The sequence below is a fragment of the Asterias rubens genome, chromosome 3 (assembly GCF_902459465.1).
Source record: "Asterias rubens chromosome 3, eAstRub1.3, whole genome shotgun sequence".
Taxonomy (NCBI): Eukaryota; Metazoa; Echinodermata; class Asteroidea; order Forcipulatida; family Asteriidae; genus Asterias; species Asterias rubens.
This window is the reverse complement of record NC_047064.1, coordinates 13536999-13594508: the sequence shown is the minus strand read 5'-3', so window position 1 is coordinate 13594508 and position 57510 is coordinate 13536999. Positions and strand designations below refer to the sequence as shown.

General features: G+C 38.6%; 1 protein-coding gene and 1 long non-coding RNA gene across 3 annotated transcripts; both read left to right on the top strand.

The window, feature by feature from the left end:
• Positions 1-1070: 1070 nt before the first annotated feature.
• LOC117288181 (kinesin-like protein KIF23) lies at positions 1071-33234 on the top strand. 2 transcript variants are annotated; one of them, XM_033768918.1, is made up of 23 exons: positions 1071-1247; positions 5728-5785; positions 7082-7174; positions 7743-7778; positions 8611-8716; positions 9631-9767; positions 11393-11520; positions 13047-13217; positions 14098-14139; positions 16361-16473; positions 16690-16811; positions 17164-17346; positions 17923-18042; positions 20881-20977; positions 21559-21662; positions 23466-23568; positions 24228-24436; positions 25181-25291; positions 25863-26121; positions 26467-26609; positions 27630-27788; positions 29137-29204; positions 30752-33234. In XM_033768918.1, exons 1-23 carry the CDS (start codon positions 1237-1239, stop codon positions 30765-30767), a joined length of 2589 nt encoding a protein of 862 aa, XP_033624809.1. In that variant the 5' UTR covers positions 1071-1236; the 3' UTR covers positions 30768-33234. The 2 variants fall into 2 exon arrangements, with proteins under 2 accessions (XP_033624809.1, XP_033624810.1); XM_033768919.1 differs by lacking the exon at positions 14098-14139.
• A 5294-nt stretch (positions 33235-38528) lies between these two features.
• LOC117288524 lies at positions 38529-53478 on the top strand. The gene is made up of 5 exons (XR_004518883.1): positions 38529-38610; positions 43541-43603; positions 48683-48791; positions 49874-49983; positions 53049-53478. It is a non-coding gene; the product is annotated as an uncharacterized LOC117288524 (long non-coding RNA).
• Positions 53479-57510: the final 4032 nt, after the last annotated feature.

Here is a 57510-nt window from a genome sequence, read left to right as displayed (position 1 = left end):
TCCACTGCCAGATCTTGAACTTGCTTTTCTTCATCAGTAGCAAAAGTCAGTTCAATTCAGACTTTAGCTCACACACCCAGACTTGGGGTTTATGGTCCATTTAAAATATACAAATGAGTGCATGATGATGTTACAAAAAATTGTAAGATTTATTGTAAGTTTATTGTATATAAGAATAACACTCTTATTTGAAAGAGCTTATTTTTCATTGTTTTGAAGAGTTGATTTGTAATTGAGTCTTTGTTTGTAAATACATAATATACTCCTGTGTAAATAATATCTGTTGAATATTTTAATAAAATATTTCTTAACATCTTGATTTGTTTGTTTTCATGTGTCATGCTTTTTAGGCCTACCAACTTGTACTTGTTTGTTATTATTGCCAGGTCCAATTGGCCGATTATAAATGTGAGTTCTATGTGAGATGCAGTTTGTAGATTTGAGAAAGTTCATGAGTAATTGCGGTCTGCTAATGATGGTTTATTGGTTTAAAACTAAAATTTATTTATCTTTTATATACATGTAGATGTTTGTCCGCATCAAACAAAATTGAATATTGCGTAATTGTGTGCATCGTCCCATGGTTGTTGCATGTTAAGAAACATGATCAATCTAGTAAAAGTCCCAAAAAATCTTTTTGCGAAATCGGACACACCCCAGAAGTTGTACTATCTCTAACCTTTGGCTCTACTTAGAAAAAATGGGAGTAAATTGATTAAACTCTTGTACTATTGTGGTGCACAGTAGGCCTATATACTTTCTCTTTTTTTAGCTGGGAGGAGTGCCTCATGAAACTTTTGGCGACAATTTTTTTCAGCAAAAAATTCAAATGGCTGACATGCCAAAAATTGAAAAGAAATATGGAGTTTAATGGCCTGAACAATCTTTTTTTTCTTTTCTTTTTCGGCTGAGAGACTTGAATTATATGTTTAGATTTCTTGAATAACATTTAAGACTTTTTTTTCTCAAGCACTGAAAGTCCCATGTTTATTTTTTAGAGTAGTAGTAAAGTGCAACAGGAAACAAAAGCGCGCCCTCAGTAGTCCGCTCAAGGAAAGGGCAGTAAAGAAGTGATTTGATTGGTCAATCGGATTCGGTCAGTCAATGTGCGCTGGAAATTCGAACGATCAACACGCACACCAAAATTGTAAACTGGACCACAACTTTTTAAGAAGAGAAGCCGTTTTAAAAGCAAGATTTACAACCGTTTTGAGAAATTGACTGCAATAACTTATCATGAAACCAACGTGAGTATTGAGATATTTGAAACATGCCTGAAATAATCAGACTTTTATTCAGTGAAACCACGGTTAAACTTCAAATAATATTAAAAATTATTGGTCGGGGTCGTCGTGTTGAAGAAACGTCTGACGTCAATGGACGTCGTCTCATAAATTTCCTTCCTTCCTCTTCCTGTATAACGTATGCATGCAACTTAAACTACACTGCAGTCCATTGTCCACAGAAAAATACCCCGTAAATATAATAAATGACTAGTTAGTATAACATAAATCTAGATTTTTGTTTTGGGGAAGTCGGTGAGTTGATGTCGACTGTCGAGGTTTTGGAGTATTCTTTTTGAAAACAGAACTTAATTTTAGAATTAGATGCATGCGTGTTCTCCATCCATGTTGTTGATTGTTGATTGTCATGTTGTTCAAATGTGTGTGAACTGAAAAAGTGGTCAACTCAACATGAACAATTGTCAGGAAAACTGGAAAAGTTTTCGTATAGCCACCACTTTTTCATTCAAAATGAAAGAATATAGTATCTATCTAAGGGACCATGGATAAACTATGTCACGGGAACAAAAGAAAATCTACGGAGTGGAACGCGTTCTTCTCAACCACCCGGTCTTGAGGAAGACCCACTGTATAACAAAGGAACAATGGTGAGGCCGAAAACCACTGTGTAGTTATAATCGGCTTATCTGGGTAGATATAATTATAAACCCAAGTTGTTTCCACTGCAATTTACGTAAACTGTCGTTTCAATAAATAAACAACAACCAAAGATCCATGTAAATTATAATAACTGTGTCTCCGGTCTAGTTTATATTTTGACTAGTTTTTTTTTAAGTTACAAAAAGATTAATCCTAGCCCTTTTCACGCAATAAGTCAAAACACAACCGCATATTAAAAAATAAAAAATATTGCGTTTTTGCACGACCGCCATGCAAAATAATCCCCCAAAATACAACAGAATAAAACAAAATCGATAGGAAAAACATCTTACATTAAACAGTAAAGCTCTACCTTTTTTTGTACATCCAAGGTATCCAAAATGTTTCATGTTTGAACAATGAAGCCAACACGTTAATATGTAGTTTTTCTTAAACACGCTAAATATTCCCAAGGAACTGCTGAAAATTCACCACGTTGTTGACATGCCCAAGGTACCAGCAACGGCGCCAATGTTGTACGCTGGTTAGTATTGCAATTTTCGGACACCAGATTCTCCCGAAAGTCTTAATCTCAAAGCGGTTGTAACTAATTTTGTAAACTGTTGCGCAAATTTTCCAACGGAGGGCGGCTCTCCCGATATATTACATTGTTTAGGAAAGCCCTCTAGCGTTCAATGTTTCTTGCATTATAGTTCGTTGCACGCAAAGTAACAAGACTACTAGGCCTGAATATTGAAAACACTGTGTGTGAGTGTATCGCTGGGTATAGTGTGTTTGTGTACTACGATGTAATTTTGCGTTGTGTTTTGTGTGATTGCGAGCCGGTCAGCATGATTTCGCGGTACCTTTATGAACAAATCGTGTAAGTGTAAGCATCTCTGTAAACACAGGTCCTAATGTAATAATTAGATGTAGATACAAAATAAGTTGGCGATGATTTCAAATTTAAGAATAATAGTCACCACTTCAACTTGTTATGGCAGTACCATATTATTGTATTGGCTTTGGCAAACTCGAGGGTTGGCTGTACCCGGACATCTCCAACCCATTGTCTGGTGTATACCTGAGGGGTCCTACTACTTGCCGTCAACTCGCCGTCAACTCACTTGCGCCGTCAACTCGCCGTCAACTCCTCCAATATACATTTAAAATCCACAAAAGAAACATAAAACTGTAAAGTATCAGCTCAAAGAGAATTCGCGAAAGTTTTAGGTCATATTTCGGAATAAAAATTGAGTTTTTTTCTTGTGAAAAAATTATCTCGAAACAGCAAAACCGTCGGCCGCCATCTTGCTTTTTCACATTGATTAGTTTTGGCCCAAGATGTCAATGATTGGTACTTTTTTTTTATCAACACAAAGTCGTTTTTGTGAAAACCATGAGAAATATGTAGTTTAGCCCAGACTTAACACTTCCGTGTCCCATTTATAAATTTTTCATGTAAATTTAATGAGTTGACGGCACGAAAATGAGTTGACGGCGAGTTGACGGCAAGTCGGCGAGTTGACGGCAAGTAGTAGGACCGTACCTGAGCTAGACCGCAAACACTAATCCTTCAACCCTTCGTGGCTTACTTGCGAGCTGCCTTGTCCATGTAATCTGAACAACAAAAGGCACCAACAATAGAGTTCGATAATGAGGGACCTTAAAAATCAGTGAAGCGCTTAATCCATCTTGGGACGGGCGCGTGACAATTTTGGGACGGACTCGTTCTAGAACGAGTCTGACCGCGGGCGGCCGCGTTCTTAGTTTATCCATGGTCCCTAATTTAACCTCAATGAGATATTTATTGTTATATTTTTTTTTTTTTTTAAGAGTGAAAAAGTGGTGGCGCCATATATGGAAAGTTTCCGGATATTTTTCCGCATGGTGCCACCACTTTTTTCAATAATTTTTACAAAAAGATGTTTCAATCGCCGAATGAAAAAGTGGCGCCTTCCTACAGCAGAGATGCCAAAGTGAAGTCCAGAGGCCAGCTATGCGTGAGATTTTACAAAGCTCACCACCCCCCCCCCCCATGGATAATGGCGCCACCACTAAAGACTAACACTTAGTTTTACACTCATTTTTACAAAAAGGGATATCTCAATCATTGAAGTAAATTAGTTACTATTTTACTTATTCTAGAAACTATATATAAGGCTCCCTTGTGAGCCTTATAGGGGTCTCATATTTAGGGCCTTTTTAACGCTATATGTTTTTCAAATCAGCGTTGATGGGTGAAAGTTTTGCGACCGTAGCCAGCCAGAACTGAAGTTTCATGTGTACTGTACACCTAAAGCATTCCCCATCCTACTCAATATACATTCATTATTTTACTAGTATATTTCATTTCGATCGAATGAAAAAGTGGTGGCGCCAAACCATACGGAAACATTTCCACTTTTCCCATTGTCACGTGGATTGTGTTGTGGTGCCGGTGGTCAATGATAGTGGAATTTATTTATTTGGGCCGTTTTCTCACTATTTATTATTCAGTTCAGTTACTTTGCTTACCAATTAAAACTTAAAAGTTTAAATTGTTTTGGGGTTTTTGGGGTTATCCTTTTCAAATGTTTTGTTTGTGAATGTGAAGTGAGGCATGAATGTGAAGTGAGGCATGAGTGTTCATACATCAGTCAGAATGACAGTGTTTTTTGTGATTGGTGGATTGTGTCGACTGTGGCTGTGTGATTGATTGAGTGGAGTTAAGATTTTTGTAATTTTACTTTTTTTTTGTTCCAACTTGTTTGGAATTTTTTACAATTCTGAATATTATACATAAAAAATAAAAGTTGTTGATCGTCCCCACCCGACCGTTCAAACCCCCCACCCCATTTTTGGGGGGGAAAAAATGGTTGAAAAAACAGGATACTAGGCGTGGCAGAAATGTTGTGCAGAAGTGTCAAGGACTGGTGCTGAGGTCATAGTCTGACATTGTGTTATTTTTTTTTCCCATGGCTGGATATCTCTTTACGCTTTTACTGCCCAGATTTTTCAGCTGATATTTTTTTCAAAATGTACAGGTTTGAAAAGATGTTTAAAGAAGGTTTTTGTTCATGTTGGCAAAGCAAGAACAATTCTTCAAATATTCACTTGGGCTACACTGTGCTTAGTTGTTTGAAAAAGTTTACAGAAAATGTCATCTAGGAGTTAAATTTGTTTGACGAAACTATTGAAAACATCAAAAACACACAAACCCTCTGTTTTGTAAGGGATTGTAATGATTTCTTTATTATTGATTTCATATTTGGCATAGGAAGATCAACAATTTTTTATTTTTATGTGGCCTAATAAAGTATCCAGGTCTATTTTTATGTGACATTTTACCCAGTGTCACTTTTCGCAATTAACTTTGCATTAAATTTACATGGCTGATTTTAATTGTCTGGTTGATGATCCATGTCAAGTTGAAGTGCCTGTTAAACAACGCTATTGCGCAAGCTCATGCTCTGCGTCTCTAGTCTTACCACATGGCACTCCCCCCACAAGCCAAAGTCAAATGTTAGTTTAAACTGTCAATAGATTTTTGTCAAATACTGTCTTGTAATTTCTCTCTGTCCTTGCCTAAATTAGTAATACATTCCATTCCTGTCCCTTTTGCACGGACACTTTTGTCTTGCATCCATCCACTGCGCATGCTCAGCCTCAGTGCTAGTGGGCACTATCAATGTTAATTATTACATGTGTTATTTTTAGCAGCGGACACTTTGTGGCGTGAAAGCACCACGTCAATCACTTTCACGGCATTTTTCACTACTTTTCATGAAGAAATCATTTGTTAGCAATACATGTAGGCTATGTTAAATGTAAATCATTTATATCCTCTATTTCTTTCCACCAGACGGGGTAAGACGCCGAAGAAAACACCAAGGAAACCACAGAACAAAGACCCAGTCGAGGTTTGTGTTGCCTACAGTTTAAGTTTTAAAATACTTAGCCCTAGCTTCACAATTACAACTCCAAACTGTCAAGTTAATAGTAATAGTGTGCAGAGCTCAAAGCTAGAAGAATCCTCAAATTCTCAGAACTTGTTGTTCAGTGGTTTGCTGGATCACAATGGGGTTTTTTTCAAGAACAGAATCAAAATGAGGAAAAGACTTTCAGACACACTTCAACTTTCATACATTCAAAGGCACTGCATGTTTAAGTACACACTTCCCAACAGATTTAGGTATTTCAGTAAACACTAATGCATGTAGTCAACAATTTAACATAATTTTCAAACATTTTTTTATTATTTTAAGTGAGGTACATGTATGGTATTTATTTGAAAGCTGAAAAACACAAGACAACCAGGGGTCGATTTCACAAAGAGTTACGACTAGTCCTAACTTCAGGACTAGCTAGGAGATATAAAAAATGAAAGCTAGTCCTAAGATAAGATGAGTAACTTGCCCTAACTCAAGATACTTAACTCTTTGTGAAATTCACCCTCTAGACTTGTTCAGTCATGAGTTTACTGGTCCAACACTAAAACTACTGTCCAGACTCCATAATCGAAGCTGTGGCCCAGTGTTAAAATCAAGGCCGAACTCATGACCAGGGTTTCTTAACTAGTCCCAATAGCCTGTTCCATGCTAACATGCGTAAAGCGCAGGGGGGAACCAGTGACACTACATGTTTATAGCAGAAATGCAGATGGAGTGTTGAATACCCTCCCTGGTACCGATCGGATGGTTGACTAGGCTTCCAAACAAGTCGTTCAAGTGAGTGCATGTATGTTGATGGTCATTGCATCACTCCAACTTGCTCTTGGTTGTAAATAACTTTGTTAATATTTGGTTAAAGACACTGGACACTATTGGTAAATGTCAAAGACCAGTCTTCTCACTTAGTGTATCTCAACACGCATAAAATAAAAACCTGTGAAAATTTGAGCTCAGTTGTCTTCAAAGATATTATAATGACAGAAAAAAACACCCTTGTCACATGAAGTTGTGTGCTTTCAGATGCTTAATTTCGAGACCTCAAAATCTAATTCTGAGGTCTCGAAATCAAATTTGTGGAAAATTACTTCTTTCTCAAACTACGCTACTTAACTTCAGAGGGAGCCGTTTCTTGCAATGTTTTATACTATCAACACTGCTCTCCATTACTCATTATCAAGTAAGTGTTTATGCTAACAATTAATTTGAGAAATTACCAATATTGTTCACTGCCTTTAATGCTTCAATCGTCAATCATGCACTTCGTAGGTATACTGCCGGCTCAGACCAGTGAGTGCAGGAGAAACAAATCTATGTGTGGATGTCATCAGCAGCAATACCATTAAGCTCACACCTCCAGAGGTAAAGTAACATTTAATAGGAATCTTCTCTAAAATTGACTCTCCGTCTTAGTCTGGCCAACCTCGTTCCTGGGGTGATCGATCACGCCGCGCTATTTTTGTTCCAGCATGCCTTGCTCGATCATAACCCCTGGAATTGGTTCATTAAAATGTGCTAGAATCTAGCACATTTAAATGAGCGTCTGTACTCAATCCTTTCTAGGTGCGCACACATGTCTTTCGTCTTAAAGAATGTTTTTGTTTTTAAAAAACGTGTTTGGTCATTAAAAAACGCGGGCATGATCAACATGCAAATATCTTTTAAAAACTATGTGCGCACGCACTTAACATCTAATGCTCAACAAATTTCATGAGCCAATCAGCGTTTTTTCTTAGTACATCCCTTCCAGGGGTTAGTGACGAGAGGTATTGATACGGCCCGCTGCCCATGGCGAGGTCACGCTCACTTCCTAGACACTGGTTCACATCGCTTTCATAAATGCATTCTCAAAGTCAGAAAATACCACAAACTGGTTACCGGAGTACACAAATTTTATTTGATTTTTTTATCTGTCTTTTTTTTTAAACAGAATTCCATTGCAGTGAAGAATGGAAACTACAAAGAAGTAAGTGTTTATAGATTTATATTCAGATCTAAATCCTACAAATAAAATTATTAATAATACTTAATTCTTCTGGCACTATACCAAAAGAAAATAGCACTCTTTATTTTCACCTACTCACTATATTATTCCTCGATGATGGTCGTTGCATGATTTGATTACAAGGGAAGATATGAAAATCAATGGCAATAAAAACTTACTTGGTCAGAAGTACATCAGCTTTCGATAGTGTACTTAAAAGAATTTTGAGAATCATTTTCACTTTGAAGTAATTGTGGTTATAGAAAAGATCTCATATCCAGATTATTTTTTTCTGCTTGGATAGCCACTCCGGATTTTCAGTGATATCTCAAAAATGCTACTTGTGTACCTCACCTTTTGCATGTTTTAGAATGAGATTTTCACCTATAAAGACTTTAAAACTGACAGTTCCAAAAAAACAAAGGTATAAGACCTTGTGAACTTTGCTTACAATAAGTGGGACCTTTTGCATTTCTGGGTACATTGTATTCTGGCAGGCAAGATACTGCACTGGTCCTATGGGAAAGTTGTGTCATAATTTCCAAATAAATCCTAGAGTTATGAAAGTAAAATCTGGACAAGTTTTGAGATGTGCCCCCTTTCATCATATCAAAAGTTGATAAGAATTAGACAATGCAATCTCCATAAAATTTAAGATTTTATGTTTTCTTCCTTTAGGCTGTGTACAAATTGTGCCTGCAGGAAGTCCAGGCTCTGTGGCTCTTTTGTAAACATGTAATGTCGCAGGACACACTCCCTTCAATATAAATATTTTCAACATAAACAACGGTGTTATTTATTTCTCAATGTACAGACACAGCATTCCTTCAAGTTTGTCTTCCCGGAGCAATTATCCCAGAAGGCATTGTTTGATCACGTTGCCTTGCCCCTAGTGGATGACCTCCTCCATGGAAAAAATGGTAAGTATGCGCCAGTGTTGTTGACTCAAGTCGGTGACCTGGACTCGAGTCTAAATCAAGTCACCAATTTTGCTGACTTGTCTTGTGACTTGTGACTATACTTTCAAAACAATTGACTTGAAATCAGTGATTTTACAACAATGCAATTATTTTTTTTTTTAAATAAATGTGGCAAAAATGAAATTGCCCCACCAGATGTTTTCAATTGCATGCTCTTGTATTCTTTTCAAGGTTGAGTGTTTAGCACTGCTCTAATTCATGGATTGAATCTATTAACTGGTCTTTTAATAGGTTTTTAAATTGGTCAAAGAGTCCATCGGCCGTGCACAAACCACTATCATGTTGGACGAATGAGACTGTAGTCGTGATAGCATTAGTCTTGTGTGTCACAGCAGTCTCCCTTGAATGTTGCAAGAGAGCCTTCTTGCTATCACAGAGACAGAAATTTATGGGTCAGTTTACAAGTCTGACCTAAACCTTAAAGTCTGAATTCATTCTGTATCCAATTGCCCAAGTAGCGCATCTGGGCTGATATGCTCATGTAACCATTGCTTGACAACTTGGTTTGGAGTGACCGAGGTGAAGAGAAACTGTAAGGATTTGGGCTGGAATCTAGCCAACCTGCCTAGAGTTAGTCATGGTTAAACCTTGCCCTTTGGTTTTCTGCCTTTCTCTGTTTTTGAACAGCTGAAGTTGTACTTCCTTAGTTTTGTAGCAAATCTCAAGGTTGCTGGAAGAGATCAAGCAACATACAATATGTGCTGATAACATGCAGTTTGAATGTGTGATCTTCTTTGAAGTGTCATGGAATTCGTGAGTAGCTTACTAAAGACTAAAAAATGGACTTTTGTCTGCTGGGTTTCAAGTTTTTTAATCTAATCAATCCCTGGTTGTTTTTCTTATCCTTCAACCAGCCCTGCTGTTCATGTACGGCATCACAGGGTCAGGGAAGACCTACACTATGCAAGGAACACCTGGTGATGGTGGGATACTTCCTAGGTGTCTGGATGTCCTATTCAACAGTCTAGGAGAGCTACAGGCCAGAAAATATGTAAGAAATTCTCAATACTTGACAAACAGTGGCAGCGGTGTTGTAGCCACTGTGGGCAGTGCTTCCTGTAGGTGGGCCTGCCCAGAACTAACAAATTTTTCCGAAACAAAATTCTTTCCAAGATGGTAAACAAAAAATGTCACCATGCTGCAACTCTGACTTCATCGGAATGTTAGCATGCCTTTTCGTGTGCTATACAACCGTATATGGAAATCGCACAGTTAGCACAAAATCTGCTGCTGAGCAGCTCTATTAAAATGGGCACTGAAGTCAGAGTTGCAGCATGGTGAACAAATTGTTCTTGAGGATTTCTCAGAAAGTAACTATGCATTAATTTGTTGTTCAAATTGTTCTTGAGGATTTCTCAGAAAGTTACTTTGCATTAATTTGTTGTTCAAGATTCATCACAGGGGGTTAAAGTAAGACTGCATAAGTTTGTGATCTACTGAAAAAAGGCAGACAGCTTCTCCATCTCAACCTTGATGTAATCTCTAACTGGGATCACTAATAATCACAGTGGTGCACCCGAAAGGGGGGGGGGGGTGGGGGACAAAAGAAATTTTTGGGGAAAATATGGCCCGCCCCCAAAAAATAATAAATCCTGGGTATGTCACTGCCGATAGTTTAAATTCTGATTCTGGTTAAAACACATCAGCCCTCAACAAGAAACAAATCGCAAACTATGAACACTTTAAGTAACTTTAGAAACAGAAGAGTGATGTTTGTTGGTGGATTTATTATGTAAAGTATATAAATAACTGTACAAAAATGGTAATAACATTGTAAATTTTGAAGAGCCCAGTTGTTTCTTGGTTGATTGTGATAGAGGAAAACATGTTCTATCAAGTGATTTTTATTTTGTTGATTTTTGGAATGATGCATTGTTTCACAAATTGGGTCAAAGGTCACGATAACATATTAAAGATCACGGTACTTGTACAAAAATAGTCATAAAGTTGTAAATTTTGAAGAGCCCAACTGTTTCTTAGTGGATTCTGATAGAGGAAGACATGCTCTATCAAGAAATTTTTATTTCATTGATTTTTGGAATGATACAATATTTCAAAAACTGGGTCAAAGGTCACGATAACATATTAAAGATAACAGTGACCTACATTTCAGAAAATTTATTTTTGACAACAGAACTGATTTGAGCATGCAATTCTCATCAGTTTGATACCAAATTTACATATATGTGATGAGAATTGACATGGTTATGACATATTTTTACCAAAAAGGTGGTATTTTACCCTAAAAAAGTAAGATTTTAGTGGTTTCTGCCCTGCCTTTTTTATTAAAATCGGAAGACATGAGGTAAAAAAGTGCGTTGGAATTACATGGCTAGCTGCCAAACCACAAAGGTTTCACCCGGCAGTATGCGCGCCAATCATGTTCTGGTTTTCGAGTGATGTCAGAGGTCACATCGTCTATTGAAAGTTTGTTTGCTGCTCCCCTTGGTTTTCAGTTTAACTGCATCTTCCCAAGAAGACAGTCAGAGCCACACTGACAAAAACATCAAGCAGTACAAACCGGCTCTTCTCAGAGCCACCACTACTCACAAAAGAGATTTGACATGGTGTCATCACAAACCTTACTCACTTTGCATTCTGTATGCTGTTTGTTAGGTGTTCAGGCCGGATAGATCTAATGGTATGGATGTACAGACAGAGGCAGATGCCATGATGGAACGACAGAGGCGGGAACTATTGGCTCCACCTCCCACACCGAAGAGCACTCCCAAAACACCAAGAAGGTATACCATGGAAAGTCATTAGAGGCACTTTACACCTTTGGTTATTGTCAAAGACCAGTATTCGCACATTGGTGTATACCAACATGTATGCATAAAATAAAAAACCTATGAAAATTTTGGATATATTGGTTGTCGAACTTGCGAGAGAATAATGAAAGAAAAAACACCCTTGTTGCACAAATGTGTGTGCTTTCTAAAAAATATTATCAGACTTCAGGCCTGAAGCCTTTTGATTTTTGAACAAGAATTTACCTCTTACTCAAAAACTACGATACATCAGAGGGAGCCGTTTCTCACAATGTTTTTTACTATCAACATCTCTCCATTGCTTGTTACCAAATCAGTATTTATGCTGACTAATAGTTTGAGTAATTAACCAATGGAGTCCAGTGCCTTTAAGTAGACTCGACAAGCATAATGCAAGCCTGTGATTTTTCTCAATTTTTTTTAATGGAATTTTTGATTATTTGTCTTTCAGATCTTATTTTCTTCTCTTATCAAACTTTCTTGTGGCTAAAAATCCCACATTCTTTGAAACAAACTCCAAGTTTCCCAAACATTGATGTAGAATGTCTATAAGCAAAAATAAAACATGCTGGTATGGCATACATAGTTTGTGGTATTTTGCCTCTAGGAAAAGTGCAAGAGGAAACAGTCGGTCACTTTTCAAGGTAGAGTTTTTTTTGTACCAACACATCTGTACTGTTGGTTGGACAAAGTATAAATATATAGCTGTGGCTTCTTATATGGCGCTCATATCAGTCACTAAGTGACGCACAAGGGGCTTTATTATTCAGTATTTCCCTGCAATGTATGTGGGACTACATTTGAATTATGAGACCTACTCCTTTTACATAGCACCATGTAATGGCTCACAAGGTCCTGTGGGGCAATATATGCTGCCAACATAGAGTTGTATATAAGAACTAGAGGGCGCACGGGTGATGCTTCGTGCACAAACGCGACGGGACCACAAGGAGACACGCGCGCGCCATTCTGTACGCGCGTTGAATATGAAACACGTTGGAGTTTGTGTTTATTAAACGCTACGCGATGCTGTTTTGTTCAACTTACAAAATGGCCGCACAAACACACGCTGCGGGATGCCAGTTTTGTCAACTTAGAAAATGGCCGCCTGCGTGCATGCCGGGGTGCGTATATAGGCCAGTGTGCCCACTAGTTCTTATATATAACTCTATGGCTGCCAATCAAACCAGCAACACCAGGGCGAACCTCTTCTCCTTTCTGATAGTGCACTGTGTTCTTTTACATGTGTCACACAAAATGACCAACTGCATCATGGTTTAGTGTCTTGCTTTAAAAGGACACACAGGTGTCACGACTGGGACTCTAACCCACACTCTACTGATTAGAAACACCAGAGCTCGAGTCCAGTGCTCTTAACCGCTAGGCCTCGACATGCCAGAGAAAATTGAGAGAAAACGGTCTTCATAGCCTGGCCGTTATGTAAGGCCAATTATGTTAAATTTCACTGTAAATTGAAATGTAGTGGTTTGAACCAACAGGAGACCACCGCAGGAAGATCCAGCCAACTTCATCCGCGTCCCAGACACCAATCGAATCGGCACGGTGGATGAGGATAACAACTATGCCGTCTTTGTCTCCTACATCGAGATATACAACAACTACATCTACGATCTGCTTGAGGAACAACCTGGAGACTTCCACAATCAGAAGTAAGTAGGGGCCATTAAGGGTCTTGTGATCTTTTGACTTTGGTCAGGCTGGGAAACTAACCCTTTTTTTTGTTTGGGGTTTATTGGTAACGATCATTTTCAACTCATCTATTCAAAACCACGACCCAATTTCAGAAAGTTGTTTACTGGTATTAAAGCAAACTGCTATTTTTATAGCGGAAAGTGTTGCATAAGGAAAAAAGTATCTCCAAATTATCTCTAAAGCCTGGTTCATACTTCCATTCCTGTGAATGCGAAAGCAATATAAATATTGACGTCACAGATTCAACTCCTGCTACAACAGTCCTGTGACGTCAACATTCATTTCGCATTCACAGGAAGTATGAACCGGGCTTCAAAAGTAATTTTTAAAAATCTTTTTTTTTTACCTCTTTGTTTCTAATGAACTACACATTGCATTACATATTAATTAACTTTGCACCCCCAATAAATCGTTATGATTTGTTTTTGCTTTCCCATGTTTCGGGATGGTTTCAAATTATGCACCAAAAGAGTTTTTAACGAAATGACAATTTGCATATTTCTTATGCCTCATGAAAACTGAGTGCATCGATCCACAAAACATAACCTGGGCCAAATTTCATTGAGCTGCTTAAACAGAATGTCAGCTGGATACCAGTCACAAATATTGTACATGTGAAACAATATTTTAGCTTGTAACCTGATTTTGGTAAGCATAATTTTGTTGTGCTTAGCTATTTTTGTGTGCTGAAGCAGCTCCATGAAATTGGGCCCAGACCTTTGGAGTTCCTCTTTAAGAAAACGTTTATTTTACCTTTTGTTCATTTGTGTAGTGATCATTAACTCCAACTCATCATGCCCTCTTTTTATTTTCCTATTTTTGTTCTGTTCCTCACAGGCCATGGCAGACCCCAGGGTCACGGGATGATCTCCATGCCATGTATGTCATGTATAAAACAAACACAATTCCCTCTTCATAAACACAGTTGTCATCCTTTACTAAACCAATAAGGCACTGGACACTATTGGTAATTACTAAAAAAATGTTATTTACTTGGAATAGACCGTATTGAATATGACGTCACGCGGCTCAAATATCTGACCTACAAGATGACGCTTGCGTATGTGCATGCATGTTCCGTAGAAATCAAACCAGGAATGTTGCGTGCTGCATGCTTCGATAATGTACGCGTTTGTACACACATACGGTTTGCCCTACATGATGGCGACTTTTCATAGCAAAAAGAGTTTATTCCATACGGTCTATAGAGCAATGGAGAGCTGCTGGGAAATGGCTTCCTCTGAAGTAAAATTGTTTTTGAGAAAGAGATAATTTATCACTCAAATATAAAAGACTTCAGGCTTGCAACAATGGTGACTGGGTTTTTTTTGGGCGTTTTTTATTTTTTTTTATTTTCATTTTCATTATTCTCTTGCAACTTAGATGACCAGTCGTCACAAAATTGTCACAGTTTGGTTATTTTCTGCATATGTTGTGATACACCAAGTGAGAATATTGGTCTTTGACAATTACCAATAATGTCCAGTGCCTTTAAAACTAACACCAAAAGAGCCAGGTTTGTTTCATTTTGTTCTGCTTTGCATAGTCTTACTCTGTGTGTTCAGTTCTCAGTTACTAATGTGCATGTTTTCTGAATTGTGTTCCTAAATGCTTCATGAGCTTCCAACAGATTGTTGTGCCTTGCCTTTTTTTTTTTTTTTTTTTTAATACCTACAGCGTGATTTTTAAAAAAAAAAATGCCAACATTTCTTGTGACAGCATTTTGTTTGCCTTTCTTTTTTGTGATTGCAACTTTTATTTTTTGCCTGATGATATTGTTCCCCATTGTTTGGGTAAAAATGTGTGTTGATTTTTGCAATTACGCAATACTAGCAGAAAGTTTCTAGTGGTAGAGCGTGATCAAGTAAGTTACTTTGCAAATATACATAGATTGTTATGGTAATGCACATACAGTAGGTTCCTAATTTCCTAAGGAAGGCGTGATACTTCAAGGAGGCATCAACAGTGATTGCCTGCATGCCCCCTGGCCATTGCCTTGCAGCCCTTGAAACTGTTCCAGTAGAAATTTACAATTTCCTAAAAGGCTGGCCTTTTTGGGTCTGTGAACAGTTAAGGGACAGTGTTATGACCAAAGTGGCCAGAGCCCTTGGCCTCTGTATAAATGCACGGCTTTACACAATACTTTAGCGAGATACGCTCCAACGCCTAAAAACAGATATGCAGAGGTATATAAACGAACAGACCCATGAAATATTTAAACTGCGCGTGCGCATTAGCTCTACTGGTTGGCAAAATGGGGGGAGGATCGCACTTGTGTGAAATGCAAATGTTAGGGCAAAAGTGAGAGCATTATTTACATACGTACATGTATCATCATGGTTACATTTGCCTAGTGATTTGGCACAATATGCAGTAAACCATGCCAGATACATAGCAATCCCCTTCCTCCTACTAATAAGTGAACTTGGTTCTTTTAGGCACATTAGACAACAAACAGGACCTGCATGTACGATTAATGTCCCACGAAAGGACGAAACATTATGATTAAAAGTGTCCTGCTCATGGAACAGTCCCATGACGCAAGTGAACACAAACTCTGGAAGCACTAGAGCCCATAATTTCATGGCTCTGCTTACCGAATTTCTGCGCTAGCCTTGTTACCATACACTGCCTAGTAACGTGGAGTACGCATGCGCAGAAGCCAAAATTCACCGCTAACCCGTGAAATTCGCTTGCCATAAGAACCGAATTCCCTGCTTTCGTAAGCGCCGATTCTGTGCTTACGGTAAGCAGAGCCCTAAACTTGAGTCCTGTATACTAGACTGCTTGGCCACAAATGCTTAGTTTTCTCCAGAAGCAAGTTCTGCACAATTAACTTGGCAAAGAGAAATATTGCGCACACAAATGCTTTCACATGATACTTTTTATTGGAGACTTTTGAATGCTAGTTGGCAGCAGACTTACAAGGTAAATTTCCATTGTTAATGATGATCTGAGCATGCGCCACATAAAACAAAGAGAAATGGATTGACCTGCTGAGTCTGCTGCCACCTAGCATCCCAAAAGTACCCATTGAATGCTCTCAATTTGTCTGATGTTCCTGGACTTTTAATTTTTGTTTGTTTTATGTAAATTACAGACCACTGCAATCCAAGACACTACGTGAAGACTTGAACCACAACATGTATGTGGCTAACTGCACGGAGGTGGAAGCTAAGAACACAGAGGATGCATACGCTGTCTTTATTAAAGGTACATTTCACTGCCATCCTAAAACCTGAACTACAGACCCCTTGCATATGAAGATCAAGGCAGTGGACACTATTGGTTATTAAAATGTGCCCATAACCTCAGTGTATATGGCAGCGTTTCGCAGGCTTCTGCACTTTGCGCCCTCAGTTCAGTTTTTTTTTCATTAGCCTATCATCACACCCTAGCAATAAGTAAGTTGTGGTCCTTGTTTTACAGGACAAAGGAGACGAAAGGTTGCTCACACCCAACTGAACACTGAGTCTAGCCGCAGCCACAGCGTCTTCAACATCAGACTGGTCCAGGCTCCACTCGATCCAGTAGGAGAAGAAGTTCTGCAGGTAATTATATCTGTGCCACGCTCACCATTTTGGTTGGCAATGGGCTTACATGTAAATGCTGCGTCGCAGAAAATGCGCACTTCACTGAATGCCGCACATTGACATTGCCCATCAGTATGGCGCATCTAAGATTATTCTGATGATGACGTCAGGTGAAATGGGTCAATACCAGTTCAGGTGTGGATTTCACAAAGAGATTTATCCTAATTTAGGACTAGCCTTAAGTTTTTAATATTTCCTATGAATTTAGGACTAGCCCTAAGGTAGGACTAGTCCTAACTCTACTGGTACGGAGATTTTGAGTGTAGAGTGTCTTCATCTGACTCAGTTTTTCCCCTTGATTTTATATTAGGATAAGAACCAGGTCTGCATCAGCCAGCTTGCCCTGGTGGATCTAGCCGGCAGTGAGCGCACAGGAAGAACTCAGAACTCTGGAGATAGACTCAGGGAGGCTGGCAACATCAACGCCTCCCTAATGACGCTCCGAACCTGCATTGAAGTCCTGAGGGAAAATCAGGTCAACTCCAGCAGTAAGGTATGGCTGAAGACATCAGGGTTTTTTTTGGGGGGGGGGGTAATGTTGATTTGGGGTCGGACAAAGAAAGATTCGCTAGATCGTGATTTGAACCTGAAACCTCCGAATTAACATGCCGTCGCTCTACCAACTAAGCTATCTACATGATCTAGCCTTATGTTTGTGCTGTCTCCCTACTTTGTCAAAATCTTTGTTCCTGTATTGAAGTCCTGAGGGAAAACCAGGTTAACTCCAGCAGTAAGGTATGGCTAAAGACGTGAAATGTATTTGGTATTTGACAAAGAAGCATCGACTAGAGCTGGACTTGAACCGGCAGCCTCTTGTTTAACGTGCCAGCACTATATACCAACTTAGCTATCTAGCCTCATGGAAACCATTCATGAAACCATTTATATTAAATATCAAGTAATAAAGCACAAGGGAAACTGAATGGGCAAGTTTTAAATTTGTTTGGGTTTGAACAAAGAAAGTTTGGCTAGAGCAGCATTTGAACCAAAGACCTGGATTAAATGACCGGCAATCTACCGACTTATACTAAACTTTGACGACATGTTTTTGTCTTTCTGCTTGTTTTAGATTGTGCCATATCGAGACTCTAAAGTGACCCATCTGTTCAAGAATTATTTTGACGGCGAGGGGAAAGTACGGATGGTGGTGTGTGTCAATCCCCAGGCAGCAGACTACGATGAAACAACGGTAAGATTGTAGCTTGATGGCCAAACCACGCTTCAATTCAACATAAATAAACTGTTTTTTAGGATTTGTTTGCTCAGAAATTTTAAGTTAGCATGAGGGATAAAGAATATGATTTTGTTTTTACTTTTACATCGAAGTGTATAAAGCACTGTTCTCAGTGGTTTACCTGCAGATTTTTTTTCACAGAACTCGGGAAAAGTACTATAATTGTTTGCGTCAAATGCAGTCCTGTAGAATTTTCATTAACAGCTTTCTCATGGCCAAGCGGATAAGAGCACCAGACTCAAGCTCTGGTGTTTCTGATCAGTAGAACGTGAAGTGAAACTTGTGTCCTTAAGCAAGACACTTAACCATTATTGCTGCATCCTTTGGATGGGACATCGAGCCAATAGTCCTGTGAGTTGTGTAATGCACAGACAAGAACCCAAGGCATTTATTGAAAAAGAGAAGGGGTTTGCCCCGGTGTTTGTGTGATCGTCTGTATATTGCACCACAGCACATTGTAAACCATTACATGGTGCTACACAGGAATATGTCTCATTTTCTCAAAATTTAGCTCCACATACATGTCCATTGCAGTCAAAAATACTGAGCACTTTAAGAGTTCCTGCCTGTAAGAATGTACCAAGTGGTGATTCATGGGTTCGCAGATCTTCTTCAAAAAAAATTAGAGTGATACACCATCATACCAAACGAATAAATCCAAAATATTCTTTGTAACCTTTGACCTTGGCAACAGTTACCAACCAACATTAAACTAACACCATTTGTAAAAACAAGTCCAGTCTATCTCTTGACCAAAATTCATTTTGGAGACCTATCCCCTTCATGGTTTGCCAACATTTCGAAATTGGGGGATATTTCTCACTTTCGGTTGCCACAGCAATGCATAAGTACAATGTGTATAGGCATGTATTGTGAACTTTTGATCTGTAATATTTGTTAGCGCCACTCAAATCCCATTTGGTTTTTGCTTTTTATGTGTTGCTGAGAATCTATATAATCATAAAACGCAGACAACTTAATTGGATCATATTGGCGCGTGGATTTCTAGACGACGCAAAATCGCCCGAAATAGGCAGTAGTGTAGTTTCATATGACCTTTGACCTTTGTTATATTGGTGGGCCAACATGATCCCAATTATTTTTCAATTGAAATCTGTTTAGGAACACTCAACTTAACCAAATACAAGAAAACATTGATGGGATCTTGTTGGCATAGATACTTACAGTGATGAAAAAAGTGAATGTTGTGCCAGTTTAGGCCAAAATGTGTGGAATGACAATACTTTAGAACATTTTCAAAAAATCTTTTGACATGCAAGTTGCAGAGATCCCAAGATTCTTTTTTCATCCAATACCCAGTTGCCATAAAAAAAAAAATTTGTTGTTGGCGCGCGAAGTTACGGAGGTGCGAAAACGCAATATATTGGTAAAATTTGAACTTTGACCTCTATTATCTCTCTGCGCCAACGAGATCCCACTCACTTTGCACTTAAATTTGTTTTAGGGATGCAAGCTCTTTCATTTGAACTTGTTCAATTCATGGGATCCTATCAGCGCGTTGAGTTATGAGGCGTTGAAAATGGCACGAGGGCACTGTTCGTCAAAGGTTCAGGTGCGCGTAACATGACGCGCCAACGAGATCCCAAATTTTTTTTTTTACTTTTGTTATAAGCCCAACTGGAGGTTTCAAAAAATGTTTTACTTTTTTGGGATGACCTTGGCGCACGTTTTTGTGTTTACAGGGAATGTACTATTCGTTTCTTGAGGGCTTTTTGGTCCAAACTTTGATAACTGGTAACTGACGAAAGCGTCAGCAAACTAAAATTTTGGATTTATTCGTTTGGTATGATGGTGTATCACTCTAATTTTTTTGAAGAAGATCTGCGAACCCATGAATCACACCCCCCCCCCCCCCTAATTTGGTACATTCTTACAGGCAGGGACTCTTAACACTTTATTTAAAGGCAGTGGACACTATTGGTAATTACTCAAAATAATTGTTTGCATACAATCTGACTGGGTAACAAGCATTGGACAGCTTTTGATAGTATAAAAAATTGTGAGAAACGTCTCCCTCTGAAGTGATCTAGTTATTGAGTAAGAAGTAATTTTCCACTAGAAGTAATTTTCCCGAAATCAAGCATTGGAAGCACACAACTTTGTGTGACAATGGTGTTTTTTCTTTGTTTACGATCTCGCAACTTCGACAACCGATTGAGGTTGAATTTTTAGAGGTTTGTTGTTTAAAACATATATGTTGAGAAGACTATTCTTTGACAATTACCAATAGTGTCCAGTGTCTTTTAAAACCATTGAGTGCTTATCAAATTACCTTAAATTGTTAGTTGCTGAGGTGCTGTAGTTTTTGAGATATGAATAAAACAATGTAATGAAAATATGTTTTTACACAATAAAATAATTTTCGTCTAATGATCACTAAGATGAAAATTATTTTCATGACATTGTTTTACTCGTATCTCAAAAACTACAAGACTTCAGCAAGTACTATATGAAGGGAAGGTTTCTACCATTATTATCTTCAAATTGTGTTAGTACAATGTTAATCTGTGGACATTGTGTTTTTTTGTCCAACAAAAAGTACCCAGCTGTCGATTTCACAAAACTCTTCCTAACTTAGGATTAATCTTAGGACTTAGGATGAGTTAAGTTCCGTATCCAAATACGTAGGACGCATTGAACCCATCCTAAGTTAGGACCGGTTACTCGTCCTAACTCAAGATAGGATTAATTCTAGTGTTTGGCTGCAGACCCTTTAACGAAAAGCTTTTCCACTAATGAGTTTTGAATGTTTCAACGCTTTTCTCCTCTCAGCATGTAATGAGGTTTGCAGAGGTGACACAAGAAGTAACGGTTGCCAGACCTACGGCCATCAAATTCGACATCGGCTTGACCCCAGGAAGACGGAGAGGTAAAATATAACTGCTCTCTCTCTCATAAGTTTGTCATTGAATCTCTTCAATGTTTAACTGTGAATTAGTTTGCTTTACGTTAAGGAGAATGAACGAGAAAGTGTACATTTGTGATTGGAAGGTACAAGCCGAAGGTGAGTACACTGTAATCGCGAACCTACACTTTAGAGTCTATTGTCTGACTTAAACTGTTTCCTTCATTGGTTAAGTGACAGTTTCATTGAAATGGATTCTTGATAGAAACAACACTAGTTAGTCTATCTTATTTCGCATACGTTTTCAAATGCTGGTTGGTTACATTTTATAATTACTTTACAAAATATACAGGCATACTGTAGTGCTTGCAGCATTGTAGAGTACAACATCAGTTTGCTCAGCTAACAATGAATTCAACAATGAATTGTGTTACTAGACTGATTTTTCTAAGCTGGAAAATGGTATTGTACGTTGAAACATAGGGTATTGTCAGCTGTGCTTTGTTGCAGTTTAATTGGCCCAGTGAGGGATAATCAGGTTTTATCTATCTATCTATCTATCTATCTATATTCTATATAAATATGACTTTCCCATATCATTGCAGCTAACCAAATGTATAAGAAGATGATTGAAGATGGTGACGTTGAGAACCTCCCCATGCATACACCGGTCATCATCAACCTCGGCCCGGCATTCCCCTGCTTAGAGGTAGGAAATCCACTCTAAAATAATAACCCTCTTTCATTCACTTGATGACTCCCATCTTCCCCTCTTTGACTTTGTCCCTTTGTGTTTCCAACTTCTTTTGGTTAAACTAGTGTAACACACACAAATAAATTGACATGAGCAGGATTTGAATCAACAACCTTGATTTGATTAACGTACCGACGCTCTGCCAACTGAGCTATCTAGCCCTATGTTGGTACTCTCCCAGCCTCGCTACCATGGGCAGCGGGCCGTATCGATATGTCTCGTCACTAACCCCTGGAAGGGATGTACTGAGAAACAACGCCGATTGGCTCATGAAATTGGTTATGCATTAGATGTGGGGTGCACATAGTTTTAAGATATTCACACATTGGTCACGCCCATGTTTTTTATGACACCATCACGTTTTTTAAAAGGAAGACATACGAAAGTTATACGTGCGCGCGTTGACAAATATGTATACAGGCGCTCATTTTAATGTGCTAGATTCTAGCACATTTTGATGAACCAATTCCAGGGATTATGATCGAGCAAAGCTTGCTGGGAAAAAAAGGTGCGGTGAAATCAATCACCCCTGGGAAAGAGGTTGCTACTCTCCCTATTTTGTCAATATTTTTGTTCTTTCGGTGCCACACAACCGTTATAACTGCCAGGTAGCCAGGGATCACACCCAAGTTTACAATACAACCTGGGAAGCGGCAAGCGGGGGATTACCTTAAGGGGATGTGACTATGTGAGCTACAAGCTGGATGAAAATGAATACACAAAGAAGAATGTACCACAGACGCTCGTTGAGTTGGCTTTATTGAGTTTATGGGTTGATTTAAGAAGGAGTTAAATAAAGAAGCAGAACAAAAGACAACTGGATTAATAATAATAATAATAATAATAAACGAGACTTATACAGCGCATTTTACAAAATTCAATGCGCTGGAAGAGTGCTACGGAAAAAGACGATTATGAGAATAGATGTGTTTTTAATTTGCTCTTGAATGTCTGGAGTGTGTTGGTTTTTCCAATCTATGACACAACATTTAAGCCAAGGCTTAAAGACACTGGACAATTTTGGTTATTGTTAAAGACCAGTCTTCTCACTTGATGTGTCTCTACATATGCATAAATTAACAAACCTGTGAAAATTTGAGCTCAATTGGTCATCAAAGTTGCTAGATAATATTGAAAGAAAAACACCCTTGTCACACAAAGTTGTGTGCTTTCAGATGCTTGATTTCGGGACCTTTCAATCTAATTGAGGTCTCGAAACCAAGTTCAAATATTGTAGTGAAAAAATACTTTTTTCTCAAAAAAACTATGTTACTTCAGAGGGAGCTGTTAACAAGTATGTTTTTATGCTAACATCTACTTTGAGTAATTACCAATAGTGTCCACTGCCTTTAAAGGAACATTGCAGAATTTGTTTTGCTGACAAAACTGTTGCTTGTAGTGTAAGCACTTTATGTAATCCACCATATATGTAAGCTGACAAACCTGGTTTGAGATCGATGGGCCATCTGGGTCCCGAAAAAATAGTGAAAAACCAATTCACATTTTTGCATGACGTCGATGCAAAAGGAAAAATGAATAAAACTGTCACTAAGCGATAAACTCTAAACACGAAATTAGATTATTTATTTCTCAACAAATATGAAATTTCAGACAGAAATATTTCAAGGGATGTTTTCATCTATCATCATCATCAGACCGTGTAAGTTTTATGTTAATCTGTGATCTTCACGATTTTTGTTTCTTACCAATTCTCTAACGTTCCTTTAACGCAAAACTCAATGGTTTTTTATTGTTCAGGTCAGTGACCCCAATGAGGACACCATCATGCAGAATTTGATTTCCTTCTTGGCTGAGAGGGAGAAGAAACGACACACTCTGCAAGAAGAGCTCACCCGCAAACGTAAGTACACCCTGTCAACATTCCTTCCAATGTTGCTTCGTGATTAAAAATTCATGTTCCTATAACTAATGGTCCTATTGTCAATGAAATTAAGTTTGTTGACACCCATATAAAGATGTTTTCTCATAGACAGATGCGTTTTCAAGAAATGAGTTTTGCTATCAGATAGTTAATGTCTCTTGGGGTGTCATGACCGGGCAGATTAGAGCACCAAACTCAAGCTCTGGTGTATCTGATTAGCAGAGTGTGGGTTCGAGTCCAATTAGTGACACTTGTGTCTCTGAACAGGACACCTAACTACAATTGGTTCTCTCCACCTAGGGGTAAATTAGTGCATGTGAGGGCAGAGATGGTTCTTGTGATTGATTTAGCTTATTGAGACGGTTCAAAGAATGAAGTTAATGGGCCAGGGGTGGATTTCACAAAGAGTTAGGACTAGTCTTATCTCGAGTTAGGACCAGTTACTTGCCTAAAAACTTAGGACTATCCATGCAATTTGTATATCTTTTTGTGAAATGGACCCCAGTGACCATGGGTCATGATGTTGCAGTGCTTTGAGAAAGCACTTCGGGTGTGAAAAGTGCGATGTTAAACAGATTATTATTATTAAAATCTTGATTTGTTGTCATATAACATTCCCTGGTTGTCGCACTTTACAGAGGGCGTCTTCCGTGCCAAGTTGATGGACATGGAGCGAGAGATGGAAACGCTGAAGCAGCATAACAACGATCTCCAGATGAAGCTCTCCTCCAAGGACAAGAACACGCTGCGCTTTGAGAAGAAGATCCGTAATCTGGAGCAAGAGAAAGGGATGCTGCAGAAGACCCAGACGGCGTATGAATATTCAAAGCGAGAACTGGAATCAGAGGTGAGTCCGAAGTACAATAGACCTTGCATTGGCGTCATCATGGCACCATCTTAGAGGCATAACAACGACGGAACAATGGCAAACTTTTTAAATTATATTCTTAAAAGCTGTACTTTTGGCGTAAAGAAGAAAAAAAACATTACGCAGAGTTAGAACACACAATCTGCAGGTTGTGATATGGGCCGTGTGATGTAAGTTTTCTTTACAGTAGGAGAGTGTGGGTTCAAATCCCTAGCCATGACACTTGTGTCCTTAAGCAAGACACTTAATCATTGCTTCGTCCTTCGGATGGGACGTAAAGTCGTTGGTCCCATGTGTTGTGTAACGCATGTAAAAGAACCCAGTGCACTTATCGAAAAGAGAAGGGGTTCGCCCCGGTGTTCCCGGCTGTGGCTGCTGTTTGCGCCGTAGCACCTTGTAAACCCTTATAAGGTGCTAAATAATTGGGTTTCAGAATTCATCACTGCAATAACCTATCTTTCTGAAAGTTTGTATAATTATTATTAGTTTACGTCACACCCTTGTTGCTTTGTATCGACCAGTCAGAATCAAGTATTCATGCCTGCTTGAAGGTTAAAAAAACAAATATTCAATTTCGTTTGTGAATTGTTTCATTTTATTTCCTCGTGAAATAAAAGAGTAGTCAAGCTTTTTACCTCATGATTACATTCTGTGACACAACATCCAGTATTTGTGTAATATTTTTAATTTGGTTGTGATGCCTTTGTTTATTCCACAACGTAGCTCCACACCGAGAAAGAAAGAATCCGCAAGGAACAACAAGAGAAGGATAAACTGAGACAGGCGCTGAAGGGCGTAGCTGGAAGCGAAAAACTGAAATGGGAAAAAGAATGTGTAAGTCAAGTCAACCGGTCTAGACTAGAGTGAACCAGATCCAACTGGTTGGTACTGGGTTTACTGTAAAGATTTTGATGGGAATCAGGCTGCTAAAGTTTTACCTTTTCTACACTTCATATTCCATAATTTGTTTTGTTGCTATCTTGGCCAATCTAGAAACTGAAATGGGAAAGGGGATGTGTAGGTCGTGTCAACCGGTCTAGCCTAGCCGGTCTGAACCGGTTGGTCCTGGGTTTACAGTGACAATTTTAATTTGAGTCAGGCTGCTAATGTTTTCCTTTTCTACACAATACGATACAATGTTTTTTATATCATGGCGAATCCAGAAACGGAAATAGGAATGTGTGAGTCAAGTTAACCGGTAAACACTAGAGTGAACCGGATCAAACCAGTTGGTACTGGGTTTACAGTAAAAATTTGAATTAATGTTTTCCTTTCCCTCACAATACGATACATAGTTGGGTTTATTTATATGTTGGCGAATCCAGAAGTTGAAAAAGGAAAAGGAATGTGTTGGTCGGGTCGAAAGGATTAGTTGTTACTGTTCCGTTAATAATTTCCACTGCAGGAGAAGCGAGTGAAGGCAACTCAGATGGAGATGCAGACTAAGATTTGGGTGAAGGATGAGAAGTTGCGCCAACTGAAGCAGATCGTCTGCGCCCGCCAGGAGCGAGAGGACAATGCCAAGAAAGTGAAGGCAGACCTGAACCGAACCCGATCGCCGCCTGCCAGGATGACGCAGCCTCCGGTCAAGCTGAGGCATCGGCGGTCACGCTCAACGTCCAACGCGTGGGTAGACCACAAGCCAGCGTCAACAATAGATACTGGTGGGTGTTCAAATTAGGTTTTTCTAGACGCTGTGTTTTCTGGTGCGGTTGGCTGCAATTTGTAAACTGTTACATGATGCTATATCAATAAATGAGTGTTATATACAGTTTTTACCTGGGCTATATTGTGATTTTGATTAAAACCAAATCGATCCGATATCGAAATCGTTTCCAAATTAATATCGCGATATCGCCCAAGCTTACCCCGTATAACAGTGTTTAGAGCTAAGCACAATCCTATGGGTATGTACTTCGTTGTGCTTTCTTTGTCTCCTGGCTCTGGTAAATGAAGTAAACAAAGCTCAAGAATGATGAGTGAAATTATCGTTTTGATTTGTTGAACAGAAACTGTACTCCAGCCCGCTGGACTGAAGAAGAAGCGAACCGTGGCAATGCCTACGGTCAAGGATCTTAAAGGCACAGAGAATTACATGCTGACCCATCAGGAAGAGGATTCCAAGGGTGAAGTAGAGACCAAACTGTACAAGGTGAGGGGTCTCGAAGTATCAGCCACTCTGTGCTTTCAATAAGAGGCACATATTTTAACGACCTGCTGCCGATTTCACACAGCAATGAAATTCTAGACAAATTGTCAGTATTACCATAGTGATTTTTATTGTGACATCACACTATACTACTGTATAGCAACTACGGTCGATTTGCAGTTAAGATCAGTTTTAGCTCATTGTGAATTCGGCTAAGAAAAAAAATTGCAGGATACCTGTCACACACTACACATTGAATGGTCTTTTGGTCTGTTTACCTAATTCTGGTAAGCATAATTTTGTCCTGCTTGGCGCTTTTTTGCTTTTACCCTGGTCACACATTGACGCCACTTCTACTCAGTTGGAAAAGTGGCCATGACTGTAGTCGAGAGCGTTGCCCAACCCGGGAGGATCTCCATGAGCGTGGTTTTGTCGTGGGTGGGATCTAGGTTGGGGAAGCTACATTCTCTCCCCACGCATATTTTAACCGTGCACAAAATATGCTAAGCCAAGTCGGCGCCAGCAGGACCCAATTTCATAGAGCTGCTAGGCACAAAAATTTGCTTAGCATGAAAGTTCTTCCTTGATAAAAGCAATATGCAACAGAATTTTGTTTGGTAATCATGTTTCTATCAAGAAAGAAATTTCATTCTAGGCAAATTTTTATGCTAAGCAGCTCTAGGAAATTGGGCCAGCAGGGCAGAAGTGATATAGTATTGTATTTTTCAAAATTGCTTGATTTTGACGTCGATAGTGCTCAGACTTTATAACTTTTTGAGATCAGGGTGATGGCCCTGGTATTGATAAGGTCGCATCAGAGCTTTAAGCTCCTCCCCATTGTGTATTGACCAAACACAATGGCATTGGAGAGGCGCATGTGTTCTTGACCACACGTGGGCCATGGGCAGAGCCTAATGGATCGGTGTTTTGAGCCCTGGCAAGGAGTCATTCTTATAGACCCTAACCTATTACAATGTGGTTTCACATCCCAATATTGAGTCTCCTCTTGTTGATTTGTTGAAGGCTGAGGTCCTACAGACACGTGGAGGTGGCCGATCCGTGCAATTCACAGACATTGAGAAACTGAAGATTGAAAGACAGCGCTCTACCAGTCCCATGGATCGCAAGCGTCCAGCGGAAGAGGAACTTGATAGTGGAGACTGGACGGATGTTGAGACCAGGGTAAGTCATCAAACTAATGACCCTAGAAAGTGAGTGGAGTAAACTGCCAAACTGCCTTTAAACCCCACCAACTAGTCATGCCTGAAGCACACAGCCAAAATTGTTGTAAGCACCAAAACCCCACCAACTAGTCATCCCTGAAGCACACAGCCAAAATTGTTGTAAGCACCAAAACCCCACCAACTAGTCATCCCTGAAGCACACAGCCAAAATTGTTGTAAGCACCAAAACCCCACCAACTAGTCATCCCTGAAGCACACAGCCAAAATTGTTGTAAGCACCAATAACCCACCAACTAGTCATCCCTGAAGCACACAGCCAAAATTGTTGTAAGCACCAAAAACCCACCAACTAGTCATCCCTGAAGCACACAGCCAAAATTGTTGTAAGCACAAAAACCCCACCAACTAGTCATCCCTGAAGCACACAACCAAAATTGTTGTAAGCACCAATAACCCACCAACTAGTCATCCCTGAAGCACACAGCCAAAATTGTTGTAAGCACAAAAACCCCACCAACTAGTCATCCATGAAGCACACAGCCAAAATTGTTGTAAGCACCAAAAACCCCACCAACTAGTCATCCCTGAAGCACACAGCCAAAATTGTTGTAAGCACAAAAACCCCACCAACTAGTCATCCCTGAAGCACACAGCCAAAATTGTTGTAAGCACAAAAACTTGCTTAGCACAACAACTTTTTCTTGAGAAAATAGGTTACCAGCCAAAATACCTTAATTCATGAAGTTAACATCAATTTCACCAAACTCTTCCTAACTTAGGATTAATCTTAGGTCTTTTAGGACGAGTTAAGTTCCATATCCAAAGGCGTAGGTCGCATTGAACCCATCCTAAGTTAGGACTGGTTCCTAAGTTGAGATAGGATTAATCCAAGCATTTTGTGAAATCGGCTGCATGCCCAGTAAGCTAGTTTTGAATAGTTGCCTTAATGTAGTTCAACCGTAGTCAACTAGACCCTTTGGGCTAACTTATATTATTCAGACTGCAGTCAATAAGAGTTTTTTGCACAAACTTGGACCAGATTCATAAGTATTCAGATTTAATCTGATACCAGACTTAGCTTGTTTATGACCGCCTGGTGACAAAAAAGTAGCTGTTATTTTCCCAACACAGTAGCTGTTATTTTCTCAACACAGTAGCTGTTATTTTCTCAACACAGTAGCTGTTATTTTCTCAACACAGTAGCTGTTATTTTCTCAACACAGTAGCTGTTATTTTCTCAACACAGTAGCTGTTATTTTCTCAACACAGTAGCTGTTATTTTCTCACCGTTAAAGAAGTGATGCTGTTCTGACACTTGTTTTATTTGTTGTGCTTATTTTTTACAGTGTGCAGTTGGATACGAGGGTAGACCAGGCAATGCAGACCCTGCCGCTGGGCACATTGTCCCTAGCAAGTAAGTACACAAAGATCCAATCAGAAAGTGTGAATATTTTATGTGCGTTGTTTTTGTCACACTACATAACATGTATGGTTTCATATTAATACAGGATTTATAAGTTGCTATTTTTCCAGAGTTTATAACTTCATTACCTTGTAAAAAAAACTTAGAGGTAAAACCCACACATTTTAAAGCTTTTTAGTGCCTGTTTTCACCCCTAATTTTATTTGAATTTTTTTTTTAGCCCATTTTTTATTTTTGGGAGTGATATAAACCTCATACTTTTTTTAAGGGAAAAAAACACTGTCATTCTTGTAGTTTAAAATGTTCCAGTCCACAGAACCAATGAAGACCTTGTGAGATATTTTTATTTTCTTTCCAAATATTGCTGGATTTAGAGTGAGTTCAAGGTAGGACCAAGCCTAAAGCTCGGTTCATACTTCCTGCAAATGTGATTGCGAAGCAAATTTGACGTCACAACTATCCTTTTGCAGCGATATTCGCAAGTGAGTTGAGCAGAGCTGAACTGCTGCGAATATTTGTTGCAAATTTTGCGGCGTCAACACTTGGTTCACATTCGCAGGAAGTATGAACCAGGCTTTATTCTCCTGCATGCCATTATTAGCATGTGCTGCCACATGTCTTTGAAACCGAATTGTGCTAAAATTGTCAAGCTTGTCAAAAACAACAGCAGTTTTGACTCGGCTTGTCTTGGACTAGACTACTGCATAGCTGGCAAACTGTACGAGACCAGGAGCTGATTTTACATAGAGCTAAGATTGATCTTAAGTGCAAATCAATCTTTTAAGATTTGAAAAAACTGATGAGCGGTGAGATGTCACAATACAATTCACAACTTTGGTGCTATTTTCTTCTCTGACGAAAAGAAGTCATGTTCCTCTAGATTTCGCTTAAATTTATTGAGTAAAAATCAAAATCTTTGCAGCCAAGCTAAGCATACTCTGCATGGTGGCAAGCAAATGGATTTCACCTGTGTCTACAGATTTGGGTTTCAATTTCCCAAAACTAAGCATACTCTGCATGGTGGCAAGCAAATGGATTTCACCTGTGTCTACAGATTTGGGTTTCAATTTCCCAAAACTGTTGGATTCTGAAGGACTCTCATAGCCAAATGTTCTCAAAAAATGGTCAGCTAAAGCCTTGTTTTTTGCCTCCAAGCTTTATCTCTAAAGGATTTTTCAAGGCCTGGATTGTCAACTTTAAATTGCAAAGGGCACTTCCATTAAAAAGTCTATGGAAACTTTTGAAGGGGCACCGATACCAGGGGGCAACTGAGCCCATTGCTTCTGAATTTCCAGCTTCAGATGTTGCAAGCCGATTTGCCAGTTGTCTTACTTTTATTTGTATTGTGTTCTGAATTTCCAGCTTCAGATGTTGCAAGCCGATTTGCCAGTTGTCTTACTTTTATTTGTATTGTGTTATGAATTTCCAGCTTCAGATGTTGCAAGCCGATTTGCCAGTTGTCTTACTTTTATTTGTATTGTGTTGTGCTCCAATGCATTCTTTAATAATTGTTTGCTTCCTTCTTTATCTCGTTACAGGAAAGCCAAGAAATGAAGTTGCGTGGAGGCGTTGATGTAAAAGGTTAAAAGGCATATTAGCTGGCATAGGTTATGAATCATGACATTGCAATTAGATCATACAGTATTGGCCGCTAGTATTATTTGCTATGCAAAAGAAAGAAATTGAAATAAAAACCATGTAGTGCAAAGTAATACAAAAATGCAGTATATAATAGGCAAAGAAAGCTGAAGTGTGTAATAGAATAACAAATCAGATTTGGATAATGACCCTAATGCATTTTTTAACGACAACACAGTAAGGAAATAATCTGCATTAGCGTTACAAGATAGACAGTCACAATAGGGAAGGTACCTATGAACCAGTCCATAGTGTCATACCAGTCCATAGTGTCATACCAGTCCATAGTGTCATACCAGTCCATAGTGTCATAGGGCCCTATAAAAAGTGTTGACATAAGATTTGATGTCGTGTGACAACACTGTCGAGCTGAGCTTTTATCAGCACTTTAAAAAGAAGCTAAAAGTAACTTAGTTGAAAGGAAACAACCTGGAGCAATAGTACCGTTAAAAGCATTTTTAGCTCAAATAAGTAAACAAAACACAAAGTTGACAAACGAAAAACAGTACAACATTAGGTTTAAAGAAATATTGCTATTTGGTATCAAAAGAAATTAGTTTTTAAAGATGTGTTGTTCTTTTTTTAACTACATGTACATCAGCATTGCTTTATTACATTAATCTGCTTGGGGAAAGAAATTGCCATTTTGCATTCTCACTGCAAATCGTGTTATGAGTTGAATTTAAAACCAGTTTGTATTCACAAAGTAAGGGATGCTAAAGAATAAAAACGTTACTATTTTTTGTTTACCTTTTTCAAGCAACTTTTTTCAAATTTGTATCACTTTTAAGAGGGTGTTGAAAAAAAAGGCATGGTAAGACTGTCTGTGTTACAACTTCAGGTATAATCAAGACTTGCGTACAGGTCATTGACTGTTTGTCGTGGTGATAGCATTCCGACTCTCTCTGCGATTCCCACAAGCACTGTTGGTATTCCCGGAAGACTGCTGTCACCAGCTTTGCGCGAGAGCAGCGATCTCGTGAGAACAATATTCAATCGCATAAACCTGAATCATTACGCCACGATGATGCGACTATCACCGCGACAAACCATTAGTGACTTGTCCACAAGTCTAGGTACAATCCAGTTTCATTTTCACTGTGTACTTAATACATTGGAATAAAGTACCTCCAACCTTTGATCAAGGTGGATTTGAGTTGTGTTCAATAAACACGATTAACAAGATGAAGCTACTTGCAATAACGGTCCTTCTGAAGAAACATTCATAAGCCGCCAGTTCTGCTGTTAGATTTTTTAACCCCAATCATGCCATTGTACAGAATCAGATGTAAATATTGTATTTTGATAAAAGTGGGCAGTTTTTAAGTGTTACTCACTCACATTAACTTTCAAAACAAGTTCTTGTCATGTTCTTGTGATGCGATTCCATTTAAAAAGGAACACAACTGATACATTATGTTGTGCACAAAAAACTTGTGGATAGAAAAGTACGTAAGTGCAAAGCCATATTTACCCTGGTCTGTTTCATTGTATATACTAAACTAGACTCGAAACTGAACGGCAAAAATATAAGGCATTTGGCTTTTTTTATGATTCAAAAACACATCAACCTCATCATTCTAAGCAAGTTACGAGTAACACAAGAAAAATCCCATGTAATGTTTTGTTGATTGCATCTCTGCTTTTGATTATTATTTAGCTTTTTGTCTGTTGATATTTTTTAGACTTGCTTATCATGAGTTCATTTAATTCTGCATGCGTTGCTTTAAATTAACATAAATTTACACAGCATTATACCCCATTCAGTTTTTTTTAAACAACAACAATTTCTAGGTTTTTGTTTTTTTGTCAGGAAAAAAACACACCTCAGGTTACCTGTAAGCTTATTATAAGAAACAATTCAGTGAACAGTATTGCACATTTTTCAGTGTACATTTTTGTTATTGTTTCCACACAAAAACGCATGAAAAGTGTCTCTTCCTAACAAACACTCTGTTTACTTGAAGGTTAGTTTCCATTACATTGAACAAGTTACATGTAGAATGTAATTTCTTGGCCGTGTTTTGAGCCCTTTACTTGGGTTTATAGGATCTTTATCTCCTTTACATTTTGGTTTTCAGTACATGGACCTGATAAGAGTTGCTAACATCAATTTGCTAAGAACATTTGAAGTTGTACTTCAGAGAATATTAGGGCCTTGTCACACGGGGCATGTTTTATCGGCAACTTGGAGGCAACCAACTGAAGTGCATGCTACAGCAGTACTTTGGTAGCACATAAGTCATTTTTTGAACATTGTCTTCTGATCCACGAGAAAAAAATGTGAGCATTCAAATGTGAATTGGTTCTCTTTGTGGAGATTGCCTGGAACTGGTTGCCTGTATTGGTTCTCTTTGTAGAGATTGCCTGGAACTGGTTGCCTGTATTGGTTCTCTTTGTGGAGATTGCCTGGAACTGGTTGCCTGTATTGGTTCTCTTTGTGGAGATTGCCTGGAACTGGTTGCCTGTATTGGTTCTCTTTGTGGAGATTGCCTGGAACTGGTTGCCTGTATTGGTTCTCTTTGTGGAGATTGCCTGGAACTGGTTGCCTGTATTGGTTCTCTTTGTGGAGATTGCCTGGAACTGGTTGCCTGTATTTGCCTCGTGTGACATGGCCTTTAGTCACAAAGCCATGTGGTTAATGGTATCGTCACATCAGTGCAAACATGTTGTATCGTTGTAAAATAACATTAAAGGTTTGAAAGTGTCAAACCGTTGTATCTCGCTCAAAATGCACTGGAAGTATAATACAAGAAGTCACACACTGGAAGTCACACAAACAAAATGTGCTGAGACACAATATTTTTGCATGGAGCATTTTTGTGCGAGGTATAATGTTGCACAATCCCAATGGGAGACTTTTGGGACGCTTGGTGGCAGCAGACTGACCAGATAAAATCCATTGTTCTTGGTAATGTGCGCGTGCTCAGAACTACGTAAACAATGGAAATTTACCTGGTAAGTCTGCCGCCATCTAGCATTCCAAAGTCTCCCATAGAGATGTTATTGCACTGACACTATGATGTAAGTGGCTCCCTTCTGATAACTGAGGGTGCGTTCGATTAGCTTCCCAGGGTCGACCCCGGTCTGCCCCCGGTACGTTCGGCACTCCGGGGGCTCACCCAGGTCAGCCTCAAGTGCCCTTCTTTTGGAACGGATCCCTTGGGGCTGGCCCGAGGTGCATGATGTCATGTCACCATGTGAGGGCGAGTTATCATTCGATTAGCTCTTGTCAGGGGCTTTCCCGAATAGCACCGCGGGTCGACCCTGGGAAGCTGATCGATTGCACCCTGAATAGCAAATAGATCTTTTAAAGAAGGGTTTCCTACATGTGGCTTTATAACATAGAGCACCCATATTTTAATAAGCATTAACCACAATTAATATGTGTTTTTTATTGAATCAGTTGAGATGCTCACTGGGTCAGAGTTTAGCTGATGTCATAAAACATAAGTGTAATATTATGGGAGTAATGATGGGAGGTGTGTGTGTGTTGGGATTAAAGGGGGGGGGGAGTTCCAAGCATTTTACCACAAGATGTTTCTTTTCCAAGAAACTGACAAGTAAGACTAAAAAATCACACTTAAAAATAGCAGCAATGTCTTAGAGCAGTTAAACAGCCAACTGCTACTTAGTTTGTAGTTCATATCATCATTCGCTCAGGGGTTGACGCATTCTCCGCTATGCATTCGCAATTTATTATAGAAACTGTAAATATATACTTACAAGAACCAAACATATTTGTACTTAGATAATAATGTTTTAAACTTTAGTGTCGTTTGTAATCATTAAAGTAAAATAACATAACATTTATTGGTTTGGTTGAATTTGTGTCTCATGATGTGTGGCCACGTTAATCCCGTTCGAGTGGTTGGTTCGAGCTATCCACTCTAATTTTAGGTCGTCTTTGTTCAACCCCTAATCATAGTGCAAGGCTTGCTCTATGCTCAATTTAAAATGTACCCAATCAGTTGCCCTTGTGGTTAATTATAAGTCCACACAAGCGCGAGTGGAATATGGAAAAATATAGCGCGTCTGTGACCTCCATGGCCGAATTAGGCGCGCTTCCTGGCTATGACAGCAGCTATACAATTGTATGGCTTCTGACTGGAACCAATGAACAAAGATATTGACAAATAGGGAGACTGCGGACAGAGGGCTGAAATGGTTAAGTGTCGACAAGTTAATCCGGAGGTTGATGGTTCGACTCCCGGCACTCTAAGTAATAGACTTTATGCACATGACATCATTTTGACCTAAAGATGGCGGCTGGATGACATCAATGCATAAGGTTTATTGTTCTTTGTTCAAACCTTAACAATAACATCAGACTTTGCAAGCAACTGGTACACAGTTAAAACATTCTTAGCTCTTAAAGAAATCGAGGCTGGCAGGGCATTTCTGTGTAGATAAAACTCCACACATGATTTTGTTAAATTTGATTAATTTTCCTTCTTGTTGACAAGAAAATGAAATTTCACAAAAACAAACAATATTATTATTTGAAGTTAGCGCCCTCTAGTGACGTCTATTATCAAACCGTCTGGTACCCAACATTTTCTCACGTTTAGAGCACGTGTGCTTATTATGGTACCTGCCTTTCCACATAATACGCGCAGTGAAGCGGTAGATGTTAGTTTCCAAACGCCAGGAGTCGATCGCTACTCGAAAGGATCCGATGTAATCAGTAGTCGTCAAACGGAGCAGCAATACGTAGACTCGCTACCATTCCTTGAGCTTTTTCTCCCTAAGATTTGTTTGTGTTTTTTTGTATGGTAGATACACCGATATTTTGGAGTTTCGCTCTAAAGTTCCGACATTTAATTTATTTATTTTTATTCACAACCATTACTATACAGAGGGGTCATGTATTGCTGATTTTTAAAGTATATTTCAAGATTTTTAAATATACAACAAAGCAATGCGTAGCCACAGAATACAAACTCTTCATCAACTAAAAGGGTATGATTTGTTAAAAACGGTTTATCAATACGGTATTCTTCAGATTAAGCTAATCAAAGACTGCCATTCCCTAAACAAAGGATTCCTGTGTCCATTTCATCAACGCCACGGGTCGATTTGTAAAAACAGTTTATCAACATGTTATTGTTCAAACGAAACCAATCAAAGACTGCCAGTACCTAAACAAAGCGTTCATGTAGCATTACTGATTTTATCATAATTTTATGAAGCTCCATTATTTTTATTTCAGATTTTTTAAAATTAAAGACCACGCGAGTCCTGTCGCAGCATAGGCTACTGTTCGTGTGTACTACACTGCTGTGCGCACAGTTTAAGATTTCATCAACGCCACAGGTCGATTTGTAAAACAGTTTATAAAATACGGTATCATTCAAATTATGCCAAACAAAGACCGGCATTAACCAAACAAAGGATTCATGTAGCATAACTGATTTTATCATAATTTTATAAAGCTCCGTTATATTTATTTCAGATTTTTTAAAATTACACACCACGAGTCCCTTTTCAGCATACTTTGTATGTGCACTACACTGCTGTGCGTACAGTTTAAGATTTTATTAATTTTGGTTTTTACCCATACACCGATGTGTGTTAGCACTGTATACTCAGTACTTTCCCGAGTCCTGTGAAAAAAACATCACAGGCATGTTACTCGGGTGGGATTCGAACCCACGACCCTTGCAATTCTAGAGCAGTGTCTTACCAACTAGACTACCGAGGTTGCCCGGCAGCTAGAGGCAGTTCGAATCCTATGTTTTGGCAGCGGGTACCGCAACGATATAATAGATGTTAAATTTGCATCGGGGATAAAGAATATTAATTTTGGTTTTTACCCATACACCGATGTGTGTTAGCACTGTATACTCAGTACTTTCCCGAGTCCTGTGAAAAAACATCACAGGCATGTAATAGATGTTAATTAAGGCTTATTAATTAACAATTTTAACATTTTTTACGATAAGAATTAAGCTTATGTTCTAAGCTCCAATTTGGTATAATAAACTCACTCTTTCGTATTATGGTTTAGGAGATTAGGCTGCCGCAAAAACGTGTACAAACACTATGGGATTTAGGGAGAAACAAAGAATAATAATAATAATAATAATAATAATAATAAAAATAATAAAAATCTCGACGAAAACAATACCTGTTCCGACGGACAGTCGGAACAGCTAATAAAAACAAAAAAGTTTCAAAAAAGTTGTGTAGCTCTTGGTATTAGGTCACACTTCCCGGTTGACCCGCAAGTAAAGGTCAAAATGGGCCCACAGCTACCAAAGACTAATCTGCAATGCCAAGGAGTCTATAACTGAAAAAGTTTAAGCAATCGGTTGTGAAGATCTTGATATATAGTCCCACTTCAAGTTGACCCAGAAGTTGAGGTCAACATAGGGTCACAGTTTTTCAAAGTTAATATTTATTGCCTTAGAGTCTATAACTGAAGTTTGAACATTGGCTTTGTACTTCTTGAGATATTGGCCCACTTCCGGTCGACCCGGAAGTAAAGGTCAACATGGGGTCAAATGTGTTTCAAACTAATCTTGAATGTCCACGGAGTCTATAACTTAAAAAAAGTTTGAAAATCGGTTGTATATTTCTTGAGATATGGTCCCACTTCCGGTTGACCCGGAAGTAGAGGTCAACTTGAGGTCACGGTTTGTCAAAAGTTATATTTTTATGCCTCAGGAGTTTATAACTGAAAAAAGTTTTATAATCTGTTGTATAGTTCTTGAGATATGGTCCCACTTCCGGCCGACCCGGAAGTAGGGGTCAACTTGAGGTCACGATTTTTCAAAATTAATCTCCAATCCCCAAAGAGTCTTTAGCAACAAACAGTCTTAAAATCGGCTGTATACTTCTTGAGATATGGTGCTGCAAAGATTTTCTAATTTAATATGCAAATGAGGGCCATGTGGTTAACTAATTAGGACTCTTCCTCTAGTACACAGTACAATACGAAAGTGTAAGGCCGCCAGGGCTACCGCTACCCATGCTTTGAATATTAAATACTTATGAAATCAGATTGATGTGTCATTGTTATTATTATGTTGTCCGATAGAGTAAAAGTATTTTTCATGCGTATACGCAAAGCGAAGGAGCATAAAATGACGGGTTTTATTTTGTTTCTTGCAAATTTCCCCGCATGTTTCCATCCCCAAGGCAAACACTAATTGACAATAATGTGTAGATAGTTGTGTCGGTTTCTACAACTAATTTTGGTGGTTTTTGTGGGTCAGATTCGTTTCGGTGCATAGAGATGGGTTCCCGGTTTATCATCTTAAATATCATCTGATGCTGTGGGTTTTTCTTTCTTGAGTTTTTCCGTGTGTTTTCACGGTTACCACATGGTTACCAAGAGCAAAACACACATACACCGCAAGAAACAGAAGAAAAATGCCCGCGGCATCCGACTTCTACTCTACATTTTATGGGAAGTAGAGTCGGGCAGCCCGCAGTAGTCGCGCAACCAGCAGAGAGCACCCGCTGCAACTCGACTATCTCATTGCGTGGGACCATAAACGACTTGTCCACAATTCTGCGATTAGCGCAGAATTTGGCGACAAACAGAGCTACGAAGTTGTGCCCTGTGGTCTTGAAAGAATTTTGTACGCAGAATGTGTAGGGAACCATGGGGGAATGGGTTATCACACCTGCGGGCGCCATTTCCCGCCGCCGATAGCTTCATTCGACGGCGGGGTATCAAGACAAGTGCGAACGTCATACATCTTGTGGAGGATTCAATCGTCATATTTCCGGATACTGAAATGGAATATAAGTATGTTTAAACCTTAAAATTCACTTATATTGTATACATGTACGTGCTTACTATGGTGTTGTAGATAGGGATATGCGAATGTCAGTGAAGACGTTCGATTTCAATCGTTGGTTTCAATTTGTAAATTAGCACGACATTATACGTATACATGTATCTGACATGACACAGCACGACTAAGTATAGTAACATTTTTAATTATGGTGATTTTACAGGCAATCTAATAACCTGGCATGCTCGGCGCGGTGTTCCTCTTGCTATATAAATACTAAGTACCAATCGTGACGTATTTCATAGGGACCCCAACGGAAATAAGCCAAAGATAAAAATTGGCTTTATTGGGTTATCCTTGTTTTGTATATTTTTGTGTCCTATTTTTATTGTGTCGAAATTAATTTATCTTATTTCATGGTCTGTTTTGGATTGCTGTCTATGTATTTTTGACATGTTTTTATCAAAATAAATTCAAATCAAATCAAATCAAGTTTTGTCAATGATAGTAAACCTGGCATGCTCTGCGCGGTGTCTTTGTGTGCTGTGTGTACTTTATTAAGCACCAAGTTGGGTATTTCATAAAAGCCCAACGGAAATAAGCCAAAGATCTTGGCTTACTATTGGGTTATCCTTGTTTATTTTTGTGTCCTATTTTTATTGTCTTCAAAATTAGTTTATCTTATTTCATCGTCTGTTTCCGATTGCTGTGTATGTATTTTTGACATGTTTTTATCCAAATAAATTCAAATCAAATCAAATCAACTCAATGATAGTAAACCTGGCATGCTCTGCGCGGTCTCCCTCTGTGCTGTGTGTACTTTATTAAGCCCCAAGTTGGGTATTTCATAGGAGCCCAAGATATTGGCTTAGGGTTATCCTTGGATATTTTTTTGTCCTTTTGTTATTGTGTTCTAAATTAATTATCTTAATTCATCGTCTTTTCTCTCAATGTTGTGTAGGTTTGCGATCGTCATAATTTAGGATACTGAAATGAAACTCAAGTGTATTCTTATATACTTATGAACTTGTGGTAAACATATTTACCATGGTGTTGTAGAAAGGGATGTCAATGAAAATTATTGCTGGATGTCTGTGAAGACATTCTGTTCCAAACGTTGGTTCAATTTGTAAATATAACACGACTATCTCATTTTTAATGAAAGTAATTTTATAGGCAACTTACTAATAGCCTGGCATGCTCTGCGCGGTGTCTCTCTCTGAGCCGTGTGTACGTTAAGGACCAAGATGGGTAGTCAGAGACATCCCAATGGTTTATTCGGTTATCCTAGGATATTTTTTTGCGTCTTCTTAGTTAATTTATTTTAATCCATCGTCTTTTCTCCTATTGTGTATGTACTGTTAACATTCAAATAAATTCAAAGTGTTGTTCGTGGCGGGGTATGACATTAATATTGTGAGTTTTTAAGGAACTGTAGTTAGTGGATAATGAATTTGTTCTACCACGGTCATTGGTGCAAACATGTACTTGTATGTCTACAAGTGAAGTTAAAGTCGCTGTTAATGTTTATAAATTTATAACTGTTTGCATGATTTTCTTCATAAAGATTACCTTTTTTTAGTCAATTTGTAAACAGAAATCCCCTTTGAAAAGCACTACATCAGAGGCAATTTGTGTATGTACATAAAAAAGGTTGAACGGCGCAGAATTTGGCGATAAGCAAGATAGGGTATGCTTGCGGCGCCTTTTCCCGCCGGCTCTATGCTACGGCTGCGTCCGATGTCGGGGCTCAATGTGACATCGTGTTGAGGTTTCAATCGTCATAATTCCGGGTACTGAAATGAAACTAATTATATTTTTATAAACCTTACCATTCACTTATTGTGTACGCGCTTACTATGGTGTTGCAGAATGGGATGCGAGTGTCAGTGAAGACCTTCGGTTCCAATCGCCGTTTTCATTTTGTAAATATAACACGACTATAGGGCCTTCTGACATTTTAATGATAATAACTTTATAGGCAACTTGATAGTAGCCTGGCATGCTCTGCGCGGTGTCCTTCTGTGTTGTGTGTAATTTAAGCACCAAGTCGGGTGTTTCATAGGGGCCCACTGGAAATAAGCCACAGATATTGGCTTTATTGGGTTATCCTTGTATATTTTTGTGTCCTATTTTTATTGTGTTTCAAAACTAGTTTATCTTATTTCGTCGTCTTTTGTCCTATTGTTGTGTTTGTATTTTGAAATGTTTTTTATCTGAATAAATTCAAATCAAACCAAATAAAAGTGTTGTTCTCGACAAGGTATGTAATTGTAGAATAAACACTAATTGTACAAAGACTGTGGTGTCGAGAATTGTTATAATTGATTAGTCTGGTCCGAGTCATTTTTTTCTTTTTTCTTTTTTTTCTTTCTGTTTTTGGTTGCTTTTGTTTTTTGTCCTTGTTGTCAAAGTCCTTGTCTGTCTGTTGAAATCATGTTCATCAATATTTGTTTTCTAGTGTATGCTTAAATTGTTATTGTCGACGTGAAAAATAATTGTTCATTAATTGATTGATTGATATTGTGGGATGTTTTTAAGGCACTGTTATCAGTGGATAATAAATTTGTTCTACCACGGTCATTGGTGCAAACATGTTCTTGTTGGTCTACATATCTTATTTAATAAATAAAAGTCGCTGTTAATATTTATAAGCCTAAATTGGTTTGTTTGAGTCAGTTTGCTAGATGTCAGTGAAGACATTTGGTTCCAATCGTGAGTTTCAATTTGTAAATATAAACGACAATAGGCCCTGTTTATGTTTTTAATGATAGTAATTTTATAGACAACTTGATAGTAGCCTGCTGCTCTGCGCGGTGTACCTCTGTGCTGTGTGTACTTTAAGGACCACATTAGGTATTTCATTGGGACCCCAGTGGAAATAAGCTTTATTGGGTCACCTTGGAAATTTTTATAACCTTGGAATGTCAAGAGATGTTCGGACTGAACACCTAGTCAGTAGGGAATGCCAGTCTTTTATTGGCTCAATATTCATGTAAATGTTAAAGTTTTGATAAAATGGCTTTATAAACCAACCCTCTGCATTGATGAAATTGTAAACTGTACACGGGGCAGTGTACTGTAGTATGCACAGACACACGTTGTGCTTGGCGGTGTATGGCGTGGCCATCTGCAAGACACACTCACATCGCACAAACCAGCGCACTGACCAATCGGCGTGCCTACGATTGGCGTCAATTGGTGTTTTTTGTTGTTTGAATAAAATTATCTTAAGAAATAATAACATGTGTATTATACTTAAAAACAAACAGGGTTGTCAGCAACACCTTTGTTTCTTTTTAAAAGCTCAATATAAAGTAAGGGGGTGCCAAATTGACACTTTTCAAATGTGGTGGGGGGGCAACGGCCCCCTTATGTCACCGCCGTTCATCCTTTGCACTTATTGTTAGACGTATTTTTTTTTTAACAATGAGAAAAAGACGTGATTACCATTACACTATTTTTGCACAGTCTGGCTCTGTAGTGTTGTTATTGTTCGATGTATAAGGGAATTGAGGGGGAACCAGACGCGTAAAAGGTCCCATTATGCAACTAGGACACATTACTCCTCGTTTAGCATACCTTCTACACTATTTTCTGCTCAGTCTGGCTCCTGTATTTTTTATTGCCTTTTTGTATTTATAAGGGTATGCTGGGGTAGCCAGACAAACGGTTAGCTTCAGTACACGCAACTCATGGGAAAACGAATTCCGCTGAAGATTTGCATGCCTGGTTTTCGCTTAATCAAAATTGTCGATAATATTGAACAAATTGTGATATATCAACATTTTCTATATTTCGATATGATTAAAGTATTTACATCCGCGGTATCTATCTCAAAAAAATGTTGTGTATTAAAGTGTTAACGATATATCGACGGACGTTATCTAGCTGAACAGTAAAAAATGTAAATATTAACGCAGATGGTGGTCAGTTAACTTTGTAACCTTGTAACTGTCACTCTTCAATAGTCTCTACTGGTCATTTTTTGTGGGTTGGTTCTGACAGAGTGAAATAAAATTTTGAACTCGCATTTCAGACAAATTTTAACATTGTTAATGTCCATGTATTTTTAAATTGTCTTCGCTTTGCGTTTTTTTTATCCACTGTTTTATCTTTTAAATAAACATTTTATTTGGTTCTAATACAGTATATTTATGTCATCAGCAAATTGAACAATAAAAAACACATTGTGCCAATCTCTTTTATATATGACCCTGGGTTATTTCTTCATTTTTATACAACTGCTTAAATATTTGCTTACTGATTTGTTGGTATTCCTGTAATCTTGTGAATGTAAAGCGTTGTGAGATTTCATGTATAACATAAAGAACATTAAGAATAAATTACTTTTAATTTGATTTATTTGTCGAGTTCTACGTGGTGGTGACGTTGTTAGAGAACTGTTTTCTGATCATCAACTAACTTTCTATGGATCGCAGTCATCTGTTTTCTCAGCATCAACTCACTCTCTATGGATCGCAGTCATCTGTTTTCTCAGCATCAACTCACTTTCTATGGAACGCAGTCATCTGTTTTCTCAGCATCAACTAACTTTCTATGGATCGCAGTCATCTGTTTTCTCAGCATCAACTCACTCTCTATGGATCGCAGTCATCTGTTTTCATAGCATCAACTAACTTTCTATGGATCGTTCTCCTCTCCAACCACGACACTTTGGGAATGCCGAAGTCACCCACCTCATCTATTAATGGCCATGGACGTATGAACTTAGACCACTGATAACCATTTTCTTAGTGGTGTCAACCATTAGGCCCCCGTATATGGAGCGCTCTACGCGGCCAAGGATATCGATCGGTTCTAGTTATAGGTGTAGGTAGGCATTTAATATATTTGTTATCATATTTGTAATGTTAACAAAACTTTAGTCCCTAAACAGGTTGCCTGGTTACTAACTGTATTCTTTTTGTTGTCAAGCAGGACGAGGCTCTTTGATGTATGGCGCGCTCTTTGCGGCAAAGCAAGTTGGTCGGTTCTAGTTAGGTGGGCATTAAATATCTTATACACTGTTACCCATGTTATCATATATTATGTAATGTTAACAAAACTTTATTTCCAAAACAGGTTGTTCCAAGTCGATCCTTTAAGAGAACCTACTCTGCGGTAGTAGACGTAGACTGGCACTCTACCTAACAAGTTTCTATGATACTTGCGAATATGGGAATATATTGAAGGGATACAAACTCTTTATGAGTCAGTGACGTTAATAGCGAATTGGAAGTAGGTAGACTGGCACTCTACCTAACAAGTTTCTATGATACTTGCGAATATGGGAATATATTGAAGGGATACAAACTCTTTATGAGTCAGTGATGTTAATAGCGAGAAGTCCACTCGATCCAATAAGAGAACCTACAGTGCGGAAGTAGGTAGACTGGCACTCTACCTAACAAGTTTCTATGATACTTGCGAATATGGGATTGTATTGAAGGGATACAAACTCTTAATGAGTCAGTGACGTTAATAGCGAATTAGAAGTAGGTAGACTGGCACTCTACCTAACAAGTTTCTATGATACTTGCGAATATGGGAATATGTTGAAGGAATACAAACTCTTTACGAGGCGGTGACGTTAGAAGCGAATTGGAAGTAGGTAGACTGGCACTCTACCTATCAAGTTTTTATGATACTTGCGAATATGGGAATATATTGAAGGGATACAAACTCTTTATGAGTCAGTGACGTTAATAGCGAATTGGAAGTAGGTAGACTGGCACTCTACCTAACAAGTTTCTATGATACTTGCGAATATGGGAATATATTGAAGGGATACAAACTCTTTATGAGGCGGTGACGTTAATAGCGAGTTGGAAGTAGGTAGACTGGCACTCTACCTATCAAGTTTCTATGATACTTGCGATTAAGGGAATATATTGAAGGGATACAAACTCTTTATGAGTCAGTGATGTTAATAGCGAATTGGAAGTAGGTAGACTGGCACTCTACCTATCAAGTTTTTATGATACTTGCGAATATTGGAATATATTGAAGGGATACAAACTCTTTATGAGTCAGTGACATTAATAGCGAGAAGTCCACTCGATCCAATAAGAGAACCTACGGTGTGGAAGTAGGTAGACTGGCACTCTACCTAACAAGTTTCTATGATACTTGCGAATATGGGAATATATTGAAGGGATACAAAGTCTTTATAAGGCGGTGAAGTTAATAGCGAATTGGAAGTAGGTAGACTGGCACTCTACCTAACAAGTTTCTATGATACTTGCGAATATGGGAATATATTGAAGGAATAAGAACTCACTCCGGTGCAGTGACCTTAATAGTGAGAAGTCCACTCGATCCACCAAGAGAACCTACTCTGTGGTAGTAGGTAGACTGGCACTCTATGTAACAAATTCCTATGATACTTGCGGATATGGGAATATGTTGAAGGAATAAGAACTCACTCCAGGGAAGTGACGTTCTGAGCGAGAAGTCCGATCGATCCACTAAGAGAACCTACTCTGCGGTAGTAGGTAGACTGGCACTCTACGTAACAAATTCCTATAATACTTGCGAATATGGGAATATGTTGAAGGAATAAGAACTCACTCCAGGGAAGTGACGTTCTGAGCGAGAAGTCTGATCGATCCACTAAGACAACCTACTCTGCGGTAGTAGGTAGACTGGCACTCTACGTAACAATTTCCTATGATACTTGCGAATATGGGAATGTTGAAGGAATAAGAACTCACTCCAGGGAAGTGACGTTCTAAACGAGAAGTCCGATCGATCCACTAAGAGAACCTACTCCTGCGGTAGTAGGTAGACTGGCACTCTACGTAACAATTTCCTATGATACTTGCGAATATGGGAATATGTTGAAGGAATAAGAACTCACTCCAGGGAAGTGACGTTCTGAGCGAGAAGTCCATGCGATCCACTAAGAGAACCTACTCTGCGGTAGTAGGTAGACTGGCACTCTATGTAACAAATTCCTATAATACTTGCGAATATGGGAATACGTTGAAGGAATAAGAACTCACTCCAGGGAAGTGACGTTCTGAGCGAGAAGTCCGATCGATCCACTAAGAGAACCTACTCTGCGGTAGTAGGTAGACTGGCACTCTACGTAACAAATTCCTATAATACTTGCGAATATGGGAATACGTTGAAGGAATAAGAACTCACTCCAGGGAAGTGACGTTCTGAGCGAGAAGTCCGATCGATCCACTAAGAGAACCTACTCTGCGGTAGTAGGTAGACTGGCACTCTACGTATTAATTTCCTATGATACTTGCGAATATGGGAATATGTTGAAGGAATAAGAACTCACTCCAGGGAAGTGACGTTCTGAGCGAGAAGTCCATGCGATCCACTAAGAGAACCTACTCTGCGGTAGTAGGTAGACTGGCACTCTATGTAACAAATTCCTATAATACTTGCGAATATGGGAATACGTTGAAGGAATAAGAACTCACTCCAGGGAAGTGACGTTCTGAGCGAGAAGTCCATGCGATCCACTAAGACAACCTACTCTGCGGTAGTAGGTAGACTGGCACTCTACGTAACAATTTCCTATGAAACTTGTGAATATGGGAATATGTTGAAGGAATGAGAACTCACTCCAGCGAAGTGACGTTCTGAGCGAGAAGTCCGATCGATCCACTAAGAGAACCTACTCTGCGGTAGTAGGTAGACTGGCACTCTACGTAACAAATTCCTATGATACTTGCGAATATGGGAATATGTTGAAGGAATAAGAACTCACTCCAGGGAAGTGACGTTCTGAGCGAGAAGTCCGATCGATCCACTAAGAGAACCTACTCTGCGGTAGTAGGTAGACTGGCACTCTACGTAACAATTCCTATGATACTTGCGAATATGGGAATATGTTGAAGGAATAAGAACTCACTCCAGGGAAGTGACGTTCTGAGCGAGAAGTCCGATCGATCCACTAAGAGAACCTACTCTGCGGTAGTAGGTAGACTGGCACTCTACGTAACAATTTCCTATGATACTTGCGAATATGGGAATATGTTGTAGGAATAAGAACTCACTCCAGGGAAGTGACGTTCTGAGCGAGAAGTCCGATCGATCCACTAAGACAACCTACTCTGCGGTAGTAGGTAGACTGGCACTCTACGTAACAATTTCCTATGAAACTTGTGAATATGGGAATATGTTGAAGGAATGAGAACTCACTCCAGCGAAGTGACGTTCTGAGCGAGAAGTCCGATCGATCCACTAAGACAACCTACTCTGCGGTAGTAGGTAGACTGGCACTCTACGTAACAAATTCCTATGATACTTGCGAATATGGGAATATGTTGAAGGAATAAGAACTCACTCCAGGGAAGTGACGTTCTGAGCGAGAAGTCCGATCGATCCACTAAGAGAACCTACTCTGCGGTAGTAGGTAGACTGGCACTCTACGTAACACTTTCCTATGATACTTGCGAATATGGGAATATGTTGAAGGAATAAGAACTCACTCCAGGGAAGTGACGTTCTGAGCGAGAAGTCCAATCGATCCACTAAGACAACCTACTCTGCGGTAGTAGGTAGACTGGCACTCTACGTAACAATTTCCCATGATACTTGCGAATATGGGAATATGTTGAAGGAATAAGAACTCACTCCAGGGAAGTGACGTTCTGAGCGAGAAGTCCGATCGATCCACTAAGAGAACCTACTCTGCGGTAGTAGGTAGACTGGCACTCTACGTAACAAATTCCTATGATACTTGCGAATATGGGAATATGTTGAAGGAATAAGAACTCACTCCAGCGAAGTGACGTTCTGAGCGAGAAGTCCGATCGATCCACTAAGAGAACCTACTCTGCGGTAGTAGGTAGACTGGCACTCTACGTAACAAATTCCTATGATACTTGCGAATATGGGAATATGTTGAAGGAATAAGAACTCACTCCAGGGAAGTGACGTTCTGAGCGAGAAGTCCACTCGATCCACTAAGAGAACCTACTCTGCGGTAGTAGGTAGACTGGCACTCTACGTAACAAATTCCTATGATACTTGCGAATATGGGATTGTATTGAAGGAATAAGAACTCACTCCGGTGCAGTGATGTTCTGAGCGAGAAGTCCACTTGATCCACTAAGAGAACCTACTCTGCGGTAGTAGGTAGACTGGCACTCTACGTAACAAATTCCTATGATTCTTGCGAATATGGGAATATATTGAAGGAATAAGAACTCACTCCAGTGCAGTGACCTTAATAGCGAGAAGTCCATGCGATCCACCAAGAGAACCTACAGTGGGTAGTAGGTAGACTGGCAATCTCTTGTTACTTTTTTTTTTAACAATCTTGTTTGTTTTTTTAATGTTTTTACCAGTTTCTGCCTTTTTTTTATTTCCCTTAACAACATTTTTTTTGTGTTTGTGTACAGATGGTGCCGGTTAATTGTTCATTCCACTTATCTTAACTTTGTAAGAACGAGAAGTCCACTCGATCCACTAAGAGAACCTACTCTGCGGTAGTAGGTAGACTGGCACTCTACGTAACAATTTCCTATGATAGTTGCGATTATGGGAATATATTGAAGGAATAAGAACTCACTCGGAGGCAGTGATGTTAATAGTGAGAAGTCCACTGGATCCATTAGAGAACCTACTCTGCGGTAGTAGGTAGACTGGCACTCGACCAACAAAACCCTATGATGCGAGGGCTTGAGAATATGGGATTATAATGAAAAACAATAAAAACTCACTCCGAGTTAGCGACGTTAATAGCGAGAAGTCCCCTCGATCCACCAAGAGAACCTACAGTGGTTAGTAGGTAGACTGGCACTCTCTTGCTTTTTTTTTTTTTTAAGAAACTTTTTTCAATTACTTTTATCGTGGGGGTCAAAGGGCTAGGAACGGCCAGGAATGTCTGAAGTATTGAGCAACTTCTCACCCATGAAACATTCTATTTGGCCAGCGTCTCCAAAAGCCTCTCCTAGTCAAACTCCTACTGCCCGGCTTCCCGTGCCGATCCCTGTTTAGAACAGTGGGCAGAGGTGTGTTTTAAGTTAAGCAAATGACAGTACGTGCCCGGAAAAAACATTGACCAAATCAGCAGTTTGTCACTGAGAAGTATTGTTTCTTTGTTACTTTCAGGTCACATTTCAAGGTTCAACATATCCAGTTACTAGGAAGGAAGAAGACAACGGGAAAAGGATTCTGTTTTGACGTTCCTGCTATTTATCTGCTCATAGAGAAAATAGAGGTGAGACAACATTCTCATTTAACTTCAAAATGTTACTGATCTTATGAAAAGCGCTTGTAATCGTTTATAAAGTGCATAGTGTTGAAAGTAGAATATAACTAAGCAAATTTTATACTCCACAAAATGGTTGACCATGTTAGTTTGCGAAGTAAAAGAAAAACTACACAATTTTGGGGCATATTCTTGTGGCTCATTGTATTCTACTTCTAAAGCATCTTTCTTAACATATGCATATTATAAAAAAATTAAAATAAGACGATTTATAAACACCAACTTGTCCAATCCCAGGCAACGTGTCCCTTTAAAGTAAATTTGAAACACTTTATTCTTATGGTCAATTGATAGCAACAAGAATGTGATAATAACCTGTATATTGTTTGCCGCGATTCACTAGTATGCATGAGCTAAATAAGCATAAAGCAAACCAAATCAAATCATAAGTCGCGTTGCTGTGACTGGTACCCTACTTACACTGCATTATTTTTTCCCAGCAAAGATGTTTGTCTAAGAAAGCAGTATTTTTTGCTTATTAACGGCTTACTGATGTTCGACCCATGTCCTCATCTGTAAGGCCAACTATAAAATAATGTGTCCTCCATCCTCGCACTATGCACAGTGCTGGGCTAAGCTTCATAAAGCTACTTAAGCACAAAAACGACCTATAAGCACAACAAAATTGTGCTACCAGAAAAAGGTTACCAGCCTAAAGACCATGTCAAAAGTTCAATTTGTACAAAGTACAAAGGCTTCAGAGGCATGAAGCCCTTTTCAGTCATCTGAAAGCACACAATCTTTCTAATAAGGCTTTTTTTTTTCTTTCATCGTTTTCAAGTACAATGACCCAAAAAAAGTTTATGGTCTTAAACAGCAGTTTGACAGTTAAACTTCACACAGCTTTTTTCAGAAGACACTGAGCTTTGGCTGTGGTGAGTAGCCCTCGCTTTGTGGTATGAGCGATATGTTGTATATGTTTGAAGTTAAGCACATGACGGTACTTGCCCAAAAAACATTGACCATAATCCGCAGTTTGTCACTAACGAGAGGGTTCTTAATGAGTAGTATTGTTTCTTTGTTACTTTCAGGTCACATTTCAAGGTTCAGCATCACCGAGTTACTAGGAAGGAAGAAGACAACAAGAAAAGGATTCTGTTTTGACATTCCTGCTATTTATCTGCTCATAGAGAAAATAGAGGTGAGACAACATTCTCATTTAAACTTCAAAATATAACTGATCTTGTGAAAAGCGCTTGTAACCGTTTATAAAATGCATATGGTTGAAAGTAGAATATAACAATGCACATTATGCCCCGCGACTAACGGGACTAGCAAGCTTGTGGGGTAAAATTTTGTACTCCACAAAATGGTTGAACATGTAATTTTGCAAAGTTAAAGGAAACCACTCGATTTGGAGGCATATTCTTGTGGCTCATTATATTCTACATTTAAAATATCTTTCTTACCATATGCGTTTCATAAAAAAAAAAAAAAAAAATGCACCAAGTTGCCTTACCCAAGCAGCGTGTCCCTTTAAAGTAAACTTGAAATGCTTTTTTTTTGATGGTCAATTGATAGCAACAGTTGAGTGTGATATTAAAGGCAGTGGACACTATTGGTAATTGTCAAAGACTAGCCTTCATTAAGTTGGTGCATCTCAACATATATGCATAAAATAACTAACCTGTGAAATTTGAGCTCAATCGGTCATCGTAGTTGCAAGATAATATAGAAAGAAAAACACCCTTGTCACACGAAGTTGTGTGCGTTTAGATGGTTGATTTCGAGACCTCAAGTTCTAAATCTGAGGTCTTGAAATCAAATTCGTGGAAAATTACTTCTTTCTCAAAAACTATGGCACTTCAGAGGGAGCCGTTTCTCACAATGTTTTATTCTATCAACCTCTCTCCCCATTACTCGTCACCAAGAATGGTTTTATGCTAATAATTATTTTGAGTAATTACCAGTAGTGTCCACTGCTCTAACCTATATCTGTTAGCCTTTTTCAACGTTTAAGCCTGGTTTCATCATTGTTACCCAAAATGACACTACAGGCAAGGCTATGCTTTGTATGGCTGTGATTGGTCAATGAAATACTCTTATAAGAAACTTTTAAGAAACCTACATATAAGAATCTTATTAACGTCTTATAAGAACCTGTATTGAGCAGTCTTATAAGAATCTTATCAGAGTCTTATAAAATTCTTATAATTTTCTTATAAGTATTTTATTTGTAAATTAGTAAGATCTATCTTAAAAGAATTACACCAGGAACTTGTAAGAAACCTTAAATAATTTTAAAGATTTTCAGAATGTCTTTTTAAGAATCTTTTAAGAAGTGTGTACGAATCTTATGAGAATAAGATTTTTAGATGAAAAGTGTACTTCATTTACTGTGAGGCAAGGTCATGCTCAAAATATCAGACCTCCCTAAAGCGAACCAAATAAAATCTTAAAACAGATAAATGACCAAACAAATTTTCAACATCGAGTTAAAAATGCTGAACTAGGATGAAGCATCAATTTTATTTTCAAAAGGTCCAGCCATTTTTTTAAATTAAACTTACAGGGTTTGAAGATAATGATGATAGAAAGCTTCTCATAAAATATAACTCGCTGAAGTGCTGTAATTTTTGAAAAATTAGTAAAACAAGTCACAATGTTTTCTTCTCAGAAATTATGTTAACATGTAAAAACCCATTAACCAGTTATGATATTATACCATAAACATAGCATTACTGGTTAATACTATTTAACATGCTAAAACTGGGACGAAAATTATTTGTTTTACTCATTTCTCATAAAACTGCAGTCAGTAAAAATTTCAAGGGAAGCTTTCTACTGTCATTATATTCAAACTGTGTACAAATTCACAGCAATTGAAGACAGGTGATGGTTAACATTGTACCGAACTCCTGAACAATGCATTTCATGTTCTAAGACCACTTTTAGCATTTAGGGTTTTGTTCAGCAAGCCACGGAAACATGCAGTTGAAAGATACCAAAGGTGTCACTGTACACATCTTGGTATGAGTAAAATAGAACATTGTTGACACATGATCACTCCAAGCTAAGGATTATGTTTGTAAACATACGTAATTTTGTGAATTTTAAACATAAAGACTTTTTGTTTTAAATAAACTTTGGGTGGAACTTCTGATGTGTGATCCTCAGAATCCTTACAAATTGAGAACTTGGGAGTTGCCAGTCAAAAGCCATGCACCCCTTTGCCTTGTTCGATATTGGAAACAAATAGTCCCTTTCCAATAAGGTGATCCCTTTGTTGCCGCTTCCAATGTGGGTTGGGTACATGGCTAAAAGGCAGTTTTTGGTTTTATGGCATGACTGGCACCCCAAAACAAGGATATCCGGAGGTCGTTGGTTCAAATTCCGCTCTAGTATTACGTTATCCTTGTTCAACTCCCAACCATTTACAATTTAACCCATTCAGTTCATTCATAAATACCTCAGACAGTTCGCTATTCCTATTGGTGGAGAGCGCGTCACGTGGGAATGTATAAACCTTTGTTTATGACCGGTAAAAAGTGTTAATTCATGGGCGTGACAAGCGACCTTGCACATGTTCTTATAAGACAGTTTCTTCATTCCTATTGGTCGAGAGCAACGGCTAAAACAGTTGTGCCAGTAGCTTACGCCAGGGCGGCGGAGGGCTCTTCCATTTCATAGCTGGAGGGGTGTTGTGTTGAAAGAAATCATTTAACAATTATAATTTTTGCATTTATTTTACTTTTTGACCAAAAAGTGATGATGTTTTTGACCGAAAAGGTAATTATGAATGGGAATCAAAGTTGTTGAATCGGTTTTCAACTAGTGGTTAAAACCCTGAGGTCCTGGTTCTTTATAAATTTACCTTGACTTCGTCTCGGTAAAATTATCAAGAACCAGGCCTCATTGGGATTAAACCACTAGTTGAAAACCTCTTCACCACACATTGATTCCCTTATTAAAAACATTATTGAATATTTCTTATGGTGGTGTATGATCTGCTGCATAAATGGCCGTCTCTGACATTGAATATACAAAATTTATGGAATATTTAGTGGAACAAATTTACTTATTTTGTTCAAAGTCAATCATCAAAGCCTGAATACTGTACTTGTGAACTGACCATTTCTGGTAAACTTTAAATATCTTTTGAGTTTTTGGAAAAGATAAAACATGTTCTCAGAATCTTTTGTGGCCACATGTTGTTCCTTCAAATATATTTATTAATGGTTATGTTTTTGTTCAATTTGTTTACAGGTGCACTTTGACAAGGATCAATTTGAACCTCGACCAAAGGACTGAAAGTTTAGGCTGACTGCTGTCCCAACCATCTTCCCTCACTGCAAAGTATCCAAACTAAACTGATAAAGAAGTCGCCCCGATGCAGATTGCACATGCCCATCATGACATGCATAACGGAAGAAGGTAGCAAAGCAACATCAGCCTATAGCATTCCTACTATGTAGAGCACTACAATGCTCTTCCACTGGAAGTTGTAAATTAAAGGCACTATGGACATTATTGGTAACTACTCAAATAGTTGCTATCATAAAAACTTACTAACTTGGTAACGAGCAATGCAGAGCCGTTGATAACGTAAAACATTGTGAGAATCAGCTCCCTGTAATGTAACATTTCTCGCTTTAATTATAAAAGACTTCAGGTCTGATGAAGCTTTTTATTTGGCATCTGCAACCACACAAGTTTGTGCAGAAGAATATTTTTTCTTTCATTATTCTCTTGCAAATAAAATGACCAATTGAGTCCAAATTTTCACAGATTTGTTATTTTATTCATATATTATTATGCACCAGGTGATAATAGACCTTTATCATGGTGCAGCCATCTTGAAATTCTCCCATTGATTTGAATGTTACCGAACCGAGGCTGGAAGAACAAAATAGTCTGGTTCCTATTTGCAAAATGATGATTAGCATATAAAATTATTATTTGATACAAGGAACAAGACCAAGATAGAGGCATCATGATAAAGGTCGAGGCCTACTGGTCTTTAAACAGAACACAATTGTTTGCCCATAAACATGTTTCAAATTTGTCTGTTGTTACTCACTGTTTTGTAACTAAACAAAGCACTTCAGATTGACACACAGTTCTCTTGGTATAGCAGCAATTTTGTTGTACTACTACCATGAGAGCAAATGTGAGTGGTTTGATTCCACTGGTGCTTAGTTCAGGATTTGTGAGTTTCAAATTTGCATCGTGATGAAAAGAAAAGAAATTGGTGCATGACGAAAGAAGAGTTAGGTTTCGTGAGGTGACTTATGTTCAACGTACTTTCAAGATCTGTTTTTGTTCTTTTTAAACGAGGTTTGCTTGTATTTTCTATGGTTATTAACATTTTGCAGTTTTGTTTACAAATTGGCTTTTTCTAATTTCCACACCTGAAGCTACTGGAAAATTTCAGTATTTGGGGGTGGATATGGCAACATCTAATGTTACATTACAGCAGCCCGGCATTACATTTAGTTTTTGTTGTTTTAAAAACGCAGGACAAAGAGTGGGGAGGAAACAGTTATATTCCAAAGTTTCCAAATTGGTTATCACCACATATGATCTTCTACAATATCTAATGACATTTCCTTTCAAGTGACTGAAAGATGATGTTCCTTCCAAATATTCTGATAAAATAAACTTTTTGACTGTTAACTTCTCAGGAAAACAACACAATTATTACTTGAGACTTGATTTTAGAGAAGAGGGTGGGCTGAAAATCCTTTGTGACCTTGCTTGAAAACTGCACAAGTGTTTGTATAGTTGGAGCAATAGGTTGTCATTTTCTTTCAATATTTTCCTTTAACTTCACTTACCAATTGTGCCCAAATTTGTACCAAAAATTGGTATTGTCATGCAAAAGTGACGTTGGGATCAACAAGTGAGAACTGCTCTTTAAACATTTAAAGATTAGTATCCTTTAAAAGTAATATTTTTAAAGACATCTAGTGTAGTTTTCAAGAAGAGGTGGGTTTATTCTCAAATTTAAAAAGTTTGACCAAGTCCTTATCCCATTTTCGACCGGTGTTATTGCGTTTTTTTGTTCAATATACATAGATTTCTTACGGTCACCGACTAGCACAAGTCTAAACTTGTTTCCAAAATTTGACAAGCCTGAGCATGGTGCGTCGTGGACCGGGTTCATTTCAGAGGACGAGTGTGGACAACGAAAATAGACCGCCCAGGATTTGGAATTATTTACGGGTAAAGTCACCTTGTTCGCGCCGGGGACCATTTGCCTAAACTAATTCCAGTATTTCGCGTTACGTTCGGATATTAGACCATGACAAACAAAAACTCTTTGACAGGAATACAAAAGCAGAGATTTTATTATGCTGACTTTTCTCTGGTGGTTGAGTAGCTCAGTTTTATAGAGCTGCTTATAGTAAACAGGCAAAACATTTTGCTTTACAAAATTGCAGAAATTGAGCAGAATACCTGGATTCACAACTTGAACATGATTCACAACTTGAACATGGTTAAGCTGCTTTTTGTGTTTAAAAAGATATTATGGGCCAATGGCTTTTAAAGGAAAGAATCGCAGTGCTTACGTAATCAGGGAACTGTGCTTACGCCAAGCGTATTTTACAGCTTAGCCGGGAATGTGTTCTTCACGTCACAATTCGCATCAAAAAATTTGCTACAGTTGACTAATTGTGCTCAACTCCTGCGAAACTTTCACTGCGAACTGAAAACAGTGACTTAAAAATTTGATTGGCATTCGCAGGAAAAACCGTGCTTTACTTGTGACAAAAGTAGGCAGGGGCGACTAGTGTGGTTTAGTGTTAAAGTCGCGACTACAAATTATTATTTGAGTCGCGACTACTGTTTTTCTCTACTCCGTTATAATCGTGTCCACACATCGACTACAAAATTTGTCCCGACTACCTGTTTGGTGAACCAGTTGTGTTGCTTACTACTATTGTACTATATAATTAATATTGCCCTTTCGGCATAGCGGCACAAATCTTGAGAATCTGTACTTTATCTCGACAATTGTCATAGTTAGGTTTGAAGTGCGACTAGTCGAGTAGTAAATTTCACTAGTCACACCCATTCGCAACATAATTAAAAATTTGTCCCGACTACCTGTTTGGTGAACCAGTTGTGTTGCTTACTACTATTCGCAACATAATTTATATTGCCCTTGCGGCATAGCGGCACAAATCTTGAGAATCCGTATTTTATCTCGACAAGTGTCGTGGTTAGGTTTGAGGTGCGACTAGTCGAGTAGTAAAATTCACTAGTCACCCATTCGCAACATAATTAATATTGCCTTTGCGACACATAGCGGCACAAATCTTGAGAATCTGTATTTTATCTCGACAAGTGTCGTAGTTCGGTTTGAGGTTCGACTAGTCGAGTCATGATGGGAACTTGCTTAATGAAAAAGATTCAGTGCTCTGCAGAAGCATTGAATTCTGCGCTTACGTCAAGCGAAATAGACTGCTTATAGCAGGGATTTCTTTTGTTTGTGTGCTTCCAAGTTCGCACATTATTTTCCAAGCTTGCACATCACAGTAAACCGGAAAATGGTGATCGTAAGCGCAGACTTTGGTGGTCATGAGAACCATGTAACTTTGCCCTGCAAGTAGAATTGGTAAGGCCTACACTTCAAACATGTAAAGTCAAAAAAGATTGTTAGTACATGAGGGGAAATCTTGTGAAACTGGTCCAATTTGACTCTGCTTCACTGCGTAAGCAAAGAATTGACACATCAGAAGCGCGGATATTATCGTTTACTTAAAGCATATTTCACAGCTTAGCAGGGATATTTTTGCTTGTGCGCGGGGAAACTTATCATATGTAATCTTTGCTTTGAACTAATTGTACAGATATTTCAGCGCCTGCACAGTAAGCGGAGAATGGTGGTTGTATAATAAATGGGCAGAGTTTGGTTGAAGCAGACAGAGCCATAAAACTGGGCCGTGTTCTATAGGGGAAATTATAGCTTGACATTTTGTGACAGTTTTGGTCTCTGCGACGTACACATACAAATACAGAGTCAGATACAGACATTACGGTGCAGAAATCGTGCAATTGAAATGTCTCATAAGAGCGCCCCCTATCGGCAGGAGTAGGAAAATAAAGGAGTATCCTACAAATTAATTATGTGTTTTTAAACACGTAAAATAATATCAAATGGAAGCTTTAGGATGTTTAGCTTAATTCCTATCATAAAACATATTAAAATTATTTATTAATTAACCACCAGTGACCCTCATATGCATATTAATTAGGAAATCTTTGCAGCATCATATCTCAAGAACTTCACGGCCAACTTTTCAACTGTTTGTTTTTAAAGACTCCTTGGGGGTTGGAGATTAATTTGAAAAAACTGTGACCTCAAGTTGACCTCTACTTCCGCGTCAACCGGAAGTGTCACCATATCTGAAGAACTATACAGCAGATTCTCAAAATATTTTCAGTTATAAACTCCTAAGGCATAAAATATTAACTTTAAAAAACCGTGACCTCAAGTTGACCCCTACTTCCTGGTCAACCGGAAGTGGGACCATATCTCAAGAACTATACAACAGATTATCAATTTTGGTTCAGTTATAGACTCCTTGGGCATTCAAGATTAGTTTGAAACAACTTTGACCCCATGTATACCTTTACTACCGGGTCAACCGGCAGTGAACCCATATCTAAAAAAGTACAAAGCTAATGTTCAAACTTCAGTTGCAGACTCTTAGGCAATAAA

Excerpts from the sequence above, each read along its gene's own strand:
- LOC117288181 (XM_033768918.1), top strand. Across the intron at positions 14,140-16,360 it reads CGGGATGATCTCCATGCCAT|ACCACTGCAATCCAAGACAC; the intron begins GTATGTCATGTA and ends TGTAAATTACAG. Across the intron at positions 26,610-27,629 it reads TAGAGACCAAACTGTACAAG|GCTGAGGTCCTACAGACACG; the intron begins GTGAGGGGTCTC and ends GATTTGTTGAAG.